Source organism: Felis catus, chromosome D4 (genome assembly GCF_018350175.1).
Source record: "Felis catus isolate Fca126 chromosome D4, F.catus_Fca126_mat1.0, whole genome shotgun sequence".
NCBI classification, from domain to species: Eukaryota; Metazoa; Chordata; class Mammalia; order Carnivora; family Felidae; genus Felis; species Felis catus.
This window is the reverse complement of record NC_058380.1, coordinates 24,356,654-24,423,609: the sequence shown is the minus strand read 5'-3', so window position 1 is coordinate 24,423,609 and position 66,956 is coordinate 24,356,654. Positions and strand designations below refer to the sequence as shown.

Below are 66,956 nucleotides of genomic sequence, written 5' to 3'. Positions count from 1 at the left end.
CAGCAAAGGTAGGATCCATGAAAGAAATAGCTGATAACCTGGACTTCATTAAAATTTAAAACTTCTGCTCTGGAAAATTCACTGTCGAAAGAATAAAAAGACAAGCCACAAACTGGAAGGAGATATTTGCAAACAATGCACCTGATAAATCTGTTATCCAAAATATACAAAGAATGTGTAAAACTCAACATTAAGAAAACCAACAAGCTGATTAAAAAGTAGGTAAAAGACCTTAACAGACATTTCTGTTACAGAGTACAAATAAGCATATGAAAAGATGTTCCACATAATATTTCATTAGGGAAATGAAAATTACAACAATGAGATACTTCTGCACACCTATTTGAACAGCCCATATCCAGAAAACCAACACCAAATGCCGGCAAGGATGTGGTGCAACAGAAACTCTCATTTATTGCTGGTGGGAATGTAAAATAGTACCAGCTACTTTGGGAGACACTTTGGTGGTTCCTTACAAAACCAAGCGTACTGTTACCGTATGATCTAGCAGTCATGCCCCTCAGTATTTACCCAGAGGAGTTAACAACTTATGTCCACACAGAGACATGCATCCAAATGTTTACAGCAGCCTTATTCATAACTCCAAAACTTAGAAGCAACCAAGATATCCCTCAGTAGGTGAATGCATAAACGAAGTGTGATACATCCTGATGATGGACTATTACTCAGTACTAAAAAAGAAATGAGCTATTGATGAAAAGACATAGAGGAACCTTAAATACATATTACTAAGTGAAAGAAGGCAACCTGAAAAGATTACATACTGTATGGACCCAACTATGTGACATCTGGAAAAGACAAAATTATGGAGCTAGTGAAAACATCAGTGGTTGTTAGGGGGTTAGGAAAGGGGACTGAACAGGTAGAGCACAGAGGATTTTTAGGACAGTCCATTTGGACAGTAAACCCATTTACCACAGTGATGGATACATGTAATTATACTGTCACACAAACCCATAAAATGTACAACACCAAGAGTGAACAATAATATAAAACTATGGAGTTTGGGTGATTATGATGTGTCAATGTAGGTTCTTCAATTTTAACAAATGTATTACTTATGTTGGGGATATTGATAATTGGGGAGCCAGTGTATGTGTTAGAGCAGGGGGCATATGGGAAGTCTCTGTACCTTCCCCTCAATTTTGCTGTGAACCCTAAACTGTTCTAAGAATTAAAATCTAAAAAAAATATGCTATGAAGGTAAACATGCAAAATATATGCAAAAGTTAAAAAAAGACAAATGCATAAAGCAATAATTATGTTTTATGGGGCTCATCAGGTATAGAGATATATAAAGAAAGGAGTAGATAAAACTATATTGGATCAAAGTTTTGTATGCTGTTGATATCAATCTGGTAGTAACTGAAATGATATTTTAAAGTTACTATATTAATTTTAATCGCCAATTCAGCATAAAAAAATAACTCCAGGGACGCCTGGGTGGTGCAGTCAGTTAAGCGTCCGACTTCAGCCAGGTCACGATCTCACGGTCCGTGAGTTCGAGCCCCGCGTCAGGCTCTGGGCTGATGGCTCAGAGCCTGGAGCCTGTTTCCGATTCTGCGTCTCCCTCTCTCTCTGCCCCTCCCCCGTTCATGCTCTGTCTCTCTCTGTCCCAAAAATAAATAAACGTTGAAAAAAAAAATTAAAAATTTAATAACAACAAAAAAAAAGAAAATAAGTCCAAAATTACAGTAACAGAACTAACAAGAATTTTAAATGGTACACTAGAAAATATATAACTATAATGACAAAAGGCAGTAATTTAAGAAGTGCAACAAAAAGATGAAGGACATAAAGAAAACAAATAGCAAAATAGATATAAAACTTACTTTTCAGTATTTACATTTAAAGTAAATGAACTAAACACTATCACAGAGCTACATAAAATTCATAAAAAAGCCTATAACTATATGTTATCTACAGGCAACACAATTTAGATTCAAATACACAAACTGGTTAAAAGTAAAAAAAAAAAAAAAAAAAAAGGAAAAGATAAACTATGCAACTGTAACCAAAAGATAATTGGAGTGGCAACATTAATGCCAGACAAAATAAAGAAATTATTAATATAGGCAAAGAAGGGCGTTTTATAATGAGGTCAATCTACTAGTGTAACAACTATAAATATGTAAGCACCTAAGAACAGAATGCCAAAATACATGAAGAAAAAGCAGATTTGAAGAGAAAAATAAACCATTTAACAATCATAGTTGGAGATTTCAATACTCTAAGAGTAGATAGATCAACTAGAAAGAAGATCAACAAAGACTTGATTTACCCAATAAACCAAATAGATCTAACAGATACTTTCAGAACACCCCACCCAACCATAGAATAGACATTTTCTCAAAGTGTTCATGGAATATTCTACAGGACGGACCATATGTTAGTCCATAAAACAAGTCTTAATGAATTTGAAGTTATCAAAATCATACAAAGTATGTTTTCTGACTATAATCAAATGAAATTAGGAAACAATAACAGAAGGAAACCTAAGAAATTCACAAATATGTTGAAATTAACATATCCCTAAATAACCAATGGGTCAAGAAGAAATCATAAGAAAAAGTAGAAAGATATGTGGTAAATGAATGAAAATGAAAATACAACATACCAAAACTTATAGCATGCTGTTAAAATAGTGCTGAGGGGGAAAATAATGGTTGTAAGTGCCCTTAGTAAAAAAGAAGATCTCAAATCAATAAGCATCCTCCATAAGAACCCATAAAAAGAAAGAGTAAACTCAACCTTAAAATTAACAGAGGTAAGGGAAAAATCAAGATTAGAATAGAAATAAATGTAATAGAGACTAGAAAGAAAAAACAATGAAGAAAATTAATGAAACCAAAAGTTGGTTCTTTCTAAAATGTCAACAAAATTGAAAAACTTTTAGACTGACCAAAATTTAAAAAAACAAAATTAAAATTACTAAAATCAGGAATACAATAGAGGATGTCACTATAGACCTTACAGAAATAAAAAGGAGTTTGAGGGAATACTATGAACAGTTGTATGCTAACAATTTAACTAGCATAGATGAAATGGACAAACTATCCAAACTAACTTTTAAAAAAATGGAAATTTTCAATAGATCTGTAATAAGTAAAAAGATTAAATTAGTAATAAAAGATTTTCCCACAGTAAAAAGTGCAGAACTTGAGAACTACACCGGTGAATTCCACCAAAGTTTTGTTTGTTTTATTTTAGAGAGAGTGAGCACAAGGAGGAGAGGGGCAGAAGGAGAGACACTCTTGAGCAGGCTCCATGCTCAGCACAGAGTCCAATGTGGGACTCGATCCCAGAACCCTGGGATCATGATCTGAGCCGAAATCAAGAGTTGGACACTCAACCAACTGAGCCACCCAGGTGCCTCTCCACCAAGGTTTTAAAGAAGAAAAGACACCAGTACTTCAGAAAAATCTTTCAAAAAACAGAAGAGTATAAAACACCTCCCAATTTATTCTGAAGTTAGTATTACCCTGATTTCAAAATAAAAGACACTGCAAGACAGGAAAAGAACAGACTAGTATATCTTATGCTAAAGATGAAATATCCTAAAAAAATATTACAAACTGAATCTAGCAACATATAGAAAGAATTATATACCATGACCAGTGGGATTTATCCTAAGAATGCAAAGTAGTTTAGTACATGAAAATCAATGAATATAATACATGATATCAGTATAATAAAGTTTAGAAATGGCATATTCATCTCAATAGAGGGCATTTGAAAAAAACACTTTCATAATCATAAATACTCAGCAAACTAGGAAATGAAAAGAATGCTTCTCAACTTGGTAAAGACTTATCCATGAAAAAATCCACAGCTAACATCATACTTCAGTATCAAAAACTGTATTATTTCAACCACTGTTTTCTTAGGGTTGCGCTACTGTTCAATGAATGTGTAAAAAAAAAAAAATATTTCCCCCAGACTAGAACAAGATAAGAGGTGTCTCTCACCACCTCTATTAAACACAGTACTGTAAGTTCTATCCAGGGCAGTTAGGCAAGAAAAGGAAAAGGCATCCAGATTGGGAAGGAAGTGATGTTATAATACAGAAAATCCTAGAATTCACAAAAACTCTATTAACCTAACAAACAAATTTAAAAAAAGTTATAGGATATAAGATCAATATGCAAAGTTAATCATATTTTTATACACTATTAATAAATAATCCAAAAATGAAATTTAAAAATATCAATTTACAGTATCATTAGAAAGAATAAAAGACAGCAATAAATTTAACAAAATAAGTATAAGTCTTACACACTGTAAACAATAAAACATCACGGGAAAAAATTAAAGAAGTCCTAAAAAAGTGAAAGGAAATCCTAGAAGATTTAGTACTGATACGATGGCAACACTTCCTAAATTGATTTCCAGATTCAAGACAATCCTTATCAAAATCCCAGCTGCTTCTTTCGCACAAACAGACAAGCTGATCCTAAAATTTCATATGGAAATGTAAGGGATCCAGAATAGCTAAAATAATCTTTAAAAAGAACAAAGTTGGAAGACACATAATTCCTGATTTCAAAACTAAATTCAAAGCTACATTAATCAAGACTGTGGTACTGGCATAAAGATAGTTAGATCCATGGAATAGAATTATGAATCCAGGAACAAAGTCTAATACGTTAGTGGACAGTTGATTTTTGACAAGAGTGCCAAGATAATTTAATGGGGAATGATAATCTTTGTAACAACTGAATATCTACATGCAAAATGATTTAGACCCATAGCCTTACACTACATACAAAATTAATTCAAAATATCAAAGGCCTAAGTCTAAGAGCTAAAACTAGAAAACTCTCAGAAGAAACATGGAAGTACATAATTGTGACCTTTGATTCGGCAATGATTTCTTAGATGACAGTAAAAGCATAGTAGTGACTACATGAACTGGATAGTAATAGATTAAAAATGTGTGCTTCAATGGACTCAACATCAAAAAAGTGAAAAGACAACGCAATGAATGGAGAAAAATAATTACAACCCATATGTGGTAAGAAGGTTATATTAATTATAAAGAGCGCTTATAACTCAATAACAAAAAGACAACCCAGTTTTTAAAATGGGCAAAGAATCACAATAGTCATTTCTCCAAAGAAGATATACAAATGGCAAGTATATGAAAAGATGCTTAACGTCATTAGACATTAAAGAAATGCAAATCAAAACCATAATGAGATACCACTTCACATCCATGAGAATGCTTATAATAAATACAGGCCAGGGGCACCTGGGTGGCTCAGTTGGTTCAGCATCCAACTTCGGCTCAGGTCATTATCTCACGGTCCGTGAGTTTGAGCCCCGCGTCAGGCTCCATGCTGACAGCTCAGAGCCTGGAGCCTGCTTCGGATTCTGTGTCTCCCTCTCTCTCTGACCCTCCCCTGTTCATGCTCTGTCTCTCTCTGTCTCAAAAATAAATAAATGTTAAAAAGAAAATACAGGCCATAACGGATGTTGGTGAAGATGCAGAGATGCAGAGAAATTGGAACCCCCTCACATATTGCTGATGGGAACATAAAATTGTACAGCTACCTTGGAATATTATTTGTTAGTTCTACCAAAAAAAAAAAAAAAGTTAAATAAGTTAATATATGAGCCAGAAATTCCTCCCTTGGGTATATATCCACAAGAACAGAAAACACATATTCACACAAAAAATGGCAGCACACAAATGTTCACAGCAGCATTTTTTAAAATAGTACAAGATGGAAACAAACCAAATATCCATCTACTTGTAAACTAGATAATCAAAATGTGATTTATCCACTCCATGAAAATGAATGAAGTACTGACACATGTCACAACATGAATTGACTCTGAAAACATTATGCCAAGTGCAAGACACTAGAAATAAAGGCTACATATTATAGAATTCCATTGATAGAAATGCCCAGAATAGGCAAATCTATAGAGACAGAAAGTAGCCTACTGGTTTATATGGGCTAGGAGCAGGGAGAAGGGGGAGTGACTGCTAACAGGTACAGTTTTTAGGTGATGAAAATGTTCTGGAATTATGTAGTGGTGATGGGGACAGTTGTACAACTGTGAATAGACTAAAAACCAATGAATCGTGCACTTTAAATTGGTGATTTAATGGTGTGTGAATTATATATATCTCAATAAAGCTGTTATAAACATTACATTTGTTTATAGTTCCCTATGTTATTTTTGTAACATTTTATAAGGGGTTCATGAATTGAGTGGCTCTGCAATAACCACATCTTTCCATTTCTATCTCCTTGTCAGCAAGTTTTCTCAGCACTTAATTCTATCAAAATGAGAAAGAGGTTGATACTGAATCCAGCTGTATTTTAGCAACAGTACTATTCTCCCTGGATACAAAATAAAGAATAATCCCATTTGTATGTAACATTAAGGGATGAATTTCTAATAAAATTTTATATTTTATTTTTATTAGGTAAACTATTAAGTAGTTACTTTTAATATTTAATATATCCCTGATGAACATGGATATAAATATTCTCAATAAAATACTAGCAAACCAAATACGACAATACATTTAAAAAAATCATTCACCACGATCAAGTGGGCTTTATTCCTGGGTTGGAAACATGGTTCAATATTTGCAAATCACCACACCATATTAATACAGATAAGAAGCATATGATCCTTTCAATAGATGTAGAAAAGGCATTTGGCAAAGTACAACATCCATTCATGATAAAAAACAGTCAACAATGTAGGTTTAGAGAGAGCAGAACTTAACATCATAAAGGCCATCTATGAAAAACCCACAGCTAATATCATCCTCAATGGGGAAAAACTGAAAGGTTTTCCCTCTATGGTCAGGAACAAGACAGGGATGTCCACTCTCACCACTGTTATTTAACATAGTACTGGAAGTCCTGGCCTCAGCAATCAGACAATGAAAAGAAATAAAAGTCATCCAAATCAACAAGAAAGAAGTCAAACTGTCACTATTTGAAGGTGACCTGACACTCTATATAGAAAACCCAAAATACTCTACCAAAAAAATGCTAGAACTGACCAATGAATTCAGCAAAGTCATAGGAAACAAAAATCAACGTATAGCAATTGGTTGTATTTCTATACACCAATAATGAAGTAGCAGAAAGAGAAATCAAGGAATCAGGCCTATTTACAACTGCACCAAAAACCATAAGATACCTAGGAATAAACCTAACCAAAGAAGTGAAAGAACTGTACTCTGAAAACTATAAAAGACTGATGAGGGGCGCCTGGGTGGCTCAGTCAGTTGGGCGGCCGACTTCGGCTCAGGTCACGATCTCGCAGTCCGTGAGTTCGAGCCCCGCATCGGGCTCTGGGCTGATGGCTCAGAGCCTGGAGCCTGCTTCCAATTCTGTGTCTCCATCTCTCTCTGCCCCTCCCCCATTCATGCTCTGTCTCTCTCTGTCTCAAAAATAAATTTAAAAAAAACGTTAAAAAAAAAATAAAATAAAAGACTGATGAAAGAATTCAATACCACAAAAAGAAATGGAAAAACATTTCATGCTCATGGACTGGAAGAACAAATATTGTTAAAATGTCTATACCACCCAAAGCAATCTACACATTCAACACAATCTCTATCAAAATACCAACAGCATTTTTCATAGAGCTAGAACAGTCCTAAAAGTTGTATAGAACCACAAAAGAACCTGAATAGACAAAGCAACATTGAAAACAAAAGGCAAAGCTGGAGGCACCATAATTCTGGACTTCAAGTTACATACAAAGCTGTAGTGATCAAAACAGCATGGTACTGGCACAAAAATAGACACCTAGATCAATAGAACAGAACAGAAAACCTACAAATGGACCCATAACTATATAGTCAACTAATCTTCAACAAAGCAGGGAAGAATATCCAATGGGAAAAAGATGTTCTCTTCAACAAATGGCACTGGGAAAAGTGGACAGCAACATGCAAAAGAATGAAACCGGACCACTTTCTTATACCATACACAAAAGAAAATTCAAAATGGATTAAAGAGCTAGATGTGAGACAGAAAACCATCAAAATCCTAGAGCAGAACACAGGCAGTAACCTCTTTGACATCAGCCATAGCAACTTCTTACTAAATATGTCTCCTGAGGCAAGGGAAACAAAAGCAAAAATAAACTAGTGGGACTTCATCAAAACAAAAAGCTTCTGCACAGCAAAGAAAATAATCAACAAAACTAAAAGGCAACCTATGGAATGGAAGAAGACATTTGCAAATGATATTATCTGATAAAGGGTTAGTATGCAAAATATATAAAGAATTTATAAAGCTAAACATCCCCAAAATTAATAATCCAATTTAAAAATGAGAAGAAAGGATAGACATTTTTCCAAAGAAGATACACAGATGGCCAACAGACACATGAAAAGATGCTCAACAGGGAAATGCAAACCAAAACTCCAATGAGATATCACTTCACACCTGTCAGAATGGCTAAAATTAACAACACAACAAACAACATGTGTTGGTGAAGATGTGAAGAAAGGGAAACCCTCTTACCTGTTGGGAATTCAAACTGATGCACTCACTCTGGAAAACAGTATGGAGGTTCCTCAGAAAGTTAAAAACAGAACTACCCTATGATCCAGCAATTGCACTACTGGGTATTTACCCAAAGAATACAAAAGTACTAATTGAAAGGGATACATGCATCCTGATGTTTATAGCGGCATTATCTACTATATAGCCCAACTACGGAAGCAGCCCAAGTGCCCAATGACTGATAAATGGACAAAGATGTGGTGTGTGTGTGTGTGTGTGTGTGTGTGTGTGTGTGTGTGTATACAATGGAATACTACTCTGCCATAAAAAATGAAATCTTGCCATTGGCAAAAAAATGGATGGAGCTAGAAAGTATTATACTAAGTGAAATAAGTCATAGAAAGACAAATACCATATGATTTCATTCATATGTGGAATTTAAGAAAAAAACAAATGAGCAAAGAGGTAAAGAGAGGGAGGCAAACCAAGCAACTGTAGAGAATAGACTGATGGTTACAAGAGGGGAGGGGGTGAGGGACGGGTGAAATAGGTGATGGGGATTAAGGACAGCATTTGTGTGATGAGCACTGGGTGATGGATGGAAGTGCTGAATCACTACGTTGCATACCCGCAACTAATATTATACTGTATGTTAACTAGAATATAAATTAAAACCCCAAAATATTAACATTAAGTAAAACACATAGTGCATTTTTAATAAAGTAACTGTAATGCTGATGGTGGTGATTTGGTGCTTTTATAATAATGACAAAAGACCAGAGTATACAAATAGTTGCCAGAAGGCGTTAATAAAAGTATCTGGTGTACCTGGAGAAGAAATCAACGTAGTAGGGTGATGAAGAGCTTGGGTTATGAGACAAATAACCTGGGCCCTAATCCCAGCTCTGCTGTGCTTAGGGGTGACCTTGGGCAGGTGGTTTCATCTTTCTCTCTTGATTTCCTCACTTTTAAAGTGACGTGACATACAAAACTTATTTCAGAGTTGTGAGATTTAAGCGAGTTTGTATTTGTAAATCCTTTGAAAGCGTACTGGACACACAGTACCTGCTTTAGGAGTGTTAGGAGTTGGGATGGATAGTCCCCTACCTCCGGGGTGTCACAGATTCATGGTAATCCTGTCAGTTATCCAGGACATTCTGTTCCCCCAAAGCAAGAGCATCTTTGAAACAAAAATAACAAAATTGGATTTGGGAATTTCAGAAGGAGATATAACAAGAATCAGAACTTGCTCTTTTAAAAAGTAAACTTCTGTTTTCCTTCTATCTTTATCTAAAAGCCAAACACTCTGAGAGCTGTAAAGTGCATCGGTATCCAAAATAGTTTTAATTCTGCTCCAAGTTAAAGTGCTAAGAATGTGTCCACAGCCACGTGGTCTAAAAGCACAGTATTCTCACAATTTTGTTATGGAACAGGTAAAGAACAAGGGAAACTATCCTAGATGATGGATTCCTGTGGAATATTAACGTAGAAGATACAGAAAAAATAATACATCAAAATTCCTTTGAGGAAGAAAACTGCATTCAAGAACTGCTTGGGTAAGTTGTTGCATGGTGGGGAGTATAATCTAAAATGTAAGGTCAAGTTACAAATGCAAGTGTAAACTGTCCCCTGAGGAAGAGGCTGTCCTGCTAGAGCTCTTAGTTTCTGTTCACCCGAAGTTTGGGGTAGAAACCGGGTCAGATCCCAACTACCCTGCACAGTAAAGGGGAAGGTAACGGAGCTGGGGGTGAGGTAGAGAAATTCAAGGAAGGTAGAGAGAGAAGTCAGAGGGGCTTGCAGTACTCTCTACGAACCAGAAAGAAAAGTGAAAAATATGAGAAGCAAAATACATTTAAAAAAAAAAAAGAAAAAAATGCAAGAAAGGAAGCAAAAACTAAATTCTAAGTAACAGAATGGCCAAATAGAAAATCTGCAGAAAAGAAATGTTGCTATAAATTTATAATTTTTCTCTCTGGGTCATAGGATTTCTAGCTCCTGCTAGTCTGTGCTATAGAATGCTTATTAAAAGTGCACACATGCAAACGTGCGTTCTTTCAGAGGGATGAAAACAGAAGCTGAATTCTTTATTCACGTGGTCAAGGATATGTGTTGGAGATAGAAGGGTGTTCAAACAGATGTCAGGGGACCAAGGATGAAGGGATTGGTACAGCTGGATTAATTCCTACAATATTGATAACTTTCTTGTTTGTTGTACTTTATTTTTTTTTAATCTTTCCTTTTTCTACATTCTGCAGTTTTAAGTGAAAACTTTTTTTAATTCCATAGTGCCATTTTTCTCCTCTTAGCATAGCAATTGTACTTCTTTAAAAAATTTTTTTTAGTTTCCATCGAGTTTGTTACCATGCAAGCTCCGCACTGTCAGCACATTTATAACTAATCTTAGTCAAATTTCAAAAAATATACATGAAGTACCTTGTACTGGGTTGTTGTTCTGGGTTGTTGGTTGTTTTCCCTTTTTTTTTTTTTCTCTTTGCATTTCAGTTTGGAAAGGTTCTATTGACCTATCTTTGAGCTCAGTGATTCTTTCCCTGGATGTGTCTAGTCTATTGATGAGTCCAAAGGCATTCTTTGTTACAGTGCTTTTCATTTTTAGAATTTTTTTTAATAAAGTTTATTTTTTGAGAGACAGGGAGAGAGAGCAGGGGAGAGGCAGAGAGAGAGAGAAAAAGGAAAAGAATAGAGAATAAGAAAATAAGGAATACAGAATAGAAAATCCCAAACAGGATTTTGAGCCCCAACATGAGGCTCAAACTCATGAGCCATGAGATCATGACCAGAGTCAAAATCAAAGAGTCAGATGCTTAACCAACTGAGCCACACAGGTGCCCCTCTAGCATTTCTTTTAAATCTTCCTTAACGCTTCCATCTTTCTGCTTACATTATCCGTCTGTTCTTATATATTGTTTGCTTTTTCTATTAGAGCCCTTAACCTATCATAGTTAAATTCCCCATCCAATTATTCTAACACGTGTCATACCTTAGTCTGATGCTAATGCCTGCTTTTAGACTATGCTTTAGACTCTCCAGACTATGTTTTTAAAAAAAAATGTTTATTATTTTTGAGAGAGAGAGAGAGAGCCTGCACACAAGCATGGGAGAGGCAGAGAGAGTAGGAGGCAGAGGATCTGAAGCACGCTTGAACTCACAAAACTTGAGATCATGACCTGGGCCGAAGTCAGATGCTTAACGGACTGAGCCACTCAGGTGCTCCCAGACTATGTTTTTTATTGCGTTTTTATCATGCTTTAATTTTTTTTTTGTGTAAAGCCGGATGTATCAGATAACAAGAACGGTTTTGCAGGTGGATCTTTAGTATGAGTTTTGATGCTAATCTGCCTAACAGTTGGGCTGTGTTTGATGTTTGCTGTAGCTGTAGGTGCTGAAGATTCAACTTCGTCCAGCATCCTTGTTTTCACCTCCACTGTTTATGGTGGGCTTTGTTAAGTCCCTCTCTTCAAAGAGATATTGCATTTCTCTTACTGCTGTAATTCACTATTATTATACGGGGTCCTGTTTGTGTGGTGGTAAGGTGCAGGGGAGGAGAAGCATTTTATAATATTAGGTTAAATTTCAGTCTTTTTGTGGGCCTCTGTCTCTGGGCTGGTGACATTCCTCAGCTCTTTTCTTAGGCTGAGGTGGGAGGACCGCTTTTCACCACCTGGTAAAGTATTTCTTTCCCACTAGGACAAGCCTTTGCTCTAAAGAATGCTTCTGATGTATTTCACAGTGGTTCCTCTCTCCCTCCCATCCCTAGAGACCTTTCTAGGTTCCTCATGAGAAGGGCCTGATGGCATTCCCTGAGATAAAACCCATAAAAGCACAAGAGCTTCCCTGAGACTTGCTCACTCTCATTTTGTCCACACTGAGCCTCTGGCGATTTGCCAAAATTACAATTCCTACCAGCTTCTTTTGTCCCAGGCACACAGATCTCAGATAGGACTCTAGATTCACCGCTCTCTGCATATTCCAGGGTGGTGCTTGGTCCCGTGACCTCAGTTCCCTGATGGGTCCTCTTTCAAAAGTTCCACTTTCTGGTCTTAATCTTGGAAAAGCCACATTATGCACAATTTCTTGGACAGATGTGTATATATATTTCATTTGTTTATAATCAGAAATGAAATAAACAGCTCATAAAAAAAAGAGGAGGGGAAGGGGGAAGAGGAGGAGAAAGAGAAAAGGAAAGAAATAGCAACATGTAAAAGTTCCAATTCCTCAATATCCCAGACAACAACTAGAATGGTCAGTCCTTCCAATTTTTGTCATTCTAACAGTGGGCAGTGGTATCTCACGGTGCTTTCATTTTTCATAACAATTAATGATGTTGAGGATATTACGTGTTTGTCTGCCATGCACATATGTTTCTGGTGAAGTGTGCATTCAAGTTTTTCACCCAGTTTTTTACTAAGTTGTTTGTTTTCTTACTCTTGAGTTTTGAGAGTTCTTCATATAGTCTAGGTAGATTTATTACATACACTTTGCAAATACTTTCTCCCTGTCTGTGGCTTGCCTTTTTGTTCTCTTAACAGTACCTTTTGAAGAGTAGAAGTTTTAAATTTTGATGAAGTACACTTTATTGTTTTTCTTTTATGCGTCATACTTCTGGTGTGATAGCAAAGAGGTCTTCACCTAACTAAAGAACAGAAAGATTTGCTATGTTCTTTTCTAGATATTTTACAATTTTGGGTTTTACATTTTTCCTGTCTTCCTCTTTTCTCTTCTTGGGTTCTCCAGTTGCAAATAGAGTAGGTTCACTCATGCTCTTTTTACTTTTAGTAGATTCTTTTATTCTGTGCTTCATTTTGGAGAGTTTCTATTGTTAGGTCTTCAAATTCACTAATTTTTACTTCTTTGATGTATGATGTGCTGTTAGTCCTATCAAGAGTGTGTGTGTGTGTGTGTGTGTGTGTGTGTATTTTAAGTCTCACACCATGTAGTTTTCATCTCTAGAAAAAGAGTTAATTTATCTTTCATGTCTCTACTTAAACTTTTTAAAAAATGTTTATTTTTGAGAGAGCAAGTGAGTAAGCAAGCTGGAGAGGGGCAGAGAGAGAGGGAGGCAGAGAATATCATGCAAGCTCCGCACTGTCAGAACAGGGCCCGACGCGGGGCTTGAACCCAAGAACCATGAGATCATGACCGGAGCCAAAAATCAAGAGTTGGACACTTAAGCAAGCCACCCAGATGCCCCTACTTAACCTTTTGAATGTATAGGACACATACACCTTAGCTTTTAATTACAACATCTTTGCCAGTTCTGGGTTTATTTTGTTATGTGTCATATTTTCCTGCTTCTTTGTATATACGGTAACTTTTTTAAAGGTAATCTTTAATCGGATGCCAAACATTGTGAATTTTACTTCGTTGAGTGCTGGAGACTTTTGTATTCCTATGAATATTCTTTTGCTTGTTCTGAGATACATCTAGTATTCTTAGAAACAGTGTGAGCCTTTGGGTCTTGCTTTTAAGATTTGTTAGAAAAAAGGGGAGCAGAATTTACTGTAGGGCTCATAATTCCCTGCTTCTGAGGCAAGAATATTCTATGTATTCTAATGAAAGCCCTATGAATTATGAGCTTTTCAGCATTGTTGAGGGCAACAGGCACTATTCCCTACTCTCTGTAAGTGCAAGACACTATTTCTTCTAATCACTTTGGTAAATCTTTCTTGGTTATCAAGTAGCTTCCTCATGTACATGTGTTGATCATTACTCTGCTGAAAACTTGAGAAGGACCTTCTACAGATCTCCAGATTTCTCCTTCTGTAAAATTCTGTCCTTTCTGGTATTCGGTTTTGTATTATAAACCAAAGAAGCTGAAACACACAAATTAGTCAAATATCGTGTCTAAGCAGGAAGTGATAGTGTTGATATTTGGAGCCAGATCATCCTCAGCGCATGGCAGACCCAGACCCAGCACCAGGACAGCCAGCAAGGAGAACAACAGGTTTCTTTTTTATGATCATCAAAGTAATTAATGGTGGAAAGTGGGAGTAGAGAACAACCAGCCATCAAATAGCAGAAGAAAGCCTGTAGTGTCAGCTTCTGATAGTAGGCAGGAGATCATCTTTCTTCAAAAGATATGTGCTCAGGAAAAGCTGGGATATTCCTTTTGCTATCAGCTGAAATGCAAATAAAGGGAAACCTTAGTCAAGCAAAGAGGCAGATATCAAAGGAATCCCAGTCATGCTAATATGGAAAGGAATGTCTAAGAAGAGTATAGCACGCATGCCTTCCTCTGGTCTTTGGAGATGGCACTATTTATGGAATTCTCCCCAGAATAACACAGGCTCTTTCCTTCAAGCCAGAATTAGGTTGTCTGCAAAAATATTTAAGCCACGGTTAGAAATCTACTCTTGTGGGGGGAGCAGGGGCAGCCCATGAGGAATCCAGCAAAGGGAGCAGTTTGCACCCAATTTAAATTTGATCTGGATGTTACAGGCCAAACTTCTGGAAACTTAATCCTCTGGTAGGACCTGTGGACTGGAGCCCAGAGATCTAATAGCCATGCTGTTTAAAGAAGCCCAAAATGAATGTGGTTGAAAAGAAGACTGACATTTAATGTTGTTGGGCCAAAGCAATGGACTATGCCAAATGGCCTCCAGGATGGCCAACAGCTGGCCAGAGAGAGCACCACATGGAAGGCTGCGTATCAGAAGAATTGGATATTTGGAGCCAATTAGGAGGTATATAAGAATAGAAGGGAGACAAGTCATAAAGTCAGGGAAAGTGGGATATCCCCAAATGAGAGCCCAGTGCTGCCATGGGGAAGGGTGGGGGTGGGCAGATAACAAACGAGAAAGCCTAGGATAAAGGCAGATGGGTATATTTTTATTGTTGAGAAACCATAAAGTAGAACACTCTGAAAGAACCTCTGCTCAGGATTCCAACTCTGAAAAAATAAAAATCTCAAGTTAATATTGGATTTTCCTGTGTCATAGGGTTATTTTGATTTTTGAGTAAAAATATGGGTAATTTCAATTTTGTTCTTTATTACTTTCTTTTTCAAGCTTACTGTCATGGGGTGAGATTCTTTTCCTAATCAACAATTTTAATTGGACATTTAAAGACATTTTACAATGTCTTTTGTAATAAAAGACCCAAAAAAAGTGAACTTTAGAGAACAAGTGATAGAAATACCTGGACTTTTCTTTTTATAAAGATAGAAAACAGGGAAGCAAAGAATATTCTGCTTTGGGAAGACTTAGCACAGCCCAAAGAAACTACCCCAAGGAAGAGAAAGGAAGTTTCAGGGCTAGCTAGTCCCTCTTCAAAGTGCATATAGGGAGAAATACTTAAACCGTGGCAACAGCTACACTTCCTATGATTTTCTAGTAATTTATCCAACTCATAGGAACCAATTCACACAATCAAGATACAGAAGCTAAGTTTGACTATATAGTTTTCAATCTCCCGAATTTCCCTCCTTCTCTATAGCTCCTTATACGCTACTTCCTTTTGTCAAGAATATCTTTTACCAGGCTCCTTGTTGAAGGCAAAGAGACCTTTATGCAGTGTCTCTTCTAGAATCCACTGTTGTCTATATATCTGGGACCAGCATTAGCCTTCCAAGAACAATTCTGGTCATGCTCTCAGCAGCATGGTGGTCACTGGAATAGAGGCCACTGGAATGTCCTTGCCCTATGTTGTTGCCCTCACTTGGGCCTTCCTCCCCTCCTTCAGATGGCTCTGCTATCCTGACTCTACCTGTTCTCTGCTCCTCAGTTCTAGGGCCAGAAGCAACTTATGGTCTGTAGCTGTGGCTCAGGGGATGAATTTAAAAAATGGATGGCTCAAAGAGTACTCTGAAACTCTCCCCCGACACATACACTCCACCCACACACCTGCCCCTCAGTCTGTAACTGGAAGGCCTAACCAGCTATTGCAGCTTCCCACACACCACCCATCTCCTTCCTGTCCCTGCTGTAGCTCCATCCTGCTCTTCACTCCATATCCCTCTACCAAATCCAACCCAGAAAATTCTGGGTCTCTATTTTTTTCTCAGAAATTTGAGTTTTGTTCACCCCTATGTGTACCAAGATGCTTCATTAGTATCTAAATAGAATCAAAGTGGATAAAAAAAAAAAAGGAAAGGGAAAGGAAAAAAAAAACCCTTTATTTCTGTTGGTTTCCAAAAGTAGCACTCTGAGAAAACCCCCAAATGTGGTATCTTTTTTGGAAAGTGGTAGGAAGAGTAAAGCTATGAAGATCTGGTTGTTCTGACTCCCTGTGAACCAAGGATGTGATAATGTGGGCAGGAACAACTAGTGGTGGGTTGTTTCCAGGTTGACAGGGGCTTGGGGCTACCAAAGAAAATCAAGGTGTTGACACACTCAAGGAAGAGACCTCACCAAAAGGTCCTTGTTTCCCTCACCTTCTCCTGAACCTTCACCCAAACCCTCAGATTTCTGCCTGTTTCTCATGCTCTCCGTAGCCTCCATTCTAAAACACAGGACAGCCACCATTAAATTATTTGACAAACATTTATTAGTCTGACTATGTTCAAGGCATTCTACCAAGCTTTGGGGACATAGAGAAGACTAGTGTCTCCCCTCAAAAGCCCACAGTCTGCTTGAGAACACAGATAAGGAAAGTAGTAAGGACACTACCCTGTAGTGTTATGAAAGAAAAAGGCATCAAGTAGCTTATACTTCTCCTGACCCCATATCACTGGGGGAACATGCCCACATCTCACATATACAGGGGTGAGACCATCAGAGAAGCCATCATCAAAAAGCTTATATCCTGTTTCCCACCTATACCATTTCAATCCTGCTTACTGACTGGTTCGCACTTACTTACAAATCTGGCTCCAGCCCTCTTCTGTGAGTGTGTGTGGGTTTGTTTGTTTGTTTGTTTGGGCTCCTGATTCCCCCTCAAGGACTTCAGCCCTGGCTCTACCTTTGGTCTGACTGCTTCAGGTTACCTGTGGTCACCTGAGCAGCTACTTGAGAATCCATTCATTGTTTTCTATCCACAACTCTACACACCATCTGAGTTGGCCCTCACCCTAGGAGGGCTAATTTGGACAGACTGGAGCTAAAGGAGACCTTGGTTCTGCTTCCATTGAGACAGGTGAGCTCCTTGCCTTCAAAGTGGTAATTCAGGGGCGCCTGGGTGGCGCAGTCGGTTAAGCGTCCGACTTCAGCCAGGTCACGATCTCGCGGTCCGTGAGTTCGAGCCCCGCATCAGGCTCTGGGCTGATGGCTCGGAGCCTGGAGCCTGTTTCTGATTCTGTGTCTCCCTCTCTCTCTGCCCCTCCCCCGTTCATGCTCTGTCTCTCTCTGTCCCAAAAATAAATAAATGTTGAAAAAAAAATTTAAAAAACAAAAAAAAAAACAAAAAAAACCAAAGTGGTAATTCAGATTATGATTTCCTGAAAATGCAACATTGTCAAGTTTTCTAATTATCAATATACACCAACAGCTTCAGGAAAATACTGTTCCTCTCAAGTCTTCCCTATTTGGCAGTCGATCCTTCTAGTTGTTCAGACTCTGTTCAGAGTCTACCTCTTATAGGCCATATTCAAATTCATCAGCAAAACCTGCTATCTTCAAATATGTCTAGAGTCCAATCACTACTAACCATCTGCACTGTGGCCACACTAACCCAAACCACTACATAATCTGAGTTGTTGCAATAACCTAACTGGTCTTCCCACTTCCACTTTTGCTCAATTGCTGTCCATTCTCCAAAGAAAAACTAAAAAGAAACTTCTAAATGGTCAGATGAAAATGGTGGAATAGTGACCTCTTAAAATTATTTCCTCCATAAAACCAACAAAAAAAATGTGGCAAAAGTGGTCAGAATCAACTGTCAGAACTCTGGAAAGGAGCTAAAGACTTACAGCAATTTGGGGAGCATTCACTCAATAGAAACAGTTGAATCTAGGTGAGAATAAGAAGCTCTGTGGCATTTTCACTTCCCCTCATCCCATCCTTCTTTCTCCGTCTCTATGGTAGCCTTGAAACAGCTTTAAATTATGATGAAAACCAGCCACCTAGAAACACATGGATAGAGTTTCTTCCAAGCCTTATTCTCAAAGAACTGTCATTATGTGACCTATCTAATGGTTCTCTGGAAGACTCCACTTGAAATGCTGTTTTGATTGGAACTGACTCTAAGTTTTCCCTAAGTGAGAACAGCTGCTTCTCCAGGGACATTTGTCTAACACATTTAGACTCAACTGTTTAATTTCAAGTTTGCCCAAAGCAGTGGATAACTGCTGTGGCAAGAAATAGACTTATTAAAAAGCTTAAAATGAAAATCTGGGGAATGAGATGCCCCAAGGGCCTTCAAAAAAGCTCTAACAAATTGCTAGTAATCTAGAAAGCCACAAGCAAACACAGGGCTGTGCCCATGTCCTAGAAAGACCCGAGAAGGCCCTAACCTCTTGCCTTAGGCTCTTGGAAAGCAAGAAGCAAACACTCATGCAGAGTTTTCAACTGCCTGGCTAAATGTTCACTACATGCCTCAATGCACACACATATACACACGTGCACACATGCCACCCCCACTGGCAAAAATTGGGGAACTTTGGTTACCCAAAAGTTACAGAAATCTCTGCCCAAACATTTGCTGAGCACTAACATAAGGAAGCAAAGATTTCAGTAGTTACACGTGATAAAGAATACAAACAACATAATTAGTTCAGAAAAGTCACTAAATAAACAAAAAGCAACAAAAATAAGCCCCAAGGGAGGAGAAACTGAATTCCAGAGATTCCACAATATATTATTTGAAATGTAAAGTTTTCAACAAAACATCATAAGCACAAAGAAAGAAATACAGCCCATAAACAAGGGGGAAAAGGAATAAATAAAAGCTGGCTGCAAGGGAAGCCAGATATTAGACCTGCTAGATACAGACTTTAAATCAACGATTTTAAGTGTGTAAATCAGGTCTAAAAAAATAGGAGTATAGGAATGCTGTCTCATCAAACAAATAATACAAGTTATAAATTATAAAAAATAGAGAATTTGGATTCAAAAAGTACAATAATAGAAATGAAAAATTCACTAGAAGGACTCAACAACAGATCTAAACTAGCAGCAAGAAACAGAAAACTTGAAGATAGGTTGATTGAGATTATCCAGTCTGAAGAAGAGAAGAAAGAATGAAGAATCATGAACACAGTGGAAGAGATCTATAAGACACCATCAAGTGTATCAACATAAACATAATGGGAGTCCCAGAAGGAAAGGAGAGAAAAAAAGGCAGAAAGAATACTTAAGGAAATGACTGAAAACATCCTAAATTTGATGAGAAACATCAATCATCCAAAAATTTCCACCAAATCCAAGTAGGGTAAACTCAAATGAATATTTAGATACATCATAATCAAAAACATGAAAGATAAAGACAGAAAGATAATCTTAAAGGCAACAAGAGGAAGTGACTCATCATGTTCAGGGATACTTAAAAAGATTAATAGCTGATTTCCATTAGAAAACATGAAAGCCAGAATGCAGTGGGATGACATATTCAGAGTACTGAAATAAAAAGTCTATCAACCAAGAATTCTATATTCATCAAAACAACTATCAAAAATAAAGAAATTAAGTCATTCCCAAAGAGAATCTGCTACCAACAAAACAGCCCTGAAAAAAATATTAAAAGGAGTCCCTAATATTGAAATGAAAATACACCATGTGGTTACTCCAATGTACCTAAGGAAACTAATAATCATAAATAGGTAAATATTAAATATAAATATACTGTTTATTCATATCTTTCTATTAATGTGAACCAGATGGTTATAAACTGAGATGTTAATTGTAACACCCTCAGCACCCACTAAGAAAATAATCCAAAAGACATATAGGAAGAGAAATTACAAGAAAACTAAAATGGTACACTAGAAACTATATAGGACAAAATATGGCAATAAAGGAGGAAGAGAACAACGAAAGCTATAGAAGACAGAAAAGAAACAAGAAAGTAGCAGACAGGAGTGTTATTAGTAATTATATTAAGTGTAAGAGGACTAAGACACTTTACTTAAAAAGTAGATGGAGGCAGGAACAAGATGGCAGAGTAGGAAGATCCTGGGCTCACCTCCTCCCACAGATATACAAAATCTACAACTACATATACAAGAACTATCTCTGAGAGTGAACTCAAGGGTAGCAGAAAAGATCACACACAACTAAGGATATAAAGAGAAAGCCACATCAAAACAGACAGGAGGGGTGGAAATGTGGTATACTCAAAACTCACACCCTTGGGAGCAGCGACACACACACAAGGGAGGGATATCATAACTGTAGAGACCCTCCCTGATGAATAAGGGTACCAAGCTCCATGTGTTGGGCTCCATAAGCTAAGGGGCCTTGCACTGGCAAGATGAGCTCCATAACATCTGGCTTTGAAAACCAAAGGGGATTTGGTATAAGACAGTCAGAAAGCAGTAGGAAACTGAGACTCCATTCTTAAAATGTGTATGCATTATCTCATTTGCTCTGAGTCTTGGTGCAAAGGCAGCAGTTTGACAAGCCCCTAGGTTACATGTGAAGGAGATCCACTGACTAATTTTAGGGCATGTGCTATAGGGGTAGGAATCTGTTGGAATGGTCTCCTGGGGTAGAGGCAGTAGTGGGCACCATTTTTTCCTCACTATTTTCCCCCTTCTCTTCCCTTTCCTGGCCCACCTAGGTGGCACAGCACTGGTGAGCAACATTCCTGATATTCTCCATCTACCATGCTACTACTTCTCACCCTGCCCCAGCATTCCCCTGTGGACTCACCTCACCCATCCTGTCTACCCAGCTGGAGTCCCTCACAAGTGGCTTCCAGCAATGCCACACCTGGTGGATGTCCTCAGTGAGTACCCTCAACCAACACCAGAGACCTTCCCAAGTGGCTCCCTGCTTGGCCACTCTTGGAAAGTGCCCATGGCTAGGGTGGGAGTCTCTTCCAATTGCCCCCACCAAGGGGGCCACCCTGGCACACTAGACCACCTACAACAGTTGTAGCTAGACCTTGCAGCAAGCTGCGCCTAAGGCTTGCCCTACCCACCAGCATACCCAAGCTGTCACAACTAGCTGGACAAACTAGGGGACAAGAACTGGCATGCCCTTTGCAATTGTAGCCAAACCTGGCACACAGCCACACAAGGAGGCAGTCCTGCACAGCAGCAACTCCACACCAATCGTGACACTGCCCATACAGTTCACACAGGCATCATCCCTGCAGCACCTGGCTCTAGGGACAAGGGGGTTTGGGGTACTAGGCCCCACAGGACACCTGCATAAAACCACTCCTTCAAGACAGGGAGACCTAACTAATCTATCCAGTACCTAGAAAAAGAGATGTATGAAAAATAAGGAGACAGAAGAATATGCTCCAAACTAAAGAACAAGACAAACCTCAAGGAAAAAAATGAAGTGAAACAGATAAGAAATCTACCAATAAGAAGTTCAAGGTAATGGTCATAAAAATGCTCATTTGGGAGAAAAATGGATGAAACAATGAGAATTTCAACAAAGATACAGAAATCATGAAAGAGAATCATTAGAGCTGAAGAATACAATAACTGAAATAAAAAATACACTAGAGGGAATGAATAGTAGTTTGGTGATGCAGAGGACAGATCAGCAATCTGGAAGACAGGGCAGTGGAAATCAGTGAATCAGAATAACAAAAAGAATAAAGAATTAACAAATGAGGATAGTTTAAAGACCTCTGGGACAACATAAGTGAACTAACATTCACATTGTAGGGGTTCCAGAAGGAAAAGAGAGAAAGGAACAAAAAACCTATTTGAAGGAATAATGGCTGAAATCTTCCCTAAATCGGCAAAGGAAACAGACATCCAACTCCAGGAATAACACAAGGAGTCCCAAATAAGATGAACCAAGAGACCCATACCAAGACACATTATAAACAAAGTGTCAATAGTCAGAGAGGGAAAAGAATAGCAAGAGGAAAACAACTAGCTCCATACAAGAAAATATCCACAAGACTACCAGCTGATTTTTCAGCAGAATCTTTACAGGCCAGAAGGGAATGGCACAATACATTCAAAGTACTAAAAGGAAAAAAACTTACAACCAAGGATGCTCTACTGGCAAGGTTATCACTCAGAACTCAAGGAGAGAGGAGGAGTTTCCCTGACAGGCAAAAGCTAAAGAAGTTCATCAACACCAGACCAGCCTTACAAGAAATGTTAAAAGAACTTCTTTAAATGGAAGAGAAAAGACCATTAGAAATAAGAAAATTGGAAAAAGCCTGGAAAAGGTAAACATATAGTAAAGGTAGCGGATAAACTACCTATATACTTATACCTTATACCACCTATATACCTTATACTATAGCTAGTATAAAGGTTAAAAAACAAAAGTGGTAAAAACCTTCTAGATCTACAATAATTAGTCAAGGGATACACAAAATAATAAATTATAAAATAGGACATCAAAAACTTAAAAAGGGGTGGCAGGGAGTAAAAAGGTAGTGCTTTTAGAACTTAGTGCTTCTACTTGAACTTAAGTAATCATCAACATAAAAGAGATCACTGTATACACAGGACATTGCATATGAACTTCATGGTACCACCAAACAAATACACGTAATAGATATACAAAAAATAAAGGTATATAAACATAACACTAAGGAGAGTCACCAAATTACAAGGGCAATAAGTATAGATCAATAATTATATTACATGTAAATGGACTAAATGCTCCAATCAAAAGACATTAGGTGTCTGAATGGATACAAAAACCCAACAACCCAAGACTCATATATATGCTTCCTACAAGAGACTCAATTCAGATCTAAACACATACACAGTGAAAGCAAAGGGGTGGAAAAGATAATCCATGCAAATGGAAATGAAAAGAAAGTTGTGGTAGTAATACTTACATCAAACAATAGAGACATCAAAACAAAGGCTGTACTGCCAGGATGTTCCCTGTGCAGAGTGCCCCAGAACACCCTGGACTGCACCTGCCTTGGGTCCAGCCACCGCATGAGGGTGCCCCCTTCTGCAGAACACCTCAAACCACTGCACTGGGCTCTGTATGCCTTGGCTCTAGCTGCCCTACAAGAGCATGTCCTGTGCAAACTTCCCTAGAACCCCCTGGTCCATGCCAGCCTCTGTTCTAGCTGACCTGCCAGGGTGCCCATGTGTGGAGTTTGTGGGAGCTCCCACTTCAGCCTCAGCCATCCTGCCAGGATAGCCTCTGCACAGAGAGCCCTAGGGCTGCCCAAGTTGAGCACAATAAAGCTTCAGTTATCCTGCCAGAGTACAGGGAGCCAGTATCACTCTCGCTCATGCCCACTTTTGCTTCAGCTGCCCTGCCAGGGTGCCCTCTGCACAGCAAGCCCTGGAACTGCCCATTTCAGCTCTGGCCAACCACCAAGATGGCTCCAGCATGAAGTGCCAAGGAAAAATCAGCCCACAACAGCCATAACTCCAGCTAGCCAGACAAAATCACCAGGCACACAGAGTGTACACAGGGGATGGCCATACATAGGACCATCCCTTCAAGTTTAAGAGAATTAGCTGTTCCACCTATTCACAGAAACACAGAAAGTCAAGAAAAATGAGGAGACAGAGGAATATTCTCCAAAGAATAAGACAAAAACTCATAAAAAGAACTAAATAAAACAGAGATAAACAACTTGCCTGATAAAAAGCTTAAAGTAACAGTCAAAGAGATGCTCACTGGCATGGTGGGAAGTGTGGATCAACTCAGTGAGAACTCAAAAAGAAAATAGAAAAAAAGAACCAAAGTTGAAGAATAACTGAAATGAAAAATACACCAGAGGGAATCATCAGTAGATTGGAAGATGCAGAAGAATGGATTAGTGATCTAGAAGATAGGGTAATGGATAATGGAAAGCTCTAAAGCTGAACAGCAAAAAGAAAAAACCATTTTTAAAAAATGAAGATAGGTTTAAGGAACTTTTTGGACAACATCAAGCAATCAATCACATTACAGTGTCCCAAAAGGAAAAATGAGAAAGGGGCAGAAAATGTATTTGAAGAAATAATAGTTGAAAACTTCCCTAACCTAGGGAAGGAAAGAGGCATCCAGGTTCAGAAAGCAGAGGTCCAAACAAAATCAACCTAATGAGGCCCACACCCTTACACATAATAATAATTAAAATGTCAAAGATTAAAGATGAAGACAGAATTTTAAAAGCAGCAAGAGGGAAGTGTCTATTTGCAAACAAGGAAAACCCCATAAAGCTATCAGTTGATTTTTTTGGCATAAACTTGGCAGGCCACAAGGAAGGGGTATGACATATTGAAAGTGTTGAAAGGAAAAAAATCTACAACCAAGAATACTCTATCCAATAAGTTTATCATTCAGGACGGAAAAAGAGATAAACAGTTCTCTAAACAAATGTTAAAGGGGCAAATCGCCACTAAACCGGCCTTACAAGAAATGTGAAAGGAACTTCTTTAGCTGGAAAAGAAATGGTTACAATGAGGATAAACCAATGAAAGAAAAATTTCATGAGTAAAGGGAAACATACAGTAAAGGTAGTAGATCAAATACTTACAAAGCTAGATAACGAAGGATAAAAGTCAAAAGTAGTAAAATCAATTCTATCTAAAAAATTAAAAGGACTCACAAAAAGATGTAAAATATGACAACATATTCATAAAATGGGGGGAGGCAGTAAAATATATATTTTTTAGAATGTGTTAAACTTAAGTGACCATCAACTTAATGTACACTACTATATATTTAGAATGTTATACATGAACCTCATGTAACCATAAACTAAAAACCTATAATACAGAAAAAATAAAAAGATAATCAGAACACCTAAAGAAAATCATCAATCGCAAGGAAAAAGAGCAAAATAAGAACAAACAATGACAAAAGCAACCAAATATAATTAACAAAATGACAAGAACATAGCTATCAATAATTACTTTAAATGTAAACGGTATAAATGCTTTAATCAAAAGACATAGGGTGATAAAATGGATTTAAAAAACAATAACCCATCTCTATGCTGCCTATAAGAACTCAGTTCAGACCTAAAGATACATATACACAGCCTGAAAGTGAAAGGATGGAAAAATTACTCCATGGGGGAAAGGTGGGGGGAAAAAAGGCTGAGGTAGTGGTACTTATTGACAAAAGAGACTTTAAAGCAAAGATTATAACAAAAGAAAAGAAGATCCTTTTTACCATTATGTAATGCCCAAGTAAGGGGATATAACAAGTGTAAACATGGATGCAAACAACATCGGAACACATAAATACATAAAACAAATATTAACAAAGATAATACTGACAGTAATATAATAATAGGAACTTTAATACCCCACATACTCAATGGATAGATCCACTCAGAAAAATCAATAAGGAAAGAGTGTATTTGAACAACACATTAGACCACATAGGCTTAGATACATTATCAAAAGCAACAGATTACACACTCTTTTTTAAGTGCATATGGAACATTCTCCAGGATCAATACCATGTTAGGCCAAAAAACCAGTATCAATATATTTTAAAAGACTGGAATCCTATTTTGCATCTTTTCTGACCACAACAATATAAGACTAGAACTCAATTACAAGAAAAACACAACACCTGGAGGCTAAACAACATGCTACTAAAAAAACCAATGAGTCAACAACAACGACAAGAAAATAAAAGAAGAACAAAAAAATACTTTCAGGCAAATGAAAATGAAAACACACAGGTTCAAAATCTTTAGGATGCAGCAAAAGCAATTTTAAGAGGGAAATTCATAGTGATACAAGCTTACCGCAAGACAAAATAAAAGTCTCAGATAATCTAACCAGACACCTAAAAGAATGATAAGAAAAACAAAGCCGAAAGTTAGTAGAAAGAAGGAAATAATAAAGAGTGGAAATGCACAAAAAAGAAACAAACAACAACAAAAAAATATCAATGAAACCAAGAGCTGGTTCTTTGAAAAGATAAACCAATTTAACAAACATTTAGCCAAGCTCATCAAGAAAAAAGAGAAAGCACCCAGATAAATGAAATCAGAAATGAAAGAGAAGTAACAACTGACACTTCAGAAATACAAATGTTTATAGAGACTACTAAAAAAAAAGTAATATGCCAACAAACTGGACAACCTAGAAGAAATAAATTCCTAGAATCATACAATCTTCTAAAACTGAATCAAAGAAATAGATATGAAAGACTGATTACAAGTAATGAAATTGAATTGGTAATTAAAAAAAAACTCCCAAAAAATAAAAGTCCAAGAGCAGACGGCTACACGAGTGAATTCTGCCAAACATTTAAAAAAGAATTAACACCTTTTCTCCTCAGACTATTCCAAAAAATAAAAGAGGAAGGAAATCTTTCATATAGGCAGAGGCCAGCATCACCCTGATACCAAAACTGAATAAAGACACTACAAAAAAAGATGCAAAAATCCTCAATGACATTATTAGCAAACCAGTCACATTGAACAACACATAAAAAGCATCATTTACCATCATCAAGTGGGATTGATTCTGAGGATGCAACTATGGTTCAATAACCCCAAATCAAAGGAAAACATCACATTAGCAGAATGAAAAGTAAAAATCATATGATCATCTCAATAGGTACAGAAAAAGCATTTGACAAAATTCAACATTCATTCATGATAAAAACTCTCAACAAAGTGGGTTTAGAGGTAATACACCTAAATATAATAATGTCTACATATGAAAAATCCACAGCTAATGATGAATATTGGAGATTTGCTTTAAGATTAGGAATGAGAGGGGTGCCTGGGTGGCTCAGTTGGTTGAGCGCCGACTTTGGCTCAGGTCACGATCTCGCGGTCTGTGAGTTCGAGCCCCGCATTGGGCCACTGTGCTGACAGCTCAGAGCCCGGAGCCTGTTTCAGATTCTGTGTCTCCCTCTCTCTGACCCTCCCCCGTTCATGCTCTGTCTCTGTCTCAAAAATAAATAAACGTTAAAAAAAAATTTTTTTTTTAAAAGATTAGGAATGAGACAAGGATGTCCACACTCACCATTTTTCTTCAGTATGGTACTGGAGATCCTAGCCATAGTAATCACACAAGAGAAATAAAAATCATACATATTGAAATGGAAGAAGTTAAACTGCCACTATTTGCAGATGACATGATACTGTATATAGAAAACCATAAAGACTCCAACAAAATTAGAATAAACGAATTAGGTAAAGTTGCAGGATACACTATTAATACAAAGAAATCAGCTGTGTTTCTACACACTAATAACTAAGTACCAGAAAGTGAAATTTAAAAAATACGTCCATTTACAATTGCACCCAAAGAATAAAATACCTAGGAATAAACTTAATGAAGGAGAGAAAAGAGCTATACTTTGAAAATTATAAAGCACTGATGAAATAAATTGAAGGCAATGCAAAAAAATGGGAATATAATATGTACTTTGCTCATGGACAGAAAGAATATTGTTAAAATGTCCATATTCCAAAGCAATCTATGGATTCAATGCAATCCCTAGCAGACTATCAACAGTATTTTTCACAGAACTAGAACAATTAATCCTAAACTTTGTATGGGACCACAAAAGACCTCGAATAGCCAAAGTAATCTTAAGAAAGAGGAACAAAGCTGGAGGTATCTCACTCCCAGATTTCAAGATATGCTACAAAGCTATAGCAATCAGAACAGTATGGTACTGACATAAAAACAGACACACAGGTCAATAAAACAAAATACAGAGACCAGAAATGAACCCATGCTTATATAGTCAATTAATCTGTGATAAAAGAGGCAAGAATATACAATGGGGAAAATAGTTTCTTCAATAAATGGTGTGAAAACTGTGCAGCTACATGCAGAAATGAAATTGGACCACTTTCTCACACCATACACAAAAATAAACTCAAAATAGGTTAAACACCCAAATGTGAGACATGAAACCATAAAAAGCTTAGAAGAAAACATAGGCAATAATCTTTTTGACATTGGCCTTATCAAGACTTTTCTAGACATGTCTTTTCAGGCAAGGGAAAAAGAAAAAAATAAACCATTTGTATTACACAAAATTAAAAGCCTTTTGCACATCAAACAATCAAAATAACAAAAAGGCAAGCTACTGAATTGGAAAAAATATTTTCAAATGATATATAGAAGGGATTAGTATCCAAAATATGTAAACAACTTCTACAACTCAACAGCCCCCCCCCCAAAAAACCCTAAATAATCTGATTAAATATGGGCCGAGGACCTGAATAGACATTTTTCCAAAGACATACAGATGACCAACAGATAAAAAAAGATGCTCGATATCACTAATCAACAAGGAAATGCAATTCAAAACTACAATGAGATATCACCTCATACTTGTCAGAATGACTAGTATCAAAATAAGAAATAACAAGTGTTGATAAGGATGTGGAGAAAAAGGAACATTTATGCCTTGTCAGTAGAAATATAAATTAGTGCAGCCACTGTGGAAAACAGTGTGGAGGTTCCTCAAAAAATTAAAACTATAAATACCACACAATCCAGTATTCCACTACTAGGTATTTACCCCCAAAAAATGAAAACACTAATTTATTTCTTTAAAAAATTTTTTAATGTTTATTTTTGAGAGAGAAAGAGAGTGAGTAAGGGGTGGGCAGAGAGAAAGGAAGACACAGAATTTGAAGCAGGCTCCAGGCTCTGAGTTGTCAGCATACAGCCCGATGTGGGGCTTGAACCCACGAACCGTGAGACTATGACCTGAGCTGAAGTCAGGTGCTTGACTGACTGAGCCACCCAGGTGCTCCCTAAAACACTAAACAGACATATGCATTCCTGTATTCATTGCAGCATTATTTATGATAGCCAAGATACAGAAACAACCCATGTGTCCATAAATAGGTGAATAAAGAATGTCTCACACACACACACACACACACACACACACACACACACACAATGGAATATTACTTGGCCATAAAAAAAGATGAGGTCTTACCATTTGAGACAGTATGGATGGCCCTAGAGGTATTACGCTAAGTGAGATAAGTCGAACAGAGGAAGAAACAAAGAAGCAGAAACAAAGCCATAAATACAGAGAACATATGGTTCCTGTGTTTATCTACCCTGGGGTGGGGGTGTAAAATGAATGAAAGGGAATGGGAAGTCTAGGCTTCCAGTTATGGAATAACTCATGGGTATTAAAGGTACAGCATAGGGAATATAGTCAATGTTACTATACTAGTGTTGTATGGTGACAGATGGTAGCCACACTTGCCGTGAACATAGCATAATGTAGAGCTGAATCATTATAATGTACACCTGAAACTAACATAACACTGTTTCAACTATACTACAAAACAAAGGTTGTAACAAGAGACAAAGAAGGTTGTAACAAGAGACAAAGATGGACATTACCTAACAATAAAGGGATCAATCCAACAAGACGATATAATACTTCTAAATATCTATGTACCCAACACAGAGGCACCTAAAGACAGAGTTAATATTAACAGACAGGAGGGGAGAGATTGACAGTAATACAATAGTATCAGATTTCAACACCATACTTATGTCACTGGATAGATCATGCAGGCAGAAACTCAACATGGAATCATAGACATTAAGTGACACATTGAACCACATGGACTTAATAGATATATACAGAACATTTTATCCAAAAATAACAGAATACACATTCTTTCCAAATGCACATACAACATTCTCCAGGTTAAATACCACATTAGGCCACAAAATAAGTCTCAATAAATTTATGAAGATTGAAATCATATCTTTTATGGTATGAAATTAGAAATCAGTTACAAGAGCTATAACTGGAAAAAATACAAACATGCTACTAAACAACTAATGAGTTAATGGTGAAAACATAGCAAATAAGAAAATACCTTTAGACAAATTTAAGGGAAAACAAACATTCCAATACATAATGGATGTAGCAAAAGCAGTTCTAAGAAGTTTATGGTGATATATACCCACCTCAACAAGCAAAAATATATTTAAAAAAAAAAATCTAAGTTTATACCTAACAGAAAAAAAAAGACCAAATCAAGCCCAAAGTTAGAAGGAAGGAAATAATAAAGATGAGAGTGGAAATAAATAAAATCAAATCTAAAAAACAATGGAAAAAAAATCAATGAAACTAAGAGGTGGTATTTGTTTTGTTTTGTTTTTTAATTTTTTTTAGTGTTTATTTATTTTTGAGACAGAGACAGAGCATGAATGGGGGAGGGGCAGAGAGAGAGGGAGACACAGAATCGGAAGCAGGCTCCAGGCTCTGAGCCATCAGCCCAGAGCCTGACGCGGGGCTCGAACTCACGAACCGTGAGATCGTGACCTGAGCCGAAGTCGGACGCTCAACCGACTGAGCCACCCAGGCGCCCCAAACTAAGAGGTGGTATTTGGTTTATCTAGGCTCATTAGGAAAAAGAGAGCCCCCCCCCCCAAAATCAGAAATGAAAGAGAAGTTGCAGTTGATAACCCATAAGTTAAAAAGATCTGAGACTACTAGGAACAAATATATGCCAATAAATAGGACCACCTAGAAGAAATGGAAAAATAACTGGAAACATACAATCTTCCAAGACTGAATGAAAAAGAAATAGAAAATAGAATAGACCAATTACCAGTGATGAAATTGAGCCAGTAATCAAAAAACTCTCAAATAAAAGCCCAGAAGCAGATGGCTTCACAGATAAATTCTACCAAACATTTAAAGAGGAGTTAATAGCTATCCTTCTGAAACTATTCCAGAAATTGCAGAGGAAGGAATGCTTCCAAATTCATTCTATGAGGCTAGCATTATCCTGATACCAAAAATAGACACAGACACTACGAAAAAAAAATATTACAGAAAAATATCCCTGATGAACACTGATGCAAAAGTAAATAAAATATTAGCAAACCTTATTCAGCAATACATTAAAAGGATCAGACACCATAACCAGGTGGGATTTATTCCAGGGATGCAAGAGTTCAATATCCACAAATCAATCAACATGATCTATCACAGTAACAAAAATAAGGATGAAAATAATATGATCATCTCAATAGATGCAGAAAAATCATTTGATAAATTCTGATATCAATTTATGATAAATTATGATCGATTTATGATAAATCTCAGCATGAGGTATAGAGGGAACATATCTCAATAAAAGCCACAATGACAAACCCATAGCAAACATCATACTCAATAACGAAAAGCTCAAAGCTTTTCTAAGATCAGGAACAAGACAAGGCCCACTCTCACCAATTTACATAGTGCTGGAAGTCCTAGGCACAGCAATCAGATCCCAAACAGAAAGAAAAAAGAAAAAGAGAAAAGAAAAAAAAACAAAAAAGAAGAAAAGGCATCAAAAAGAATACCTAGGAATAAATTTAACCAAGGTGGTGAAAGATCAGTACTCTGAAAAGTACACATCATTGATGAAAGAAATTAGAGATAATGCAAATTAATGTGAAGATATACTGTGCTCACAGATTGGAAGTTTTAACACTATTAAAATACCCATACTACCCAAAGCAATCTATGGATACAATGTAATCCCTATGTCATTTTTCACAGAAGTAGAACCAAAAACCCTGAAATTTGTATGGAACCACAAACAAACAAAACCCAATTAGCCAAAGCAATCTTGAGAAAGAAAAGCAAAGCTTGAGGTATCATGCTTCCTGGTTTCAAACTATAAGGTATACTAAACCAGAAGAGTATGAAATTGGCCAAAAAAAAAAAAAAACACACCACATAGATCAATGGAACAGAATGAATTCTAGAAATAAAACCACACTTGTATGGTCAGTTAATCTTTCACAAGGAGGCAGGAACATGCAATGGGGAAAAGACAGTCTTTTCAACAAATAGTATTAGGAAAACTGGATAACTATATGCAGAAGAATGAAACTGGACCACTTTCTTACACCATATACAGAAATAAACCCAAAATGGATTAGATACTTAAAGGTAAGACTGGAAACCATAAAACTCCTAGAAGAAAACATAGATAGTAAGCTCTTGGATATTGGTCTTAGCAGTATTTTTTTTTTAATCTGTCTCTTCAGGCAAGGGCAACTAAAGGAAAATAAACAATGGGACCACATCAAATGAAACAGTTTTTTTTTTTTTAACACTGAAGAAAACCATTAACAAAAGGAAAGGAAAAGACAATGTATGGAATGGGAGAAAATATTTGCAAATAATATAACTGACAAGGGATTAATGTCTAAAATAAAGAATTCATACAACTTAAAATAAGTCCAATAAGAAAATAAGCAGAGGACCTGAACAGACATTTTCCAAAAAAGACATCCAGATAGCCAGCAGACACATGTAAAGATGCTCCGTATCACTAAACATTAGGGAAATGCAAATCAAAATCACAATGAGATATCACCTCCCAGCAGTTGGGATAGCCAGTATCAAAAAGGCAGTAAATAACAAGTGTTGGTGAGGATGGAGAAAAGGGAATCATCATGCGGGGTAGATCGGAATGCAAAATGGTACAGCCATTATCGAAACAGTATGGAGATTCCTCAAAAAATTAAAAATAGAATTACCATATGATACCATGATTCCTTCTCTGGGTATTTATCTGAACAAAATAAAAACACTAGGTTGAAAAGATATATTTACTACTGTGTACAGTTACAGCATTAGTTACAACAGCCAAGATATAGAAACAATTAAGTGTCCATCATTTGATGAATGAATAAAGAAGATTCCCATCTCACACATACTGGAATATTACTCAGACATAAAAAAGAATAAAATCTTGCCATTTGCAACAACAGACAGTATTATGCTATGTGAAATGAGTCAGACAGAGAAAGACAAATACCATATGATTTTACTTATATGTGTAATCTAAAAAACAAAACAAATGAAAAAACAAAAGAGAAATAGACTCATAGATACACAGAACAACCTGGTGGCTGCCACCAGGAAATATGGTGGGGCAATGGGTGAAATAGATGAAGGGGATTAAAAGGTACAACCTTCCAGTTACAAAATAAATAAAACATGAGAAAAAAATGTACAGCACAGGGAATATAGTTAATAATATGTAACTATTTTTGTTCGATGATAGAAGGTAGCTTTGTTTATCATGGTGATCACTTCCAGATATATTTAACTACTGAATCATTAAACTGTACATCCAAAACTAATGTTGGATGTCAACTAGACTTCAGTGAATAGAAAATAGGTTAGTAATCTTACAACTAAAGGAGCTAGCAAAAGAGCAACAAATGAAGCCTAAAACTAGCAGAAGGAAAGAAATAAAGATTACAGCAGAAATAAATGCTACAGGAACTAAAAAACAATAAATAGAACAGATCAATGAAACCAGGAGCTAGTTCTTCAAAAAAGTTAATTGAATTGATAAACCCCTAGCAAGACTTATCCAAAAGAAAAGAGAAAGGACACAAATAAAATCACAAATGAGAGAGGAAAAATAATAACCAACAGTACAGAAATAGAACTATAAGAGAATATCATGAAAAACTACATGCCAACATATTGGACAACCTAGAAGAAACAGATAAATTCCTAGAAACATAGAAATGACCAAAACAAATAGGAAGAAACGGAAAACTTACAAAGACCAAGAAGCAGCAGACATTGAATCAGTAATAAAAAGTCCCCCAACAAGTCCATGGCCAGATGGCTTCACAGGCAAATTTTTCCAAACATTTAAAGAAGAGTGAATACATATTTTTCTCAGGGTGCTTGGGTGGCTCAGTCGGTTAAGCATCCGACTTTGGCTCAGGTCATGATCTCCTGGTCTGTGAGTTCGAGCTCCGCATCAGGCTCTGTGATGACAAAGCCTGGCACCTGCTTCAGATTCTGTCTCCCTTTCTCTCTGCCCTTCCCCTACCTGTACTGTGTGTGTGTGTGTGTGTGTGTGTGTGTGTGTCTCAAAAATAAACAAACATTAAGAAAAATTTTTAAAAATATATGTATTCTTCTCAAACTATTCCAAAAAAATAGAAAAGGAAAGAAAACTTCCAAATTCATTCTATGAGGTCAACATTTCCCTGATACCAGAACCAGATAAACTCTACTAAAAAAGGAAACCATAGGCCAATATCCCTGAGGAACCTGGATGCAAAAATTCTCAATGAAATACTAGTAAACCGAAACCAACAGTAGGTTAAAAGAATCATGCACCACGATCAAGTGAGCTTTATTCTTATGTTGCAAGTGTGGTTCAATATTTGCAAATCAACATGATATACCACATTAATAAAAGGATAAGAACCATATGATCATTTCAATAGATGCAGAAAAAGCATTTGCCAAAGTATAACATTTATTCATGAAAAAAACCCTCAAAAAAGTACAGTTAGAGGGAATATTCAACGCAATAAAGGCCATATACAAAAAACCCACTGCTAATATCCTCAATTGGGAAAACCTGACAGCTTTTCCCCTGTGGTCAGGAACACGGCAGGATGTCCACTCTCACCACTGTTATTTAACATAGAACTGGAAGTCCTAGCCTGATCAGACAACAAAAAGAAATAAAAGGCATCCAAATCAGCAAGGAAGAAGTCAAGCTTTCACTCTTCACAGATGACATAACATTCTATATAGAAAACTCAAAAGACTCTACCAAAAAACTGCTAGAACTGACCAACAATTCAGTTAAGTCACAGGATACAAAAATCAATGTACAGAAATCTGTTGCATTTCTATACACCAATAAAGAAGTAGAAGAAAGAGAAATCAAGGAATCAAGCCCATTTACAACTGCACCAAAAACCCTAACATACCTAGGAACAAATCTAACCAAAGAGGTAAAAGACCTGTGCTCTGAAAACTATAGAATGCTGATGAAAAAAATTGAAGAACACACAAAGAAATGGAAAGACACTCTATGCTTGTGGATTGGAAGAACAAATATTGTTAAAACGTTTAGGCTACCCAAAAGTAATTTACACATTGAATGCAATCCCTATCAAAATACCAACAGCATTTTTCACAGAACTAAAACTAACAGTCTTAAAAGTTGTATGGAACCACAAAAGATCCTGAGTAGCTAAAGCAACCTCAAAAAAGCAAAGCAAAGCTGGAGGCATCACAATTTCAGACTTCAAGTTATATCACAGGGCTGTAGTGATCAAAATAGTATGGTACTGGCACAAAAATAGACACATAAATGAAACACAATAGAAAACCCAGAAATAAACCCACAACTGTATGGTCAATTAATCTTTGACAAAGCAGGGAAGAATATCCAATGGGAAACAGACAGTCTCTTCAACAAATGGCATTGGGAAAACCGGACAGCAACATGCAAAAGAATGAAACTAGACCACTTTCTTACACCATACACAAAAGAAAAATCAAGATGGATTAAAGAGCTAAAAGTGAGACAGGAAAACATTAAAATCCTAGAGGAGATGACCACACAGGCAGTAACCTCTTTGACATCAGCTGTGACAACTAGATAGGTCTCCTGAGGCAAGGGAAACAAAAGCAAAAATAAACTAGTGGGACATCATCAAAATAAAAAGCTTCCAGGGGCGCCTGGGTGGCGCAGTCGGTTAAGCGTTTGACTTCAGCCAGGTCACGATCTCGCTGTCCGTGAGTTCGAGCCCCGCGTCGGGCTCTGGGCTGATGGCTCAGAGCCTGGAGCCTGTTTCTGATTCTGTGTCTCCCTCTCTCTCTGCCCCTCCCCCGTTCATGCTCTGTCTCTCTCTGTCCCAAAAATAAATAAACGTTGAAAAAAAAAAATTAAAAAAAAATAAATAAAAAGCTTCTGCACAGCAAAGGAAACAATCAACAAAACTAGAAGACAACCTATGGAATGGGAGAAGATATTTACAAGTGATATATCTGATAAAAGGTTGGTATGCAAAATAAAGAACTTATAAAACTTAACACCCAAAAATGAATAATCCAGTTGAAAATGGGCAGACGACATGAATAGATATTTTTCCAAAGAAGGCATACAGATGGCCAACAGACACATGAAAAAGATGGTCAACATCACTCACCGTCAGGGAAATGCAAATCAAAACTCCAATGAGATATCACCTCACACCTGTCAGAATGGCTAAAATTAACAACACAAGAAACAACACGTGTTGGTGAAGATGTGGAGAAAGGGGATCCCTCTTACCTACTGGTGGGAATTCAAACTGGTGCAGCCACTCCGGAAAATAGTATGGAGGTTCCTCAAAAAGTTAAAAATAGAACCACCCTATGACCCAGCAATTGCACTACTAGGTATTTACAGAGTACAAAAATACTAATTTGAAGGGATATGCATTCTGATGTGTAAAGCAGAATTATCTACAACAGCCAAATTATGGAAAGAGCCCAAATGTCCATCAACTGATAAATGGATAAAGAAAATGTGGTGTTGGGGCGCCTGGGTGGCGCAGTCGGTTAAGCGTCCGACTTCAGCCAGGTCACGATCTCGCGGCCCGTGAGTTCGAGCCCCGCGTCAGGCTCTGGGCTGATGGCTCAGAGCCTGGAACCTGTTTCCAATTCTGTGTCCCCCTCTCTCTCTGCCCCTCCCCCGTTCATGCTCTGTCTCTCTCTGTCCCAAAAATAAATAAACGTTGAAAAAAAAATTTAAAGAAAATGTGGTGTGACTAGGCCATAAAAAGAATGAAATCTTGCCATTTGGAATGACATGGATGGAGCTAGAGTATTATTAATGCAAAGTGAAATAAGTCAGTGAGAGAAAGACAAATAACATATGATTTCACTCATATGTGGAATTTAAGAAACAAATGGGCAAAGGGAGAAAGACGCAAACCAAGAAACAAACTCTTAATTACAGAGAACTGATAGTTACCAGAGGGGAAGCGGGTGGGGGGGGGGGGAATGGGTTAAAAAGGTGATGGGGATTAAGGACTGCATTTGTGATGAGCACTGAGTGTTGCATATAAGTGTTGAATCACTAAATTCTACACCTGAAACTAATATTACATTGTATGTTAACCACTTGGAATTTAAAGAAAAAAAATAGAACAGCAAACTTGTAAAATAAAACTTAAATTTTGTTTAAAAGGCAGATACTGGCACAATGACCCAACTATATGCTGTCTCCAGGGAACACACTTTAAATTCAAATACACAAATTACACACACAATCCTACATTCAAAAAATGGTGTACATTTCAGCAATTTTCTTTCTTCTTTGGATTGCTAATAAATGATGAGATTACTTAAAATTGTGATCTTCGTAGTTAAGTGTTCAGTGGATGTAAAGCATGAGATTGTTGCCTAAACCAATTCATTTTCCCCGCCCTGGCTTCGTGCAAGACCCTGGTGGGACTGCATTCTGCTACGTATAGTGGAGTAGGATACCTAGAAAATGAGCAGGTGAACACACACCTTGCCATTGCGCTGGTGCTATTCAATGTGGAAAGAGGGACAGGCATTTCTCTTTAAGTTATTCCAAATAGTTGGAAAATTAGATTCACAACTTCCCACTATGTTCATCCATTCTTCTCCTGAGCTTGGTGAGGATGTTAACAGTCATTATTTTGCATTCTTTATTGGCAAGTCACTTATCTTCATTTCATTAAAATCTTTTTAGGAGGTTTTACATTTTTAATTTGGGACATTATCATAATAATAGATATGTACGTTGATATTAAAACTCTGGAAAAATACACACAAATGAAACCAACTAGTCTGAAATTCTAAATATGCTAGCAATGGTTCTGTCATGTTAAAAAAAAAAGAGGGGGGAGGGGAGAATGAGAAAGTATATTGGGATGAATGTATATAAAACCACAACATACCAAAGCATTTGGATGTACCAAAAGTGGTGCTCAGAGAAAAATTTTGAGTCATAAATATATATTAAAAAAGATCTTGGGGCGCCTGGGTGACTCAGTCGGTTAAGCATCTGACTCTTGATTTTGGCTCAGGTCACGATCTCACAGTTTCTGAGTTTGAGCCCCATGTAGCGCTCTCCACTGACAGCATAAGGCCTTCTTGGGATTCTCTTTCTCCCTCTCTCTCTGCCTTCACCGCACTTGTGCTCACTGTCTCTCAAAAATAAATAAACTTAAAAAAAAGATCTTAAATCAATAACCTAATCTTCCACCTTAACTAGTAGAACTAAACCCAAAGCAGGCAGAATTGAGGATATAATAAATATTAGAGCAGAAATAAATGAAATAGAAGATAAATAGAGAAAACTAATGACACCAAAATTTGGTCCTTTGAAGATAAAAGTGACAAGTTTTTAGCTAGACATGATAAAAAAAACCCAAAACTCAAATTATTGAAATGAAATATGAAAGAAAACTACTTTGAACCTTAAAAACAAAAAAAATAAAAAAAATTATATGCCATCAGATTAGATAATGTAGATGAAATGGATACATTTCTAGAAAGACACAAAGTACCAAAAGTGAATCAAGAATAGAATATGTGAATCAAGGCCTATGACAAAGATATTGTATTAGTAATCAAAAATTTCCCACAATGAAAAGTCTAGACCCGGATGGCTTCAAACAGTATTTAAAACAAAAACAAAAACAACAACAAAAAAAAGAATACTAACACCAATCCTTAAAAAACTTTTGTAAAAAATATGAGGGAGGCACATTTCCCAAATCATTACCCTGATACCAAAACAGATAAAGATATCACAAGAAAACTATAGATCAAAATCACTTATGAATATAGATGCAAAGATCTTCAATATAAACAAACTGAATCCAGTAACATATAATAAGGAATATACACTATGACCAAGTAGGACTTATCCCAGAAATGCAATGTTGATTTAACATATGAAAAATCAGGGGTGCCTGGGTGGCTCAGTCGGTTAAGCGTCCGACTTCAGCTCAGGTCATGATCTCGCAGCTTGTGGGTTGGAGCCCCGCATCAGGCTCTGTGCTGACAGTTCAGAGCCTGGAGCCTGCTTTGGATTCTGTGTTTCCCTCTCTCTCTGCCCGTCCCCCACTCACACTCTGTCTCTCTAAAATAAATATACATTTAAAAAATTTAAAAAGAAGGGCAATGGCTCGCAAAATAGTTTTTAAAATATGAAAAAAATCAATGTAATACAACATATTAATAAAATATAGGAACTCCTGTCCACGTGATCATTCTAATAAAGTATTTGACAAAATCCAACATCTTATTATGACCGGAACACACAATCACTAGGAAAAGAAATTTTTTTTCCCTTGTCAAAAGCATCTAAGAAAAACCCACAGTTAACATCATACTTAATCAGCAATGTTACTTTTTTTTTTAATTTTAATGTTTATTTATTTTTGAGAGAGAGAGACAGAGCACAAGCCCAGAAGGGGTAGCAAGAGAGGGAGACACAGAATCCAAAGCAGGCTCTAGGCTCTGAGCTGTCAGCACAGAGCCGAATGCAGGGCTTGAACTGTGAGATCATGACTTCAGCCGAAGTGGGATGCTTAAGCGACTAAGCCACCCAGGTGCCCTCTCTTGCCATTTCTATTCAACACTTTACTGGAGATTCTAGCCAGGGCAATTGAGCAAGGAAATAAAATAATAGGTATGTAAATGGGAAAGAAAGAGCTAAAGCTATCTCCATTTTCATCTGATATGATCTTGTATATAGAAAATCCTACAGATTACACAAAAAACTATTAGAGCTAATAAACAAATTCAAGAATGTTGCAGGATACAGGATTAATATACAAATAATTCATTGTATTCCTACATACTAGCAATGAACAATCCAAAACTGAAATCAAGAAAACAGCTTTACTTACAATAGCACAAGAGTAAAATAGCCAGTAATAAATTTAACAAAAGTAGAAGTCTTGTATGCTGTAAATAACAAAACATCATTGAAAGAAATTAAAGACAATCTAAATAAATGGAAAGACATCATATGTTCTTGGATTAGAAGATTTAGTATTAAGATGGCAATACTCCCCAAATTGATTTCCGGATTTAAGGCAATCTTTATCAAAATCTCAGCTGCCTATTTTACAGAAATTGGCAAGTGATCCTAAAATTTCATATGAAAATGCAAGTGACTCAGAATAGCCTAAACAATCTTGAAAATGAAGAACAAAGTTGGATTCTCACACTTCTGGATTTCAAAACTTAATACAAAATGCTACAGTAATCAAGACAGTCTTGTGGCACTGGCATAAAGATAGATTGATCTAATGGAACATAACTGAGGCTCCAAAGGTAAACCCATACATTTATGGACAATTATTTTCAACAAGGGTATCCAGATAATTCAAAGGGGTAAAGAACAGTCTTCGACGATTAGCCCTAGGACAACTGGATATCCACATACAAAATAATGAAGTTGGACGCATTCCTCACAGAATGTAAAAAAAAAAAAAAAAAAGTCAACTCAAAATGGATCAAAATGTAAGAGCCAAAACCATAAAACTCTTAAAAGAAAACATACGCATAAATCTTAGTGACCTTGAATTAGGTATTGGTTTTTAAATATAACACTAAATGCATTATCGACAAAATAAAAAGTGGATAAATTGGAACTCACCAAAATTAAACACTTTTATGCTTCACAAGGCACAGTCAAGAACATAAAAAAGACAATCCACAGAACTGGAGAAAATATTTTCAAATCAGACATCTGAGAAGAATCTAGTATCTAAAATATACGAAGAAGCTTTCAACTCAATAAAAACACAACCCAATTTTAAAATAACAGATACGAATAGTTCTCCAAAGAAGATATACACATATCTAATGAGCACATAGAAAGATGCTCAGCATCATTCGTCTTTAGGAAATGCAAATAAAAAACACAATGAAATACCACCTCACACCCACTAGGATGGCTACAAAAAAAAGGTGGCAAGGATATGGAGAAATTGGAATCTTTATGCCTTGCCGAGGTAAACTGTTCTAAAAAAAAAAAAAAAAAAGCTTGGCAAGTTCCTCAAAATGTTAAACACACAGTTACCATATAACCCAACAACTGCACTCCTAGGTACGTACCTGAGAAAACCAGAAACACATGTTCACACACAAAAAGTCAGTACATCTGCACATGAGTATTTATAATGGCGTTATTTGTAACAGCCCTAAAGTGGAAAACTACATAAATGACATCATCTGATGAATGGATAAACAAATGTGGTATACCCATGTAAATTAAAAATATCATTCAGCCATGAAAAAGAATAAGGTACTGATACATGGCGCGGCATGAATGAATCCTGAAAATATGCCAGGTGACAGAGAGACCCAATGCAAAGGCTACACGGTGTATGACTTAATTTTGTGAAATGTCCAGAATTGGCAAGTCAACAGAGATGAAAATAGTCATTTCCAGGGACTTGGGGGATGGGAGAATGAGGAATGGGCACAGAGCTTCTTTAGGGAGGATGAAAAGGTCTTGGAATTATAGAGTGCGATGGTTGTACCACTCTGAATGGACTAAAAATCACTCAACTGTATATTTTGAATGGGTGCATGTAATGGTATGTGAATTATATGTATTTTAAGATGTCAGATCATACTATTCTTCTTCTCAAAACCCTCCAACAGCCTCATAGGTCAGAGAAACAAGTCAAAGGAATAGAAAGCTCTGTAGAAGCAGGCTCTCCACTGCTTCTCTGACCTCACCTCCTAGGGCTCTCCTACCTGCTCAGTCAGCTCCAGCCACGTTGCCTCCTTTCTGCTCTCCGACATGAGGTCAGGCTCCCCCTGCAGAGTCTTTGCATTTGCTTTCCCCTCACCCCTGCATGCCAGTTCTCCACACACCTGCACAACTCCAATTCTTGAATGTCTCCTTTCCAATGAGGCCACATGCCCCAGCACTTCCCTCCCCCGCCCCATCTATTCTTGCATGCCTTTTCTCTTTTGTTTTGTCACTATTTAATATATAACATGCTTTTCTATTTGTTTAACATTTATTGAGAGAGAGAAATAGAGCATGCGCAATCAAGCAGGAAAGGGGCAGCGAGGGAGGGAGAGAGAGAATCCCAAGCAGGCTCCATGCTGAGAGTGGGGCTTGATCCCACAACTGTGAGATCATGACCTGAGCCAAAATCAAGAGTTAGACACTTAACCGACTGAGCCACCTAGGTGCCCCTATGACATGCTTTCCATATATATTCCTTATTCACGGTCTGTCCCCTCCCATTTGACTATATGCTCCATGGTAGCTAGGATTTTTGTCTGCTTGTTCACTGCTACATGTTTCACGCTCATGTCATGCAGTAGGTGCATATTAAACATGCGCTGGTGACCACAGAATGAACGAATGCCTACAAGGGTAAAGAATTGAGAGGCTCCGTCCTGAGAAGCAAGCATTTCCAGGTTCAAACAGCTGACATACAGATGACTTTGGGAATCAACTTTTTTGAACGTTGGGTATGCCTGTTATCAAAGAGTATTGAAGCCCGAGAGCTGTCAGGTATTTTCTGACACCTGCAAGTTAATCATTGTAAGCACACATGAAAGTGGAGGGCCCCAGGCCTTTTCTTTCAGCAGCTGTGTGTGCAAGCCTTGGCCGGCTTCTAATCTTTGATCCTCCTGTTCCAACTGTACTTCTTACTCAGTTTCCCACAGTGACACTGACTGTTGGCTAACTCTCTCTCTCTCTCCCCCGGACACGTGTGCTTTGAGTCTGGCTAACTCTGAAGACTCAAAGATATTCTGGATGTGGCTGACCGTAGGGGGAGGAGCCCTCCATCAGGAACCCTACACCAGCTGACCCAGCAGCCTCCCCAGTTCCAGAAAGCATCTCTGTTGTGCTTAAATGGGCCTTCCATATGAGCCCTACGGGAGTACACGTGATAGCAGACATTTAAGAGCAGGCTCGACGCACATGTTATTTTTAACTTTTGATTCATTCACTTCAGGGATTCAGCCTTTGACTGTGAACCTAAAACATGAGAGAAACAAGTTTCTTAGGCTTCTAAAACGTCATAATGCTTTCCAGAAACTGAGTCTATTTTTTTTTCAATGTTTATTTTTGAGAGAGAGAAACACAAACAGGGGAGGGGCAGAGAGAGAGAGAGAGAGAGAGAGAGAGAGAGAGAGAGAGAGAAGGAGACAGAATCCCAAGCAGGCTCTGCAGTTGTCAATACAGAGCCCTTTGCAGGGCTCGAACCCACAAACCGTGAGATCGTGATAGGAGTTGAAATCAAGAATCGGATGCTTAGTTAAGCATCATTGATGAGGGAGCATAAGGCAAGCTGACAGGCTGCAAACACCCCCCACCCCCAGGTGGGATATGATATTCCTGGGCACTCCTGGCTGCCCAAGAACAAAGGAAAGGGGGAAAACAAAGGGTTAACAGAGAGAGCACAGTCCTGCAGGACCTAAGTCTCCATCTATTTACAATTATCTTAGTAAATCATAAGAAAAAGGCATTCTTATCAATAGCCTAATCTCCAGAAACCTATAGACTCCGTTTCCTGGAGCCCCAACATCACCCCTCCATAGTGATGTGGGAAACAAAGGCAGAAGGAAATGGCAGATAGAACTAAACTTCCTTGTAACCTGCAGCCCACTGACAAATACTTGAGGCAGGCAGAGTGAAACGTTTCTCCAGGAACTCCCCACTGTCTTAAGCTAATGCTTTACTAGAGAGGGAAAACCACCTTCCCTTGACACTAGCTAGGCCTCCACTATCCTGGGAGTCTTCTTTAGCACATGAAAATCTCACTGGAAACTTCCCCTGGACTTTACCTCCCCCAATTCCATAGTATATAACCAGTCTCTCCTCACGGTCCCGGGGCAGCTCTTCCTGCCCACGGATCCTGTCCCCATGCTTTAATAAAATCACCTTTTCGCACCAAGAATTCTTTCTTGGCCGTCAGCTCCGGACCCCATGAAGTCCACTATCATCCCCCCAAAACCTCATCATCATGACCGGAGCTGAAATCAAGAGTCGGACGCTTAACCGACTGAGCCACCCAGGCGCCCCTCCAGAAACGGAGTCTTAGCACGAAGACATCCCTCTGTACTTCTTCCATTTGGATTCTCTATGTTGCAGGTAAAATAGCTTTGCCATGTAGAGAATGGCAAAAAGATTGGAAACCAGAAAAAATTCAAAGGCCGGTCTCTGTTACCTTCAAAATCTTTCTCCGCAGGTATCCGGAAAAACGTCTGTCCTCTTTACTCCACAAACCATTTTCTCTGCAGCCAATCCTATCATGCCGATGATTTTAAGTAGCACCTGGAATCCAAATTAGTATAATCCAGCACTGAGATCCAATTTCACACTTGTGTTTGGTCCATGTAAATAGCTCACAGGGTCTTTGGGTTTGGGTTCATTCTATCCAAAGCTCATTCTCTTTCCACCAAAACAAGATTGAAAAAGCAAATCAAAATAAAAATTTATAATAAAAAAATCCTTGTTCTCCTTCTGTTGCTAAGCCTGACTAATGGCATTACCTTCTCCCACTCAATGAAACCAGGAAATTCAAAGTCAAGCTTGCTCTCCACCCTGACTCTATGAAAATTTTGTTGGTCATGAAGTCACTGCTCTGTACTATTCCAATGAATTTTGTAATTTTTTCTGCTAACCATATGTAGTTTGAAGAAGGATTGCCCCTTGCCCACCATCAAAAGCTGGCATTGGGGGCTTTCTTCTGCTCACTAATTGAGAGCTGATTGCGCTCTACTTTGCACCATTAATTACTCAGCTGATGATGAAAATAAAACCTGTTGTTCTCCCCAAGCCCTGCTGGCTACCCTAGTGCTACGCCGGGGTCCTGCCATGTACTAAGAAATATCTGGCTCCGAATACCAACCATATCACTTCCTGCCTACATAAGGTTGGACACAGTATTGGAATAATTTATGTCAGTTTCTTGGTCTCTAAAATGGGGATAAACCAATATCTCAGAGAGTGATTGCAAGAATACAAAATATCAAGCGTCTGAAACATACACATTAGCATGTTCCCAGGCAATTTTTTTTTTATTAATGTTCATTTATTTTTCAGAGAGAAAGAGTGAGACAGAGGATCCCAAGCAGGCTCTGCGCTGAGAGCCGGATGTGGGGCTCGAACTCAGGAACTGCGAGATCATGACCTGAGCCAAAGTCCGACCTTTAGCTGAATGAGCCACCCAGGTGCCCCCCACCCAGCAAGTTAATTCTTTATCCCCTCTTTCTCAAATGATTGATCCCACCCCTCTCCTGAAGAAGGCAGCCCTAATCTATTTTGCCATTGCCATGCTGAAAAACCAGACGTGTCCAACAGCTCAGTGCCACCCTACCTTCCACAAACTTTGCAGGGAGGTCACACTGCTCCTCTAGTTTCCCAAAGCATGTTCTGCAGCATAGTTTCTCTAAGTCACTCTTAGAAAAAAGGTGCCATGGGAAATAAATGCTACATTGTTGTAGCTTTATCTTGAGAAGTCACAATGGCTAACCCATTAGCTCAGGAAAGCCCCTTTCTTGTGTAAAAGATGTTTTATTACCTCAAGGGACATATCGTGGTCTTCTCAATTGGCCTTAATCATCCCAGCCTCCTCATACTCATTTAGCAATAATTCAGATTTGGAAATTTGAATTGGAGGAAGTACGTTCTAAGCTAATATTTAGGACAAGCTGCCTTTATATGCCATGCATGCAACACAGAAATCAGACCTATAAACAGGTTATCATAATAAGGCATGGTAAATGCATAGGGTACTAGAGGTCCATAGATTATCCCATTCCATTGAGATGAGCCTCCCCAGGCTTCTGCAAATATTACAGTGCCCGTTTTTGCCATCAGAGGGGGCTGACTTTGCTCCGGGGATCCCCATTAGTGCAGAAGCGAGCCCCTCACCCATTTCACTACCCTGCTGCTTCCTGAAGGCAGGTGAGGCACATGGTTGCCCAGATTTCAGGTGCAACCAGGGCTGGTTGTCTGTGATGAAGTTGTGGGGTGATGGTGGGGTGATCTGGAGCTGATAGCCAAGAAAGAATTCTTTAACACGCTTTTGGTACAAAAAGGTGCTTTTATTAAAGCATGGGGACAGGACCCGTGGGCAGGAAGATCTGCACTGGGGTCATGACGGTAACTCATTATATATCCTCAGGTTGGGAGAGGGTCAGGGATAGAGTAAGTCTCTAAGGTATTTTGGAAGCAAGGTTTCTAGGACCTTGAGGGGCTAGCTGTTGCTAGGGAAACACCATTTATTACTGTTTAATAAAACCTCAGTAATGAGACCCTTCAAACGTATATGGAGGGGGCATAAGTATGATTGCCAGCATATATCTTGGGGCTGTTGAGATAAAGGAAGTAGATTTATAGGCTCCTCGAGGTTGGGATGTTAAACTAAGATTCTCTGTTGCCTCTAGCAAAGGGTCATCATCCAGGCAGCTGAGCTCCTAGAGGGAGGTCACTGTTGGTTTCAAGGACTTGTCAATGGGCTATAGGCAGTAAAGGAATTTAATTTCTCACTTGCCTTAGTTTCCCACATTACCATGGCAAGCACTTGAAGCCCTTTCCTTTGTTCTTGGGTAGTCAGGAGTGTCCAAGGAATATTACACATATTCCATCTTGGGGGGGGGGTGCCGTTAGCCTGTATTTTGCCCGCTTACCCCACACTCCCTCATCAGTCTGCAATGATGTGGGCAACAAAGGCAGAAGGAAATGGCAGATACAATTAAGTTTCCTTATAACCTGCAGCCCGTTGGCACATACTTGAAGCAGGCAGAGTTTCTCCAGGAAATCCCTATGGTCTTAATGTTAATGCTTTGCTAGAGGGAAAACAACCTTAGCTTGACAATAGCTAGGCCTCCAGTGTCCTTAGTCTTCTTTAGCTGTGAAAATCCCATTGGAAACTTCCCCTGGACTTTACCTCCCTCAACTCCGTAGTATATAACCAATCTCTCCTTATGGTCCCAGGGCAGCTCTTCCTACCCACAGATCCTGTCCCCGTGCTTTAATAAAATCACCATTTTTGCACCAAAGACGTCTTCAAGATTTCTTTCTTGGCCATGGGCTCCGCACCCCATGAACCCCACCATCGCCCCCAAAACTTCATCATCCATCAATCCTGAGGTCCCATCCAACTGTCCAATAAAGGATAGGGCTCAAAGAATTGAGAATTTGTCATTCAGTGCACATGCATTATTCTTAAGAAGAACGTTGCTTTACAAGCACAGATTCTTTGTTCTGAACCCTAAATGTAAACCAGGAATTGAAGCTAAAGCTTCATATATTTACAGCCCCAGGCTCTGCTACTGCCCCATTCCTCCTAAGGAGACCCCGCCCCTTTCTCTCTGCATCTAAACTCGGCTTTCTAGAACAGTTTATATTAAAACTGCAGCAGAAATAAACTGGAATAAACACGTGGGCCACTGTTTTGCGGAATGAACAGGAGCAAAGGACTAGGCTGCCCCCAAGTGGGAAACCCACAAAGCAGCGACGCTTTCAATCAGCTTACGTTTTAGTTCAAGGAACTGAATGTGCTCTGCATTTCCAGCTGGAAACCCTCCCCTCCAACCTTGTGAGCCGCTGGAGAGGAAATTGGGTGCAGATTCTTTTACTATTAGGAAGTGGTGGGGGAGAGGGGGAGGGAGTGTCGAGAAAGAATAATAGGCGAACCCAGTGCCTCCCAACCTCCCTACCTCCTATAACATCTGGTTAAATCCAGATTCTGGGTCCTCGCTGCGCAGATTTTGACTTAGCAGGCCAGAAGTGGATACCTGGGGTCTGGGTTTCTAAACCAGATTCTGGTCTCTAATCAGGTGATTCTGATCCCCTAGCAGATCTGGACATTCTGAGTTGGGAAGCAACTTTCTGATTCCGGATCCCGGGGAGAGGCCCAGCTCTCGCGGGTCAATGGAACCCAGAAGTCAGCAGCTTTGCTCCCACTGCTCCCGGGGGCAGCCACTGGCCGACCCCTCCCACCCGCCGCGGATCCGCCCTGCGGCCGCCACCGCCGCCGCGGTTTCCTTGGTGACCCGGGCCACGCACTGCGTGCTGCTTCCTTAGGACTGTGTCAGGTTCCACCTGTCTGTTCCTGCGCCCACCGCCCTGCCGAGAAGAGGATTCTGGTCCAGAACAGGCAGACTAAGAAGTAACTTATTATTATTACTATTATTATAGATTTGAGTATTTCTTGTGCCCATTCTTATTTAATAAGATTTAAGAGTTTTTTTTGTTTGTTTTGGTTTTGGTTTTGTTAGGGGTGGAGGTGGGAGAAGAGGCACACATGCTTTTCTAGTACCTTTACGTAACATTTCATGGTCAATTCAAATCCTTGGGACAGACCGACCCCTTGGCTACAAGACACCGCGATTTCTTACTTGCCTCAGCTATTTACCTTTGCACTGTCCTCCTGTGATCCACCAGGACATTCAGGTGCGTGGCTTATGCAGTTGTACTGGTAACCCGCCACAGGGAGGGGATTCCCAGACCGTGGACTTCCTGTCCCTTTCAGTCCTGCCTTTCTCTCCAAAGGGGCTGCAGACTCAGCTGAACCAAGATGGAGGAGGTCAGGTTTATAAGGCGCCCGTGTGGGTGTGAAAACTGTGAAGCAGATACATCTGGGTTGAAACTGGCAATTCTAATCAATGAGCCCCAGCTGTTTCCACTCAACCTCCCTTAGGAGAGAGCCATAGCTTTAAGAAGTGCTGGGTTTGCTGTTGTCAGCCCTTGGTTCTGAGCATACCCCTCAAGAGCTGTCCATAGGTAGCTGGGTCTGCATCTGTCAGCTAGTCAGGTCCTACCCTGGGTCAAGGAATGTCAGTGGTTTTGTTTGTTTGTTTGGTAATGACCACTGGACTACCTCTGAAGTGTTTCCTTGGGGTAAGTTCAAGATGCCTGGAGGCTTAATGGAAATCTAGGCCTCTGAGGAAGCCTGTGGATTTGCACAGTGACTGCCGCAGAGAAGCGGGGAGCTCTAGGAAGGGGTGTTAGCGTTCACTTTTCTCAGTAACCCAGTGGGGAGTTATGATTATCTCTAGTTTACCAAAGACGATGGGGAGGCACAGAGAATTTCAGGGACTTGCTCAGTGGTGGAGTTCAGAATTAAACCCACTCGGGGTCTGGCTTACACGGTCACACGCAGTACCCTGAATTTAGGTTCATTCTCTTTTGCCCTAATAGAGCTTTTACTCAAGCCCCACCCCCTCATTAATTTATCAGCGAGCTGTTTCATTTCTGCCCCTCCCCTTCCCTTGATCGTAGTTCCACAGGGACAGAGATGGTGGCATCCATATGGTAAGGGCTGTATCTGGCATACAGAAGACTCCCAGGAAAGCTTGGCAAATGAATAAAGAACAGTGAGAATGAGTGCTTCAGAGTTTTTGCATTTGTCGTATAAATTAGGAGGAGCAGGAAGCATAATGGAGACTTATGATTGCCTTTTCTGGGCTGGGCACCTAGGATATATAATCCCCCGCTTATTTCTGTACGCTGAGACAGGGAAGTACTGTAAGCCTCACTTTATCTCCCTCTTTTTTTTTTTTTTAAGTTTATTTGGAGAGAGAGAGAATCCCACTGTCAGTGCGGAGATCCCAGTGTGGGGCTTGAACTCACATACCATGAGATCACAACCTGAGCCGAAATCAGGAATTGGTTGCTTAGCCAAGTGAGCTACCCAGGTGCCCTATCCCTCTTTTTATTTTTTTAATTTTTTTTATTTTTAATGAATGAGGGAACTAGGGTCAAGAGACACTGATCACTTATGGAGCTAGGATTTAAACTCAGGATTGTTTGCCAGAATCCAAAATCTGCAATTTTCCAACATACCACACTACCTGCTGGAGCATCTGGAATGGTGTAGTAGTGGTCAAGGGGAAGGTAAATGTTTTTTTCTAAGTGAAAAATGAAAAGTGAAAACATGATTGTGCATATATTATTCTTTAGCCAGTCAACAAGCATGATGGGAGAGAGAAAGCCTATAAATAATGGCAAAGTGCTTAAGCCCGAGAAAGCTCCTCATTGGCAGACTTGTTTCACTTGGGTCGCGGCTTAGAGATTACTGAAGCTTCTACGTGAAAATAGGGGCTGGGAAAACTGGAAGTGTTTTTATCTATCAGCTTCTTCCTCAGGCAAACTATGATGGAATTGCAGGTTATTTTATTTTAAACTAAGAAGGTATTGTGTAAGCACCAGAATCAGTAGTGGGGGCTGATGGATTTGTGGGGAAAAGGTTTGCTGTGGAATATGTAGGGTCTTGTTTGTGTCGTGTTTCCAGGTTTATTTTCCTAGAAGGTTCTCTTTTGCACTCTAACCATTTACCAGAGCACCTGTGATCTGGCTTTAGGTAAAAGCCACGCTCCGCTTCCAGGTTGTAACCGATAAACTCTCCTACTTTCTCAGCCGTTAATTTAATGTGGTTGACCCTTTTGTTTTCTTCTCTCCCATTGGGTTGCCAATTCCTTTATTCACCTGTGATGGGTCTCTCAGTGTCGCTAGTTTTTGTGCCTCTACCTCGACTTCTGCTCTGCCTTCTAGGGTCTTTAGGGATGGCAGTGAGTTAAGCAATCCTGTTGGCTGCTCTGGAGAAAACCAGCATCCTGTTATGCCTGTAGGTGGCATGTGCAGACCGCAGTCTGAGGAGGGGCTGGGAGGTAGGGCTGAATTCTTTGAAGATTTCAGTAGATTGCAAGAAAACAGTATTGAAACAAGGAAGCACTGAGGTCTAGAAAGAAATCTTGGCATTTACCAGGGAATGAGACACAGACCTATTAAGGAGGCATCTGTTATCTGCATATACTGCCACTGCCAGTTCTGCACCATGCTCTTAAGTCCTTGCCAGCCAATGACTTTGAAACATTTTTTTTTTCTGTTTAGCTTCAGGTGTTTTCTTTTCCAATGGGCAAGCCAATCTGTTTGTATTTGAATTAGTCACCTGTCAACTCGGGCTATTCATTGGTTATGTCAATGCAGAGCCAACTAAATAATTAAGTGGGAGGTAGTATATACAAGAGTTAAGAGCAAGAACTCTGGCGCTCTCACCTATGAGCCATTTACATGGGCAAGTTACTTAGCGGCTCTGTGCCTCTGTTTTCAAAGCCACGTGTTAGTAATTATTGTGTTATTGTGATTACATGGTTCTCCATAGATACCCTGGACTGGACCATGATATAGATATAGACATATTGGGGCACCTGGGTGGCTCAGTCAGTTGAGCGTCTGACTTTGGCTCAGGTCATGATCTCACGGTTTATGAGTTCAAGCCCCACATTGGGCTCTGTGCTGACAGCTCAGAGCCTGGAGCCTACTTTGGATTTTGTGTCTCCCTCTCTCTCTGCCCCTCCGCTGCTTGTGCTCTCTCTCAAAAAAAATAAACATAAAAAAATTGTTTACATATAGATAGATATTATACACACACACACACACACACACACACACACACGGGGTTTCCCACTCCCCTTTTAAGTTACTGGATTCTGGATTTCTGAGGCCATTGGCATACAACGTCCTGACAGTGGTCTTTATGCCATCATTGTTTACAGTCAGAAAGCTGTGGCAAGAGCACTGGGCTTCCAGAATTCACTTTCAAGTTCCCTTGAAACTTGACCACTATTGCCTGTGGGCATAGCTGTGGTCCTACTCTCTCTGGATCAGAGTCCATCTCTAACAAGTGACAGGCACTGTTGGCCCAGTGTGCTGTAGAGCACACTATCGTCTTGTAGAAGATGCTCCAGAAATAACTGATCAACCAACATGAGCCCAAAGGAACTTGGACCCTGGCTGATCAGAGAAACCTGGTGTGGCTACCGTAAAATGTCATTGAAGTCAAGGAAAGACTGAGGAACTGTTCTAAATTAAAGGAGACCAAGAAAACACAACTAAATGCAAAGCATGAGTCAGAAGTGAATCTTTTTGTTAGAAAGGACATTGTTGGGACAATTGCTAAACATGAGTGAGATCTGAGAATAAGATAGTCATAATGTATCTATGTTATTTTCCTTATTTTGTTACATTATGAAAGAAAATGTTCTAGCTCCTATAAAATCTACACTAACATATTCAGCGGTCAGAGATGATGGAGTATCAGGTTAGCAGCTTACTGTTCAGGAAAAAATTTCTTTGAACCACTCTGGTGTGCTTGGGATGGTCCCAGTTTTAGTATTGACAGTTGTGTGTTTGGGAACCATCTCTGTCCCAGGCTAATGGGGGTGATTGGTCACTCTGTTCCTACTGTACCAGTAACTGTTCCGTAAGTTCCAGTTGTTTACAAATAAATGTTTTGGTAAAAAGTAAGATAATTCAAGTAGTAGTAAGTCAAGCGACCCATACAAGCATGGTTCAAGAAGCAGTACATGATTAGTTTCCAAGCAGTAGTACAGACAGTAAGTGGTGTCCCTGGTAGAAGTGATCACGGTAAGCTGGAATGGTCAGAGGTGGGCGATGGCACCCCATGAGCACTAGTGGGAGTCTGAGGGCTCCACCTGGTGTGCAGTGGAGCCTGCACCCTGTGGTCTCAATCTGGCCACAGATGGAATGGAACTGCTCTAGTTGAAGTGAACCAAGGGTTTGCGGTCCTGCTGTCCCCTTGGCCTCACCCAACCCCACTATATAAAATCTATATTGCACTCTGATCCTCCTTGCAAGCCTGGAATCCTGCAGAGTGTAAGGCACTGGCTGGAAAATAATTCTTTATTATTTATAATCACCTTTTTTCCACTTCACATGGTTACTATTTTGTGTGTGTGTGTAGTAAGAATACTCAAGACATACTTTCTTAGCAAATTTCAAGTATATAATACAGTATCATTAACTATAGTCACCATGCTGTACATTAGAGCTCCAGAACTTATTCAACTTAAAACTGGAAGTTTCTACCCCTTGACCAACATCTTTCCATTTTCTCATCTCCCAGCCCTTGGCAACCACCATCGTACTCTCTGTTTCTATGAATTTGACTTTAGGTTCTGCGCATAAGTGATATCATGTGGTATCTGTCTTTCTGTGTGTGGCTTATTTCATTCAACATCATGTCCTCCAAGTTCATCCAAGTTGCAAATGGCAGGATTACCTTCTTTTTATGACTGAATAATATTCACATATGTATCATATTTCTTACCACTTATCTGTTGACACTTAGGCTATTTCCATATCTTGGCTATTGTGAACAATACTGCAATGAACATGAGAGTGTGGATATTTTTTTCAAGACATTGATTTTATTTCTTAATGATATATACCCAGAAGTGGAATTACTGGAATCTATGGTAGTTCTATTTTTATTTTTATTTTTTTGAGAGGAAAAGAAAAAAAAAAGGCAACCTTTGGGGTGGGAGAAAATATTTGCAGACCATGTACTTGATTGGAATTAATATCTAAAATATGTAACAAACTCCTACAAGTCGATAGCAAAAAAATAAAACAAAAATAACCTGATTAAAAATGGGCAGAAGATCTAAATAGATGTTTCTTCAAATAAAACATACAGTGGTCAGTAGGCATATGAAAAGATGCTCAGCACCACTAATCATCAGGGAAATGCAAATCAAAACGACAATGAGATATCATCTCACATCTGTTAGGATGCCTGTTATTAAAAAGCAAAAGACACGTGTTGGGGAAGGTGTGAAGAAAAGAGAACCTTTGTGCACTGGGGTGGGGGTGTAAAATTGTGCAGTTACCATGGAAAACAGTGGAAGTTACCTTGCCTCATAAGATAGATGGGTCCCTTTCTTCTAAAAAATTCATTGATTCAAATATCTGTACCTTCCAGGACAGACATGGTGTCTTCAGAAATTATTTGTCAAAGTGTGTAAATACATGTTTAAGAGTGTCCTCTTAGTACTATTTAGTGTCAGCATCATTTGTATGACATTACAATTTATTGTCATTTAGTAACACCTAGGAATGCATTTATTTATGAGATTGATTTCCTATTGGGCAGAGAGTGGTCGAGGTGAAGTCAAGTCAAGGTCGAGGTGAAGTCAAGGTACTTTTGAATAGAAGTCCGGTTCCAATGGAAATTTCTTCCTCCAAAAACAACATGAGAGTCCTTATACTTTTAGTATAATGATTAAGAAAATTCACAATGTCAGGGCATCTGGGTGGCTCAGTTGGTTAAACGTCTGACTTCGGCTCAGGTCATGATCTCCCCGTTCATGAGTTTGAGCCCCACGTGGGGCTCCGTGCTGACAGTTCAGAGCCTGGAGCCTGCTTGGGATTCTGTGTCTCCCACTCTCTGCCCCTCCCCTGCTTACAGTCTCTCTCTCTCTCTCTTTCAAAAGTAAATAAACATTTTGTTTTTAATCAACTAATGTCTGGGACACTTTTTCATCAATTCAGAGCCATGTCCAGCCTGGAAGCAGGGATGATGAGAAATTCAGAGAAAAAGTGAGTTTTTGGTTTTTTTTTGAACATCAAGAGCCCCTTCAAAATGTTCCAGTTCTCATCGAACTCTTGCAAGAAGGGTGGTCCTATGTTCAGAGTGAGGAGTTATTAACACTGAGCACCTTGGATGGAACAGAAGATGTGACTGTTGGTCTTTGCTTGGCAGGTGTGAGTCTGTGTCTAAATAAATGACTGACACCCTTGAACCTCACTTACCGCACCTGAAGCGCTCTCAGGATCACTGTGGAGATCAAAGGAGAGACTGTGTGGAGCGTGGCCATGCATTCAGGCTGTAAATCTCTAAATTATTAGTGTCTGTTATGCTTGCATTCATCGCTTTATCCACGCAGAAATTTCCTGGGGCTGACCATGTATGGCAAAGATGCCGAAGAACCCCAAGCATAGTATTTTTGTGAAGAGCATTTTTTTATGTCAGTAATTTTCAAATTGCTGGAGCTTCCTCAAGGGAGACTAGCAAATTAGGCAGAGAAGAGATGAAAGGAGAAGTTTTGTTTTACGAAATTTGCCTTACATTGGGAATAAAGGACTCTAATGATTTAATTTTTTCTTAAGTGGGGGTTTGTCAGGAGTCCAGTTTTGGTGAGTAGCCTATTCATTTGATAGGTGACTTTGAGGTGACTTTCTGGCCTTTTTTTTTTTTTTTTCTTGCTCTAGAGCCTTTCTGTCTGTCTTTATCATCCTGTCTCTCTCTGTCCTGGCCTAGGTTGGCCAGGTATGGAGGAAGGATAAATTTCTATGAAATGGTTATACCGGGTGGGTCTGAATAAATGTTCTTTACCTGTCTTGTCCTCTTCCCCCCCCTTCTTAGACTTTTGCCTTTTGTTCTTTTTAAATTCCTATGCTATTTATAAAAATGAAAAAGAACTTATATATTTGGTAAAAAAAAAAAATTAAGCAGTAGAAAAACAGTGAAATCTACCAGGCTACCTTTATTTTAAAAATCATCTTCTATTTTATATTCACTAAATTAGCATGTATCCCCTCAAAAGACAAAACTAACCTTTCTCATTCAGTAACTAAGACCCATCGCATGACTGGATATGATAAAATACTAGTGGTGAAATTTTTCTTCTCACACCACATTAGTTTCTCATCACGTTAGTTGTCTTGCTCTTGTAATTAGAAAACTGCCCTCAAGTTCTTATAAAAATGTTAGTTGGGTTGTAGGATGTTAATGAATATGGTAGGACCACACTGTAGACAGAAGAGTCATTGATGAATTTCTTTTAGTTTTTGAATTGTCTCTTTTTATTTGCAGATGGATCCCTTACTCCCTATACTGACTGCACAATCTCCTCCATGGAATGAGGCAGACAGTCCTTGGACCCATGACCTAGAGCACTTACAAGCCAAGCGTGTGGCTTACTATGAAAGCATTGGGATCATCAAAGGTGATGCTTCCAGAAATAGCAGCCAACCAGTGTGGACAGCTTCCCAAGACACCAGAGTGAATCCCTCAGAAAATCAAGCCTTTGGGCTGAGAGGCCTACAGATGTCATTGGGTTGTTTGACAATTGAAAAGAAACCTCTGCTCCAGGAAGTGTCCAAAGTGGTACCTGGAGAAGCAGAACAGGATCAGGACCAGAGGGTCCGGGAGGGGCCCAGGAGAGAGAGACCCCCAACAGAGCTGGATCTCAAGCTGCTGGCTGTTGCCTTGGTCCCCGAGACAGAGAAGCTACGACATGTTATAAATTGGGCTCAGAAGTTCTTGCCCAAACCTCCAAAAGAGGATGGGTTGAAGGGTCCCACAGCTTCTCTAGGATTCCCTCGGTCTAACCCATACCAAAGTTCAGAAGCTCTAAGAAATAAAAAGAATGCTCATCTGAAGTCACCTGATGGCCCACTCCTGCTCAGGGCAGACCAGTCCAGCGTACAAACAAACATTCAGATATTCTCTTTAAGCCCCCCAAATAACTGGTCAGAAATGGACTTGTCTTCGGAATTTCTAAGTTCCTTCTTGAGGGAGGATTTTCCTGGCAGTGAGTCTTGTGAGGGCCAAGAAACTACAGTCAGGAACGAGGGGGACGGAAGAGCTGCCGAGTGCCCTCCTAACAGTCTTCAGTGGGAAGATTCTGCTCAACAAAAGTATTCCAGATCACGAAATAGTATTCACATTCCCAGTGAGGATGAGGCATTTCCTGAGAGGCTGGGGCCCCAGCCACCACTCAGCTGCACTTCTGAAGAAAGTAAGATTTTAGAGGGAACCAGGCAGAGCTCACCCAGAAATAGTTACTTCTGGACTCCGCTCACTGATAGCTCAGAGGAGGAACATTTGGATGAAGCTGGAGAAAGTAAAAGAACACCTAGAAAGTGTGTTCTAGGCAGGAACTGTAGAGGGTTTTCAGGAATTGCTTTGTCTCCCACAAGTGACAGCACACTAGTGTCAAGAACCATGGTGCTAAGTGGTGTTCCCTCCCCTGGGGAGGTACCCCTGCAGGCTGAAGTCAGGAAGGAGTGCAGAGGACCAGAGGAGTCCCATCTGAGGAGCCCCAAGGATCTCACAGTAAAATTCAAGGCTGGCAGCTCCAGAGGTGAAAACTCCATCCAGAGACTGCCTGGGGGTCCAAGTATATCCCCCAGTCACAGCTCCAATGGAAGGAGGAAGGAATCAGATAATGTGAGGTTCGCTTTGGGGTCCCTCCAAACTGATATTAAACACAAAAATGAATGGGAACATGCCATCATGGAGAGAGTAGAGGGGACTCTCACGGGGAGAGTGCCAAGAGGTGAGCCAAACAGAAGCATGCAGAGCTCTACTAAAAGCAGCCTTCCTATGGTCACTCGGAAACAATTTGACCTCACACATCCTGAGAGTTATTTGGATTTGTCAGAGGGCCCCTTGGACAATGCTGCGTTTCATGGAAGTTTGGGTGCCAACGTCTTCGGTGGGCCCGCTGCAAATGCACATGGTGCACATGGCAGTGCTTGGTTTGACCAATTGCCATCTACTAAGATGGACGGTGGATCAGTACAGGCACCCCAAGTAGTCACCAGACAAGCAAGTCATGAACAAATGGAAAAGACGCTCCCTTCAACTCACCCCATTTCCAGAGATGTTTCCAAAACTGGTTTGAAAGGATCCTTCCCACTCCAAGATGGTGGTGATACCCTCTCCTGGAGTGATGAGCAACCACATAAACCAGAGCAAGGGGCCAGTATGCTGGAGATGTATTTTTATTATTTACACATGTTGAACAAGAGCAAGGGTCTCTCTTCAGAAAAGAGGAACTCTTCTTTGCTTTTCTGGGGGGCCTGGAATGTGCAGATCAGAGTCCGTAGTCACATCTCCAGAAGGGAAGGGTAGGTCCAAAGTGGACAGCCTGGACAGAAAGACCAAGCAGTGGAGAGATGGTGGGGACAGCATTGCAGCTATGGAAAGTGAGAGGGGTACCCATCCCCAAGGACAAGGCTGTGCCGAGCAAGCAGCTCCAGAAGAGACCAGCTTTTGGAAACCTCAAGGTGTCTATGGTATGAAATAAAAGCTGGGGAAAAGAGTTTCATGAGCAGCACATTTATTGACACTTGTATAACATGTCATGTGGCCATTGGGGATAAGACACAGGCTTTTGGCTTCATCATGTGCTTGATGTATTACCTCTTAGCTTCATTTTCCATAAATATAAAATGGGGATTGCCTTAGTCCCTCAGGGCTGCTGTAGCCAAACATCCATAGACTGGGTAGCTTAAACAACAAACATTTATCTCTCACAGTTCTGGAGGCTGAGAAGTCCAAGATCAAGGTACCAGCATATCCAGTGTCTAGTGAGGGCCTGCTTCCTATCTCCTTGCTGTGTCTTCAACATCACACAGCTCTCTTGTGACTCATCTCAGGATGCCAATCCCATCATGAGGGCTTCAAACCCATGACCTCATCTAACCCTAATGACCTCTCAAAGACCCATCTCCTAATGCCGTCACATGGGTTGGGGGGGGTTGGTTTCAACAAATGAATTTTGGGAAGACACAAGCATTCAGTCCATGCCAGGGATAATTATCAAAGTATAAACTGTTAAGATATTATGCAAATATTCGCTTTATTTTGGCAAACCAAAGCCATTAGCTAATTAAAAATAATCTTAGAAAATAGTTATTCTGAAAGATAAATGCTATAGCATTCTTTTGGCTGAATAGATATCTCTCTCAGGTGCTTGCAATTTTCATGAGCATGATGACTCTATTCATTCTGCTATCTAGTAGTTTGTGTGGAAATAAGCATTTTATGCCTTTCATCTAAAATACATTTTAATAACCAAGCATTAGAAAATAGAATCTGCCTCTCCCATTTGAGTGCTGTGTAGATAGAAAATGACTAATGCATTTTCATTTCATAGAATAAGCTCAGATTAGGAATTCACAACACCTTGCTAGATCTTTATGCAAAAAAATTCTTATTTGAATTCATTCTTTGTTTTGTTTCTTGAAACTGGGTTACATGATTGATTATAAATAGTAAAATATAACACTCCAAAGATGTTTTGAGATACAGCTGAAATGGTAGAATATACATGTTATTAAAGTATGCTGCAAATATTCTTACAAGATCTGGGAAGCTGAGTGTCCTGACTTCTGGTAGTGCAGATTACAAAGTACATCTGTAAAATACAGTCTATGTGCTTAATATGAAATGCGATGGATTTGTAACCTTTCATTTTATACTTTTAGGGAGGTTATGTTCTGCTACCCCAAAAATGACATCCAGAATGACCAGCGATGGGGGATATCAGAAAATGCCTGATGCTGCCGGTTCATGCCATAAACATGGAGATGTGAAGCCAAGGTTTGACTTCTCTTTTTCACATAATGTTGACATTTTATTTTTCTTAAATCTTCTCTTAATGACCAAATGATTTTATTTCTTTTTTTAAGTTCACTTATTTTTTTGAGAGAGAGTGCGCGAGTGAGTAGGGGAGGGGCAAAAAGAGAGGGGGACAGAAGATCCAAAGCAGCCTTCGCACTGACAGTGGAAAGAAAGTCTGATGTAGGGCTCGAACTCACAAACTGTGAGATCATGACCTGAGCTGAAGTCAGATGCTTAACCAACTGAGCCAACCTGGTGCCCCAATATTAACATTTTAGCTAAGATCAACATCGGCAGTCTTCTGAGAAACTAGTTAATAGTCTAGTTTATACAATGTGGTAAAATCAATTATGTATTTGGTCTATCATTGCAAGATACAGGGTGCTATAATGGACACAAAAGGGAAGAAGAGGCAGTTACTCCAGAGTATGAAATTCTTTAAAAGAAGTGAAAATAAAATTCTTGGAGTGCAAAAGAAGTTATTATGCTGCTGGAATCAGAAAAGGCTTCATTTAGTTGATGGTAAGAGAGGCTTTGAAGGATGGAAAAGAGTTCAACACTTAGGAAAAGAAAAACCAGTTGGAAATGGAATGAGTACAGTTGCAGAGGTGAGATACTTAGATTGTTTTGAAGGAGCAATGGATATGCTGGATTATATTTTATCCAATTTATATTAAATTTAAATTATATATTTCTAATGCATTGGATATATTGGGATTATTTTGGTTGCAAGTGACGGAAACATTCCTCAAAGTAGTTGGGTAACAAAAAAACAAAGGTGTTAGTTTTCTTATTTGAAGATTTATTATGGTTTCAAATAGCAATTCAACACAATGACGTCAGCATTCAACCTCTTTCCATTTTTTGGCTTTGCTTCCAAGATGACAAGGACCCTCATCCATCTTTTATATTACATTTGGCTACAGGGCAAAATCTGTAGAGGCAGCTCCTAAAGCAGACTGCTCCATGTAAGATACGATTAGTACATGTAAGATATGATTAGTAAAAGTAATATTAATAATTCTTTCAAAAATAAATAAACATTAAAAATTTTAAATAAAAAAAAGTAAGGGGCACCTGGGTGGCTCAGTCAGTTAGGTGTCTGACTTCGGCTTGGGTCATGATCGCATGGTTTGTGAGTCTGAACCCTGCTCGGTTCTCTGTGCTGTCAGCTAGGAGCCTGGAAGCCTGCTTCTACTTCTGTGTTTCCCTCTCTCTCTGCCCCTCCTCTGCTCATGCTCTGTCTGTCTCTCAAAAATAAATAAACATTAAAAAAATTAAAAGTAATATTAATAGCATATCTATTTGATACATCCCAACTTCTGGAACTGTCTGATCTTTTTGTTTATACTCCTTTTATAAAACAGTCCCATGACTATTTTAATAGTCCTTCTCCTCTTCCTCAAAACAGTGAAGTACTTATTTGTATGTGCTAAGCATGTTTTATGCAGTATCTCATTTATTCCTTCCAGCAGTCCATTTTAGAAAAGAGACCACTGAGCTTAGAGAGGTTAGGATCTTGTCCAAGGTCACCTGGTTAGTAAGTGGCAGAGCTGATGTCCAAACCCATCTGAGAACTCTTGCTTTGAGCCCCAGCACTCCACTTTCTCTGCAGACTCATTTTCTAGAGCCCTGTAGGTCATTAACACCACATTTCTGAACCAGTTCATGTCTATGCCCATGATACCACAGCTGTAAACTTCTATATGAAGGAGTCTAGGGTAATCTGTTTGGATTTCCAGTTGTTCTGATTGCTACCCCTAGAACATGACTGTGAACTTGTGGTTGAATATGTTTTGCTATGAAGACATCTGTATGCTGTGCGATGTTGATGCAACCTTATGTGAAGTTACAGCTACTGTCGACTATTAGATTATATATTTACATGTTTTATTTGAGCTTTATGACATGGAATCCATTTTTCTTGTTTCATCCAATGTCTTTGGAAAGTGCAAGTGGTTTAATTTCTGAAATCAAATGTATCAAAAGCACTCAAAAGCTTTCCCCTGCCAGGAGTGCCTCCCCATCACCAGCTCCTTACCTACTTAAGTTACGAGCCCTCCAGATCTGAGCTTAAAGCTCAAAGGGACGTCACCACCTTCAGACTAGATCTGGTCTATTCATCTATATGCTCTCGAGACACCCAGTTTTCATCTTTCTGGGAGCTTATCTAAAATGTAATGAAATAGAATGTAAGGAGGGTCTACGAGGGCAGGGTCAAGTCTGTCCAGTTCTCTTGGAACTAGCCCTGTGCTTAGCACTTGATAAGATTATTGAATAAATGAGTGAATAAATGTAGTTTGTGGACAGCTATCCTCATCTGTAGTGGATTTCTGTGATCTATCATCTCTAATATACCTGTATACTATATATGTAATGTAAACATATGAATATTATATAGTCTATATATATAATCATCATTTCCATTTGGCTAGCTTAAAGAATTAAGAGTTGAAGAAGTTGAAGAAAATTATTGAAGAAATAATCAAGATCTTAAACACTGCTCTTTTAAAGCGATTTCTTTTTTCTTTAAGTTTATTTATTTTGAGAGAAAGAGAGAGCGCATGGGAGAGGGGCAGAGAGAGAGGAAGAAAGAGAATCTCAAGCAGCAGGCTCTGTGCTGTGAGCAGAGAGCCCAATCAATGCAGGGCTTGATCTTGCGAACTATGAGATCATGACCTGAGCTGAAACCAAGAGTTGGATGCTTAACCAACTGAGCCACCCAGGCACCCCTAAAGCTATTTCTGTTTAAAATTTTTCTAAAAAACATTAGAAAGCTCCCTGGCATTTCAGTGTATGCTGGTCATAGTTAAATATTGTCTTGACAATTGATCTTCATTATGAATATTCATTACCTATGGTTTGTTTGCCCTTTTATTATTATCATCCTTTCATCTCTGTGTCATTTGAGCTGCCTTATTATTAGGTCTTTTTCCTAGCCTTATTTTCCTTCCAATCTGCTTTAGATCTAGGAATTAATTAAACATACTTATTAAGCTTGTTTGTTAAATAAGAGTTAATAAAGCTTTCCATGAAAGCCTAGGAGCAAAGTGCATGGTTCTATGATGCAGAGTTATTTTAGCTGCATTCATCTCTGTCCTGGGCTGACTTTTGGAAACTTGAAATAGTCCCAGGTCTGATAATCTGGGAAGAGAGATATTACCATATTTATTCATGCAGTTAGGAGCTAAACCATTTAAAATAGAATGCAAACCACTTGATAAATAGAACTGAAGAGAATACAAACCAAGCATGAAATTGCACCAAGTAATTTTCCCTATCTACATGCTAAGTAGAGCTAGATCTTTAGGAGGTAACTAATTTGCAGTTAGGAATGAGGAAGTAGAAAAAGCATCCCATTAATATTTACAGTTAGCCCAACGGCTCTATACTGGCCCACATGACAACACACCTTTTATTCCGAAAACATTTCTCACGGTTCAATTTTTTAAAAATTGTGAAATGGGGCTAGACTGCTTAAGGAATTGCCCCCCTTCCCACCTCCCCCCCCCCCAGAATCCGATTAGTATTTGGAGGTATCTCCATTAGCAAGACCTCTGCAAAGATAATATCCAAGCTCTGACAATTCAGTTATTTCAGCAAGATATGATGATAGGCAGACACTTACTTCCCTGCTGAGAATCTTGGATGAGCCGTTTCTTGACATTCTGCTGCATCTTTTTGGTGCAGTGTGAAGCTGAATGAAGTAGGCTATGTGGACGAGAACTTCATTCCAGACAGGGACACCATGGCAGTTGCCATCCCTTCAAAGCCACGGTGCAGTAGGCTGGTTCAACTTGCCAGGCAGATGTCCTTCATCCCCAGCTTCTCCAGGATTCTCCCAAACCTGTGTCATTGGCTGAAGTAGATGACCTTTCTGGGAAAAGGAGGGCCACCCTTCTGTCCAAAGTCTAAGAGTAGCTGTTAGAAGTTTGCCTCAAACATGTTCCAGAGAATGAAAGCCATTAAGTACAAAGTCGTCCCAGAGGCTAAGGACCAACAGAACTGATTGATTCCTTGGACCCATTCTGGAGTGAAGTCAACTAGAGATGATGCCCCAGGCAGCAGCTTCAGCTCAGTTGGATTGCCTTGGTAACCTTAAGTAACTTCTGGCTCTTCACACTTCAGGGAACATCAACAAAGGAAACATCTTGACTTGACTAATTCGTGTAAAAAACTTACTGAGCACCTGTTTAGGAACAGACACTGCCCTAGGCACTGGGGAACCCAGCAGTGAGCAAAACAGACAAAAATATCCCTCCCCTCATGGAAATTACAATCCAGACGATGAGACAAAATATAACACATAAATAAGTAAACCATGAAATGTGGCAGCTGGCAATAGGTGTTTGGTAAGAAAATAAAGAAACAAAGGGGGATAGAGAGTGCTGGAGGGATTGGGATTTTTAAATGTGGCGGCCATGGGTATCCTACTGAGATTATAATTGACCCAAGAACTGAGAGGAGGCTCTGGGGACAGATCTGAATGGGGGCAACACATACAAAGGCCCTGATTGGAAGCTGCCTGTTTGGTTGTGTGTGCGTGAATCTTTTTGGAAGTCTTTCATGCATGTGTGGGTGTATATGTGTCCGTGTGCAACCTAACACTAACAGATGTCCACCAGTGCCATCATTAAAGAGCATACTGCTGGTATTTTCTTATTTAAGCATGTCTTAGAGGTCTTTCCATACCAAGGGACATGCCTGTCTCATTCTTTGGTGGCTGTATCATGTTCTACATCCATTGTTCATGTGTCATGTGCAGTTAACCAGTTCCCCACGAATGTTCTAGGCTGTCCTAGAAGTCCAGTCCATCCCCAGGTCTGAGAACTCGAGAGGCATTTTCCCTGCCATTTCTCTGCTCCCCTTTACTGCCACCTGTATTGGCCACTTGGCTGTATCTTGGCCTCTCTCTTGCCAACTCCAGTGTCCTACCTGTGCTTTTCCTGCCTTCCGACCTTCAGCTCAAGGCGTGTCTATTTTCGTGCTACTTTCTGAGTTCTCACTGTCAGCTCTTGCTGACGGATGTTGTCCTGTCAATGCCTCCTTTGCTATCTAAGTTAGATGTGGAAGGATACTCTCAGTAAGAGGATTCAGAAATGCATTGTGCTGGCATGTCACCAACGGTTCTGGTGTCACTCACTGATATCTCGTGCTTCATTTCTCCGTAAGCCTGTACTTGTCTGAAGGGGCCTCAACAGCACTGAACATGACAGTCTCCTTCTGGCCTCTAGTGGATGATGCTATTTCAGCATGCAGGCTGGCCACGTTGGTTAGCAATCCCTGCTACAAACAGGCCGCCACCACACAATCGAGTCAATAGCTGCATAGACACATGATTTTGCTAAAAGGACGTAACTCTATAGCAGATCTCTAACCGGAAAATAAAACTGACTTTGTGTTAATATGTTTTCAGAGGTCAAGGGCTGGGGTTTTGTTTGTTTCAGTGTTGTTTGTTTGTTTGTTTGTTTGTTTTGATCCATTCACGGACCTCCAAATTTACCAGGGTGTAGCAGGGAAGGAGTGGGCAGGGATGATAACTTCTCAGCCTCCAACTTGCAAAAGTGTAACCTAGTTCATTTCCTGACCTAAACTCCTGCCAAACTTTGGTAGAGGGTTGGATCTTTTTTTCTCTTGCAAAGGTCTTGGAAATAGCTAGGCAGTTAGCAACCAGAGTAATATGAGATGAAAGCATCCCCGTGCTGGGAACAGTTGTTTGGCGTTTGTAACATTGTGTATACACTTCTCTGTGTGCAGAGGTGGCTTTTGTGGCTGCCATCTTTGCTTCTTTCATTGTCTTTTTAGGTGTTTCTTTCTATAGTAAAGTGTTTTCTCTATGTTTATCCCTTTTCCCTATTTGTAGTTTTCAAAATTGTATAGGAACAGAAAACTCCTCCATCTGCCTTTTCTCATCCTTTTGGGCTACGTTTCCGGTGCAGGAGGCTGCGGTGTTCCAAGCGCATGTAACTAAAATGTGTTCAGTGAGTGACATGCTGAGGGGACACAGCTTTATTTTTCAGGCCCATTAAGCAAGCTTATTCTGCCTGAGACATTGGACTGAGGTGAAGGGTGGGTGGTAAGAGCTGGGAGGCACCTGAGGTCCAGTAATTGGTGTCCTTATCTCCATGTGGTGCCACATTAGGCAGTCCAATGGGTTAATGAAATGGGGCCACTCTCTGGGGTCTGCCAGGAGGGCGGCTGGCATGGGGTTCATCCCGAGTAAGAACATGACCGGAGTGGAAGTGAAAAGCTGCGAATTATGCAAAAGGAAAGAGGTTTCCTTTTGCACAATAAAAGGGAACTGTTGGCCTGGCAGTGGAGAGGAGAGGGTGATGTCTGTTGCATTGTCTTTACTGAAATCATGTGTTAGGTTGTCTGTTTCCTTTGAACATCAGTGTTAGGTAGTCATAGATTTCAGGTGGCTCCTTATTTCCAAACTATATACCTTTGAGTAATTTAGCAAAGAATACATTATTTGGAGATTTCTGACATTACATATTAAAGGAATGATGAACTGTGGTTGCGTAATTATAGTAAATAAATTGGTCATAGAAGTCATTTCATTCTGGGGCCATCTCAGGCCAGAGAGAAATTTTGGGAGGTGGCAATGACTGCGATGATCTTCAGGAGGTGTACCCATGAACTTCCAAGATACGGTTCTCTCTGATATATAGGAACAAAGCAGTGTCACCATCCAATAGTTGAATTGTCTCCCTTTGCTTTTGTTGCCATAGATCTAAAAGCATTTGGAGACCAAGTTCAGCTGGAGCAGAGAAGGGTGTCTCCCCCAGGACTGATCCCAGTGCTTATACTGTTGGTAGGTGGCCAAGTTATTAATATGCCAAGTGGTCAAATCTGTCAGATGGAAATAAAGAGAGAGGTTGCATGTGCTGAACCCAGTTAAAATTTAAAAACTGAGGGAGCTGATAAGCAGGGGGTGAAGAAAGGAAACCTGGATCCATGACTCTCAAACTGCTAGCATGTTAGCATCGCTTTCAGAGAGGCATTCATAAAATCTGTGGTCTCAAAAATAATTTTTTAATGTTTATTTATTTTGAGAGAGAGTGAGAGAGCAAGCAGGGGAGGGGCAGAGAGAGAGACAGAGAGAGAGAGAGAGAGAGAGAGAGAGAGAGAGAGAGAGAATCCTAAGCAGGCTCTGCACTGCCAGCACAGAGGGAGCTGACGTGGGGCTTGAACCCATGAGCCATGAGATCATGACCTGAGCCAAAATCAAGAGTTGGATGCTTAACTGACTGAGCCACCCAGGTGCCCCTCAAAAATAATTTTTAAAACTTTTCTTCAAAAGTTCCTTATTAGGGAATCATGATTGAATGCCACCAACATAACTTGTGATACTGTGCTGTCACTTCTCTTCCTCTTGCCACCAGTAGAGGGAAGAAGGGACAGGCTCAGTCCAGCTGCTCTGTGTGCCCATCAGCAAAGACCTCTCTCCAAGCTGGTCTTTC

At 39.3% G+C, this 66,956-nt stretch overlaps 1 protein-coding gene and 1 long non-coding RNA gene across 2 annotated transcripts; one reads left to right on the top strand and one right to left on the bottom strand.

Annotated features, from left to right (window-relative positions):
- Positions 1–11,742: 11,742 nt before the first annotated feature.
- Positions 11,743–48,849, bottom strand: LOC123381783. Its single transcript, XR_006589217.1, has 3 exons — positions 48,688–48,849; positions 44,491–44,597; positions 11,743–14,647 (listed from the first exon to the last, which is right to left on the bottom strand). It is a non-coding gene; the product is annotated as an uncharacterized LOC123381783 (long non-coding RNA).
- Positions 47,951–66,505, top strand: LOC123381782. Its single transcript, XM_045043766.1, has 4 exons — positions 47,951–48,441; positions 55,951–58,160; positions 59,355–59,469; positions 66,225–66,505. Exon 2 carries the CDS (start codon positions 55,951–55,953, stop codon positions 57,994–57,996), a length of 2,046 nt encoding a protein of 681 aa, XP_044899701.1. The 5' UTR covers positions 47,951–48,441; the 3' UTR covers positions 57,997–58,160; positions 59,355–59,469; positions 66,225–66,505.
- The last annotated feature ends 451 nt before the right edge of the window (positions 66,506–66,956 follow it).

Excerpts from the sequence above, each read along its gene's own strand:
- LOC123381782 (XM_045043766.1), top strand. The coding sequence starts at position 55,951 with ATGGATCCCTTACTCCCTATACTGACTGCACAATCTCCTCCATGGAAT.